The sequence below is a fragment of the Anolis sagrei genome, chromosome 9 (assembly GCF_037176765.1).
Source record: "Anolis sagrei isolate rAnoSag1 chromosome 9, rAnoSag1.mat, whole genome shotgun sequence".
Taxonomy (NCBI): Eukaryota; Metazoa; Chordata; class Lepidosauria; order Squamata; family Dactyloidae; genus Anolis; species Anolis sagrei.
Window position 1 is genome coordinate 34,141,046 of NC_090029.1, and position 72,089 is coordinate 34,213,134.

The window sequence follows — 72,089 nt, forward strand, 5'->3', positions numbered from 1 at the left end:
ATTTTGCTTCATGACCCATGATTTTAAAGCTGTTTGTTAAATGTCATTCAAGTCATAGAATCTGAAACTGATGTGGATATATTAGAAATATAGATATTTATGCATATATTATATATACATTAGGTAAAAAGTAGGGCTGGGCAACCACGGAAAAATTTGTTTCTAAACTCGATTCGTTTTTTGGTTTTTTTTGCGTTTCGATATTTAAAAGAATTCCGAATTTTTTCTTTTAAAAAGTTCGATATTTACGAAATTTCGTAAAATTACAAAACAATATGAAACGAATGCGAATCGATTCGTTAATGGCGGACGCGACCGCGCAATACGCTAAAAAACCTCCAAATGGGACAGGGGGAACTTCTGAAGCTTCCCTCTCCCTCTGTTGTTGACTGTTGGTGTGATATTTATAATTTTTTTTCACTGATTAAACAAACAACAACCCTAAAACTTGCCCCAGACATGCGGAAATAATAATGAAACGATTTCGAAACGATTTCGAAACAAATACGAGACAAATACGAAGCAATTACGAAACGAATTGAAAAATTCGTTTCGTTTTTTAGATGCTCCTGAATGGTTCAATATCGCCTCATTATCAAAAAAAAATAACGAATTTTTAACGAATTACGAAATTACGAAACGAAACCGCCCAGCCCTAGTAAAAAGGTAAAGGTTTTCCCCTGACATTAAGTCCAGTCGTGTCCGACACTGGGGTGTGGTGCTCATCTCCATTTCTAAGCTGAAGAGCTGGCATTATCCGTAGACACCTCCTAGGTCATGTGTGCGGCATGACTGCATGGAGTGCCGTTACCTTCCCGCCGAAGCGGTACCTATTGATCTACTCACATTTGCATGTTTTCAAACTGCTAGGTTGACAGAAGCTGGGGCTGACAGTGGAAGCTCACGCCGCTCCCCGGATTCGAACCTGCAACCTTTCAGTCAACAAGCTCAGCAGTTCAGCGCTTTAACCAACTGCACCACCATATATACATTACAGCCACTGAGATGTAGAAAAAATCATGTTCTCTCTGTATTAGGAAGCCAAGCTGACAGGACAAAAGGGATGCTGAAGGATCTGTGTCCCAGGTCCAGGCAAGAGGGGGATGAACATTCCAGTGGGGGGAGATAAGAAAGTCCTGGTACCAGAAGATATAAGTAAAAAGTAAGGAGTTTATCTCCCTCCTTCCTGACAGGTCAAAAGTAGGCCCTTGATGGATGTAAGCTGCTCTTTAGAAAAAATACTGAGACATGCCCCTTACATGTTGGAAGATATAATTTGATATTTCTATGATGCTAAAGTGACGTAGTGATGATGTTAAAGTATGTAGAAGCATGTTTCTTTGTTTGCCTGCATTTGAAAATGTATAAAAGGGAAAGTCAACGCCTTTATCCTTACTCTGGTTCACTTTTGGACGAGATTCCACGCTAGAGTCTCAGCTGAAAATAAACATACTTTTCTGCCTCCCAGAAAGGATCACTCTTTGTATTATCTCTCCTTGTTCTGGTACACCTGCACCAGGAGCTCCAGCTTATCTTGCTATTTGTTGATTAGTGCATGTATTTTAAAGTTCTATGCCTTTGCAGTTAGATGGCTTTCCTTAGTTTGCATTTATTGGATCTATGACCTGTCAATTATCATTAGGTTCCCTGGTCCCGCCCCCTTTTTGGGTTTTGGAGGGAATAGGAGCCATTTTGGGTCAGTCCACACAGAGAAGCCTTTCATACAGGACATAAAACCAAGAGCTCCTGTAGAAAGCTTCGTCTTCTACAGCTTGGCCGGGGAAATATACAGCCCCGTAGCTTGGCCAGAGAGGCACAGTCTCAGCACAGCTACTTTGCTGAGGATTTTACAGCCTTACAGCTCCTTTGCTGAGGGAATCCGGTCCCACAGCCCTTCAGCCAGCCATCACTGAAACCTGAACACCTTCTTTTCCCCTGGAAGTCTACAAAGCTCTGCTTGGTAAGGGCTACTCGCGGAAGCCAGAAGCAGTTGGTACCGGGTGTAGGGGCTCCACGCCAACAGAGGAAAAGACAGACTACCCAGATAAGAGGTTAAGGATTTCCCCATTAGTTAAAATACAGTTATGAAGATAGTTCCTGTCCCCTGTGGACAAGATTGAGAGATCCAATAGATTATTAAGAAAGCCTTGAAGTACCTGTTTGATTTCAATAATAAAGAACTTTGTTGAACCTTTAAGCAATCTAAAGACTCTGTTTAAGGAAATCCAAAGGCCTTTAATCTGAGGCAGCCCCGGCGTCCCGTTGGGCACACAGAATTTATGTCCTGTCTACAGTCTTATGCACAGGCCCAGCATGCGACAGCACACTCCTATCTGCCGCTACAAAACCACATAGGTTGTCTTTCAGAGGTCCAAGCAGGTAAAAGTCAGAATCATAAACATTCTTCAAGCAATTATGGATTTCCTTAGGTGCACAACCATCTTGTGCTAGAAATTAAATGATGACTCTTTCTTTGAGCTTCAGATTCCTGATTCTGATCAGTCAATCAGAAAAATGAAATACTTTATCAGTAGAATAAGGTTGCCTCTATCATATCATGCAGAGATAGTCCAGCAGCTGAGGAAGAAAGAAAAGTTAGAGTGATGGAGGCAGTACTTTTTGACCCGCCTGCGTATCTCCAGATCTTTTGTAAGAACCAGGTTTAAGGGAATGATCCAAAGAAAGAGGGCTGCGTATTGTCGAAGGCTTTCATGGCTGGAATCACTGGGTTGTTGTAGGTTTTTCCGGGCTATATGGCCATGTTCTGGAGGCAATTTTTCTCCTGACGTTACAACAGCAAAACAACAGAGGGGAAACAAACAGGCACATAAAATCACTCTCAACAAAAGATTCCCCCCAGGCACTTCCAAGCCATTGAATGCTAATCAAGGTGATCAGCTGAAACATTCACACCTAGCCCCAGCAGACAAAAGTCCTTTGTCTCACCCTGGTCATTCCACAGATATATAAACCCATTTTTCCTACTTCCAACAGACCTCACTACCTCTGAGGATGCTTGCCATAGATGCAGGCGAAACATCAGGAGAAAAATTGCCTCCAGAACATGGCCATATAGCCCAGAAAAACGTACAACAACCCAAAGAGGGCTGCTCTTCTAGGATCCTCTTTTATTTCCCCAAACACATTGGAGAACAACACTTTTCGAGATGTGCCTGAAGAATTGCACAAGTGCCAAGGATTCAATCTCCAGTCAGCTGGCGCACCATCTGATGCACAGAACTCTCCCCTGCTTTCTGAAGGGCCCAGGGCTATTGATTGTGTTTGCAATGAGCTGTGGCACTGCTAGAGAGCTCTTGGCATAAACTGCACTTCGTCTCCTCCCCTCCCATTCTTGGCAATCTCTACCTGGCTGCTACAATGCTCCCAGATGAGATGAGCCGCCTGTTGTCCATCTCCCGTTCCAACATACTGTCACCACATGAATGCCAAGACAGGTGTAGACCTGAAGGCACAGCAGGTGGTGCCACCTGTGCCCATTAAGACCGGCTACCCAGCTGTGACAAAGGGCCATTCATCCACCAGGTAGGAAACACCTCGACCATTTTCTGTGCCTGAATTTTCCCTGGATTCTTTCAGCTTTAAATTAGCTGATTTTATTTTCTGGAGCGAAACTGGTGCATTAGGAACCTTTCATTATTCAGTGTAGTTTCTGCCCAAAGTGCTCAGCGTAAGGGAAGCTGGTGGCACTACAAGTTTTGCTGAGATTTTGGTTCCTTCATGTCTTTTCCCCTGACGTGCATCACTAAAGAATAGTGTAGCACTTTGATGGGACATCATAGCAATGCAAATTTAAGGTAAAAGAATAAACTACCAGTTTGGTTAGTTATTTGTATAAGGAATGAAATTAGGTGCCAAGTTATTATTTGCTTCTGGCAGCCAAATATGTTGGGCCGGCACTATCCTTCAGCAATTTAGTTAAGTTATATTGTTATTTATTAGGGCTGGGCGGTTTCATTTCGTTAATTCGTAATTCGTTAATAATTCGTTATTTTTTTCAATTACAAAATGATAATGAACCATTCTGGAGCAATTATTAAAAAAAACGAATTTTCAAAAACGTTTTGTAAATGCTTCGTATTTCGATATTGTATTTGTTTCGTTATTGTTTTGAGGTCGTTTCGTTATTATTTCCGCATGTCTGGGCCAGTTTTATGGTTTAATTAGTGAAAAAAAATTATAATATCACACCAACAGTCAAGAACAGAGGGAGAGGGAAGCTTCAGAAGGTTTTGGAGGTTTTTTAGCATATTTCGCGGTCGCGTCCGCCATTAACGAATCGATTCGTTATTGTTTCGGAAATCGATTCGTTAATTTTTTACCATTTACGAAATTTCGTAAATATCGAAGTTTTTAAAAGGAAAATTTTGTAATTATTTTAAATATCGAAACAAAAAAAACCCCCAAATACAAATCGATTTTAGAAACAAATTTTTCTGTTGTTACTCAGGCCTATTATTTATGTATCGTGTCTGAAGCGAATTGAGAATACAGTTATAATGTATAGGAAAAAACCACAAATAGAGTTTAAAACTTGACTTTATACTAAATGTCCTTTGACCAGAAGCTGGCCACTTGGAGTGCCTCTCATGTTACTCTGAGAAGGTCCTCCAATGTGCATATGGCAGGGCTCAGGCTGCATTGTATTATTATTATTATTATTTTTATTATTATCTTTATTTATACCCCGCTAACATCTCCCGAGGGACGCGGTGCAGCTTACAAGAGGCCGAGGCCCAACACATTAATAAAACAACAGCATAACAAATACAACAATAAATAAACTCTTAAAGCAAAACAATAAACATTAAAACAATAGCAATAAACATTAGACAATAACACCATGACACATTTAAAAACTGAGGCCGGGCCAAATGTAATGAATAAAATTTTAAAAATGCTGGACATGACAGGTGAAATGGATAGGTTTTTGGAAATAGGTGCTGTGTGCAATCTTAAATCTCTAATAAAGTGCATTTGGGACATAGTGCTAGGAGTTTCCTATTCTGGGAAGGGACACTGGAACAACCACGTCTTCAAGGTCTTCCTAAAGACTGCCAACGTTGGGGCTTGTCTGATGTCCTTTGGGAGAGAGTTCCAGAGTCGGGGGGCCACCACAGAGAAGGCCCTGTCCCTTGTCCCCACCAAACGCGCTAGCGACGCAGGTGGGATGAGCAGGGCCTCTCCAGATGATCGGAGCGATCGTGTGGGTTCGTATATGGAGATGCGGTCATGCAGGTTGTGACGGCGCGAGTGGCGCCACCTATGTATAGAACTGTTGGTTGTAAGATTTAAACATGCTTAATCCTGCCCCTTTTTACGCTGCTTATGTATAATTGTATGGATTGGTTGCTTGTAGCTGTCAATCAGTACTGTTTGGCTCCACCTCTTTCTACAAAAGGGGAGAACTTCCTTTTTCTTCTTCATTCTGCCATCAGAGTTCCTGCAACATGGACGTGAGTAAGAGGATTGCTTCTAAAAGATCCTGATTTATGTTACCTCTTAGCACCAGTTCTGAGGTTTTTAACACCTGGGACTCATGCTTTATGTCCAGATCATCCTGGATTACATTGAGGAGACCCAGGCGCCTTCAAGCTGGTTCTTTTGGCACCAGAGGAAGATCCTGAATCTTCAAGACATAGGCCATTTGAACTGGGGTTGTGGTTTGCTCCAACATTCACAGCCATTGAGGAAAGAAGAATCTTGGTGAGGCTTCTCAGCTTCAACCCCCTTGGACCCAGGACTGATTGAGACTGTAATGTATGTTTTTCTTCACCCTTCTAAAGTTTTCCAGCTCATTGGCTTGAAGAAATGACTTTGTGATAAATAAAACTTATCTTGAAGCTATTTACAGCGTTTTGGGTTTTTGGGAGTTCCAGTTTCCTATAGGAGGGCAAGAAGCAATCCCCTGGGGGAAAGATGCCACATCCATCCCCCCTTTATTGAGAATAATAGCCCCCGGGGCACACAGGTAGTAAGTGGTCTGTGGTTTGCTCTTCTCCGTACTCACATGTCGTGGACTCCACTTTGTGGCCCCATTTCTTAATGTTAGCTTCATTTTGTGGTGCCAGAGCACAGTCTGTTCAGCATCTTCCAAGTCAGTGTCACCCAGTCTTTTGTGTGCCCAGGAGGGAGTTTCTCATCTGGTACCACTGTTTGAGGTTTATTTATTTATTTACAACATTTCTATCCTGCTCTTCTCAACCCCCCCCCCCCGGGGGGGGGGGGTTGGACTCAGAGCGGCTAACACTGGCAACAATTCGATGCTGCAATATCACAATATAACAACAATAAAACCATAAATACACAAAAGATTATACACAGTCATATAGACGTTTCCATTATCATAATAATCATATGGTCCAGTTCAGTGTCCAAAGTGCTGTTGTGCCTGCTAGCCAAAAGCCTGGCTCCAAAACCACGATTTCAGTTTTTTTCCTAAAGGAAAGGAGGGAGAACGACGATCTAATCCCATTGGGGAGCGAATTCCACAAGCGGGGGGTCACCACCAAGAAGACCCTGTCCCTCATCCCCACCAGACGTGTTTATGATGCCGGTGGGCCCGAGAGCAGGGCTTCTCCAGCAGGGCTGTAGCCAGAAAAAAAATTCGGAGGGGGTTGAAAATTTTGGAGGGGGTTGAAAATTTCGGGGGGGGGGGGGGTTGAAACCTGCCTCCTAGCTCATGCTGAAGGAAAGAGCTCAGCAGGCGGCAGAGAAGCCTTCCATAGCCTGCAGCTCTGCCCTTGTCAACCACCTCCACCAAGTCTGGCCTCCTTAATGAGAGCATTCAACACCCCCCCCCCCAAACTTGGTTGCTTCGCTACATCGGCTATTGCTGCAAGTGATGACAGTGTGAATAAACTGTCAATATTTGCTTGAGATGGTGCTTGCGGTTCTGGAGGGACTCTTAATTTTTTGTGTCTCATAGACTTAGCATGGGGATTTGGTTAACCAGTTAAAAAATTCATGAGTAAAACAGGTTTTTTTTTTTAACCTGAAAAATTTCGGGGGGGGGGGGGGGTTGAACCTTTAACTCCCCCCCCCCCCCCCCCCGGCTACAGGCCAGCTCCCCAGTAGATATTAAACTACGAGGCAGAATGTAGAGGGTGATACGTTCGGACAAGTAAGCTGGGCCGGATCCGTCCAGGGCTTTATAGGTCAAAACCAGCACTTTGAATTGTGCTCGGAAATGGACCGGCGGCCAGTGTTCCAGATTTTTAACTTGCCACTTTTGGACTCTTGCTTGCTGAGGTGTTCCTGTAGATCTTAGGAAGCTGTTTCTTGATTTAAGGCATTGGCATGCTGGCTGATATCCGAACAGAGGATGGGTTGGAGATGTCACTGCCTTGGTCCTTTCATTACTGACTGCTACTTCCTGGTGGATGTCAGGTGATGCAGTACTGGCTAAATAGTATAATTTCTCCAGAGATATAGATCGTAGACATCCTGTTATAATGCAGCATGTCTCATTAAGAGCCACATCCACTGTTTTAACGTGGTGGGGTGTGTTCCACACGGGGCATGCATATTCAGCAGCAGAAGAGCAAAATACAAGGGCAGATGCCTTCACTGTGTCTGGTTGTGACCCCCAGGTTGTGCCAGTCAGCTTTCATGCGATATTTTTATATTGTTATAATATGTTGATTTACTTCTGTTGGTTTCCTGGGGTCTAGGTCATGCTAAATGGCTTCACCGTACTGCAGATAATTTCAGTTCTCTAAGAGCAGTGACCCTGGTTTGTACTCTTTTGACATCTTCTGCATGTAGCTATTTGACATCTTTTATATCAAAATAATATTGAAATTCCAGTTTCATAGCAACTGCAAATGCCGGTCATGAATTATTCTATTATGATGAACAAAAGATCACTGGGATCTTTGCCAGCGCAATCCTTCTCGCCGTTAACCTCTTTTATGGCTCTATAGTTCTGATGGCAAAAAGTTCCCGCTTGTCGTTTAGAAGATGAACTGGGCAGACACAGTGCAACAGACATAATTTACTGGGTAACGGGCCAATATGTGGGGCTTTCTCCCTGCTTCAGAGGGTTTAGTAAGGTTGGCCTAAAGCAAATCTTGTGAAAATGAGTGCTTTGCAGAGTGAGGGATGAGGGAAATCAGAAACTGTTCAGGTTATCCTGAGCTAGTTGAAGACATTATGATATGGTGCATGTACAGGAAAAAGGAAGGAAAAAGGAAGAGGGGCCACCCAAGGACAAGATGGATGGATGGCATCCTTGAAGTGACTGGCTTGACCTTGAAGGAGCTGGGGGTGGTGACCGTCAACAGGGAGCTCTGGCATGGGCTGGTTCATGAGATCAGGAAGAGTTGGAAGCAACTGAATGAATGAACAACAATAACACAATATACCAATGACCTTGGATTGACAACTTAACCTTATCTCAACATGAGTCCTCATGGACCACAAGTTAAGCATGAGCCAATAATGTGAAGTGGCAGCTAAAGAAGCCAATGGGATTTTGGCCTGCATCAACAGGAGCCTAGTGTCTAGATCCAAGGAAGTCATGCTACCCTTCTACCTTGATCAGACCACACCTGGAAATCACATTATGTCCAATTCTGGGCACCACAATTGAAGGGAGATGTTGACAAGCTGGAATGTGTCCAGAGGAGGGCGACTAAAATGATCAAGGGTCTGGAGAACAAGCCCTATGAGGAGCGGCTTAAGGATCTGGGCATGTTTAGCCTGCAGAAGAGAGGCTGAGAGGAGACATTATTATTATTATTATTATTATTATTAATAATAATAATAATAATAATAATAATAAAAGAACCAAGGCAGAGACATCTCCATCTCATCCCCTGTTTGGGTATCAGCCAGCACATCAACGACTTAAATCTAGAAATAATTTTCTAAGATCTACAGAGACACTCGCTGGAACACCTCAGCAAGCGAGCGTCCAAAAGTGGCAGGCTCAAACCAAGAACCTCAACCAATGGCTGATACCAAAGGAGAGACTCCCCCCTGGGCACACAGAAGATGGGGCGACTTGGAAGGCGCTGAACAGGGGTGATTTGAATGCAATATTCCTGCTTCTTGGCAGGGGGTTGGACTGGATGGCCCATGAGGTCTCTTCCAACTCTAGGATTCTAGGATTCTTTGAACAGACTGCGCTCTGGCACCACGAGATGCAGAGCCAATCTTAAGAAATGGGGCCACAAAGTGGAATCCACGACATGCGAGTGTGGAGAGGAGCAAACCACTGACCACCTGCTGCAATGCAACCTGAGCCCTGCCACATGCACCATGGAGGACCTCCTTGCAGCAACACCAGAGGCACTCCAAGTGGCCAGCTACTGGTCAAAGGACATTTAATCAACTACCAAACTTGAACATTTTCTGTTTTGTCTGTCTGTTTCTTTTGTTCTGTTAGAAACATAATACAATTGACTGGTTGCCCTGACACGGTAAATAAATAAATAAATAAATAAATGTTATTATTTCTGGTATTTTTACCACGTCTCTTCTCTACTTCTGAAGGGGGACTCAGGACATGATGAGGGCCATGTATAAATATGTGAGGGGAAGTCACAGAGAGAAGGGAGCAGGCTTGTTTTCCACTGCCCTGGAGACTAGGATGCAGAACAATGGCTTCAAACTACAAGAAAGGAGATTCCACCTGAACATGAGGAAGAACTTCCTAACTGTCAGAGCTGTTCAGCAGTGGAACTCTCTGCCCCGGAGTGTGGTAGAGGCTCCTTCTTTGGAGGCTTTTAAGCACAGGCTGGATGGCCATCTGTCGGGGGTGCTTCGAATGGTATTTTCCTGCTTCTTGGCAGAATGGGTTTGGACTGGATGCCCCAACTGTAGAATTCTATGGTGCCAAATAAAAATCTATATAAATAAAAATGTAATGTTTGTTTGTGGGATTAACATAACTCAAAAACCACTGGATGAATTGACACTAAATTTGGACACAACACACCTATCAGGCCAACGAGTGACCATCACTCATAAAAACACTAAAAAAAACCCAGCAGAAAGGACTTAAAATGCCAAAGACAAAAAAATTTTCAATGCATGCACAAAACCACATATATTCAAATACACACAGGCATATATGCATAAATATACACACAAAACACATATACAGAAACTGGGCCGCAGCAATGCGTGGCCGGGGACAGCTAGTCTATATAAATAAAAATATAATGTTCGTTTGTGGGATTAACATAACTCAAAAACCACTGGACGAATTGAGACCAAATTTGGACACAATATACCTATCAGGCCAACACGTGACCATCACTCATAAAAACACTGAAAAACACTGTGGAAGGGACTAAAAAAGCCAAAAAATAAAAATTACATTTACAACACATGCATAAAACTACATATATACACATATATACACAGACTGCAACACACTGGATGAAATGACACCAAATTTGGACACAACACACCTATCAGGCTAACAAGTGACCATCACTCATAAAAACACTGAAAAACACTGCGGAAGGGACTAAAAAAGCCAAAAAATAAAAATTATATTTACAACAAATGCATAAAACCACATATATACACAGACTGCAACACACTGGATGAAATGACACCAGATTTGGACACAATACACCTATCAGGCCAACGAGTGACCATCACTCATAAAAACACTGAAAAACACTGTGGAAGGGACTAAAAAAGCCAAAAAATAAAATAAAAACACATTACAACGCATGCATAAAACCACATATATACACAGACTACAACACACTGGATGAAATGACACCAGATTTGGACACAATACACCTATCAGGCCAACGAGTGACCATCACTCATAAAAACACTGAAAAACACTGTGGAAGGGACTAAAAAAGCCAAAAAATAAAATAAAAACACATTACAACGCATGCATAAAACCACATATATACACAGACTACAACACACTGGATGAAATGACACCAGATTTGGACACAATACACCTATCAGGCCAACGAGTGACCATCACTCATAAAAACACTGAAAAACACTGTGGAAGGGACTAAAAAAAGCCAAAAAATAAAAATTACATTTACAACACATGCATAAACCACATATATACACATATATAGATATATACACAGACTGGGCCATAGCAACGTGAGGAGCGGCTTAGGGAACTGGGCATGTTTAGCCTGAAGAAGAGAAGGCTGAGAGGAGATATGATAGCCATGTATAAATATGTGAGAGGAAGCCACAGGGAGGAGGAGGGAGCAAGCTTGTTTTCTGCTTCCTTGGAGACTAGGATGCAATGGAACAATGGCTTCAAACTACAAGAAAGGAGATTCCATCTTAACGTGAGGAAGAACTTCCTGGCTGTGAGAGCCGTTCAGCAGTGGAACTCTCTGCCCCGGAGTGTGGTGGAGGCTCCTTCTTTGGAAGCTTTTAAGCAGAGGCTGGATGGCCATCTGTCAGGGGTGATTTAAATGCAATATTCCTGCTTCTTGGCAGAATGGGGTTGGACTGGATGGCCCATGAGGTCTCTTCCAACTCTTTGATTCTATGATTCTATGATTCTAGGGGATGGCTAGTAGCAAAGTAAAAACTTGGAACACATTCCCTGAGAAAATCCAGATTGTCCAAGGTTTGGTGTAAACACCAGCACTGAAGGAAAATGTATGCATAAACGTAAACATTGTGATGAGACGCCAACAGGCCATCTCTCCCTGAGCCCTGCAATTCGCTTGGCAAGTCCCTCTTCTCCTAAATTCATTTTTCATCAATTTCTGCAATCTTATTAGTCCCTGACGCAAGTCCCATTAAAAATGCTGCCAAGGCAAGACAGAATGCATCATTATCCAAACCTTCCACCATTCACGGTACACCACTATCTTGATGTCTCCGGGAACAGGAAATGTGACAGAGTGATAAATTAATATTTCTGTTTCATTAGGCGGACTTCGGAGGACGTGTACAATTTCTCAAGTTTATTTGATGTAATAGTTTAATGAACTCAAAGGCCACGTTGTACAGTAACTTTAGGAAAGAAAGGCATCATTACATCCTATGGTAACCAAACGCCCTGCGTAAATAAATAAGAATGCATTAAAGATCCGGAAGGGGATCGATCCATCCATCTTTTCTTACTCTTGTGAGCAAACCAGGTGAAATTTCAGTTTGGTGGCTGGCACCCACTCCATTAGAGTTTGGGGCAATTTACATCCCATTAAAAGCAATTTACTTGTAATATAGGTAAAGGTAAAGGTAGTCCCCTGACATTAAGTCCAGTCATGTCTGACTCTGGGGTGTGGTGCTCATCTCCATTTCTAAGCCGAAGAGCCAGCGTTGTCCGTAGACATCTCCAAGGTCATGTGGCCGGCATGACTGCATGGAGCGCTGTTACCTTCCCGCCGGAGCGGTACCTATTGATCTACTCACATTTGCATGTTTTCGAACTGCTAGGTTGGCAGAAGCTAGGGCTGACAGCGGAAGCTCACGCCGCTCCCCGGAATCGAACCTGCGACCTTTCGATCAACAAGCTCAGCAGCTCAGTGCTTTAAACCATTGCGCCACCGGGGGCAATATACTACTTGTAATATACTACAGCTAATTTTTTTTTGCAGTAGTACCATTGGTATGAGGTTGTGATGAAGTAGATCAGGTTGTGACGAATTGGTTATGATGATGTGGATCTGAGGAGCCCTCGGTGGCGCAATGGGTTAAACCCGTGATGGTGAACCTATGACACGCGTGTCAGCACTGACACGCATGACTCTTTCTGATGACACGCGCATACAGAGAAGTCCACCTTATAAGAGCCAATCTAATTCCATCCTTAAATTTGTAAAAGGCTCTACAAATTTAACATCTGCACGTTTGAGCATTGCTCACTCCATAACTCAGCATGGAATATACATTTTTCTTATTTAAACTATAAATGTTGCAAAATTATGTTGTTGTTTTTCTCGAAGTTGACACCCCACCCAAGTTATGCTCAGGTTTTTGGCCAGTTTTGACACACCAAGCTCAAAAGGTTGCCCATCACTGGGTTAAACCCTTGTGCCAGCAGAACTGAAGACCGACAAGTTGTAAGTTTGAATCCGATGAGAGTGTGGATGAGCTCCTTCTGTCAGCTCCAGCTCCCCATGTGGGGACATAAGAGAAGCCTCCCACAAGGATGGTAAAACATCAAAACATCTGGGCGTCCCCTGGGCAACATCCTTACAGATGGCCAATTCTCTCACACCAGAAGCAACTTGCAGTTTCTCAAGTCACTCCTGACATGGACAAAAAAAAAAAAAAAGTGGATCAGAGTAAGAGAAGCAGGATTGGTTCAACATGGTCATCTGACATTATTCATTTTCACCAATCACCTTCCAAGGAGTATATAACCCTTATATTGATAAGGCATGAATACAAAAAGAACTACCAATAGCTCGCCATTATGATTTTGAATAATACTGTCTAGTACATGTTTTTTTGTCTCACGCTAATGATTATAATGTACTTCTAGCTGCACTAATATAATTATTCGTATTGTTATCATCTCCATACAAAAGTCTATAATGTAGAATACAATATGTATAGATATATATATATATATAGCAGTTTTAGTAACTGGTACACAAGATTGAATACAATATAGTTTGCAGGCTACTGCTGCCAGGTATTTCTATCATACAAAAAAAAGTCCATCTTCCCTGAATTTCACAATTCCCAGCAAGGGCTGAGCCTTGCTTACTATGACCCGTGGCATTTGTTACACTCGTTAAATATCATCCTCCTGACCCAGCAAGAGAAATCGGCATGTCTATGGAGACCAGAATTTGGACAAGTTACTTTCTTTGAGTGAAGACTCCCAGAAACACAACCAAAATTAGTCATTGCCCTACTGAACTCAAACTCCCAGAAGTCCTAGTCAGCTTACCAGCTGTTAGGAATTGTGGGAGTTGGAATCCAAACTACCTGGAGGTTGAGAACCACTGAAGTAGAGGGACCTTCTGCACTTGCTTTGGTTCACTAGAAGAACCCTCTCCAAATGCTCCAATATATTTGAGACCAGAATAGTCATTAGTAAGACAAGAGACAACCGGCTTCCAGAAATTGCTCCCTTCCCAGTCTTTCAAGGGAGTTATGAGGGTTGAATGAAAAGTTATGCCTCCACCTTTGTTACTTGGGTTTGGATGCTTGCCATAGACAATTTCAACAGAAAGGAGGAAACCATGAAAATGAACAAAATCTGGCTACCAGTATTTAAAAAAACTCTAAAATTACAACAACAAAACAGCAGAGAGGAAACAACCAGGCACATCTTAACACCTCTCAACAAAAGATTTTCCCAGGCTCAGGCAGGCCTTCAAATGCTAGTCAAGGTGGTCAGTTGAAACATTCACACCTAGCTCTAGCAAAGAAGAGCTCTTTGCCCCACCCCAGCCATTCCACAGATATATAAACCCATTGCCCTAATTCCAACAGACCTCACTACCTCTGAGGATGCTTGCCATAGATGCAGGCGAAACGTCAGGAGAAATGCCTCTAGAACATGGCCATATAGCCCGAAAAAACCCCCACAAGAACTTAATATTTTAATAAATCAAACACAGAAATAATCCTTAGAATGTGCTCTTTAACTACCACTATTCACTTTTTGACATAATCACCAGATAATTGGATACATTTCTGCCAAGAATGAACAAGTTTTCTGAAGCCGTAACAGAAGAAGTCGACACTCTGATGCCGCAACCCATCGTGTACAGATCTTCTGATAGCCAAGCAAAGCAATAATGTGACCCACACGTTCTTCTGAAATGCCAATTATGCTTGACATTTCTCTCTGAGTAATACGACGTTTGTCCTGAATCAATCTGTTTGTGAAACTCGGTTGTTGCTGTCACAAGACATCCAACTCTTTGTTTCTCATGCAAGTCAGATGTTCCCACCTCAACATCTTTAAACTTACTCGCCCAACGATGCACAGTACTCACACCAACACAACCCCATCAACAGCTTGCATTCTCTGATGAATCTCCTTTGGGGTGACACCTTCTGCTGTCAGGAATTCAATGACTGCACGTTGCTTAAGTCGCATTGACCGACCATCTGCGCAGGGTTCTATACTTCGCACTTTAACAACACAACCATTCAATGCTAAAGCTTCCTGCCTAAATGGAACTGTAAAGGAGAGTCTACTGAACAAGCCAGTACTTGTTGCATACCAGTACTGCCACCTGTTGAGGAGTTACGAAGGTGGAGACATTACTTTTCCGAACTTTAACAACACATCTATTCAATGCTAAAGCTTCCTGCCTAAATGGAACTGTAGAGGAGAGTCTACTGAACAAGCCAGTACCTGTTACATACCAGTACTGCCATCTGTTGAGGAGTTACGAAGGTGGAGGCATTACTTTTCATTCAAACCTTGTATTATTCATATCCCTACATTCATAGTTATTTTGATGATATGTCCAAGAATCAGAAGAGTACAGTTCAAACTTTTTTAATTTGATTGTAATCGTCTGACCAGAAAAGACATTGCTACAAAAATAATGTGGTTTTTAAAGATAGGAGCGTATGCTATTGTTTTGGAAAGTTGATCTCAACACTCAACTAAAAACCCAGATAGGAACTGCTTTTCACCAGATTCTTTTTGGTCTATAGCAAATGTCAGGGATGGAGAACAGGTGTCACTCCAGATGTTAGGCCTCAATCCCCATCATCCTTCACCATTGGTGCTAACTAGAATGGGTGGGCTTTGCAGGCCAGTGATATCTAAAGAGCCAAACAGTTTGCATCCCTGACTTGTGTACTCAGAGAACAACAAGGTCTTATGACAAGACCCGGTTACAAAGAGCCCTTTTGGATTCCCAGATCCCAAATCCCACCCTTCCCAAGGCTACAAATTTGCTTTTGAAACGGAACAAAGAAGGAATACATAACCACCAACAATGTACTCAGATTTGTCAAATTTCCGAGAGTGTCATCCGAGCTCTTATCTCTCTGACGAAATCCATATTGTTCAAGAATGACCAGTCGTCTATAATATCTCAATATAAAATTCCTATTGGTACAGGGAAGAACAAAATCCTCTCTCTTCCTCCATTTCCAATCTTGTAAAATAGTTCTATCTTCTTTTCCAAAGCAAGGGAGAATTCACTTGTCATGATGTGTAAAAATGTAAACCCATCGCCATTCGTTTTGCAAAATGCTTTGCCGTTCAAAAGGATCAGGAACCCAGCACTTCTTTGCATGCTCCTATGCTGCATTCTCTTGGAATAGCCTTTCCCAGTGAACAGTTACAACCATTCCCATGAAAATCCTGCACAGGATATTTGGAGAAACGTTATATACAAGGCTGTGATGTATCCCTCCGCAACCAGAATCATGATTTCATAGTGCATATAGGGACCACGATGACAAGGATCACAGTACAGGCAGCTGCTGCAATCAAGGCAGCTATTTTGCAAACTTTTGCTCTTCTGAACTCAGCTTCTTTGCGCTTCAATAGTGAGTCATAGCCTGGCGTGTATATGTCCTCCATCCAGTATTCCAAATTGTTGGGATTTAAAGATTCTTGAGTCTGGAAACATAAATGAAAAGGAAAAATAAAATAAGAGGAAAGCCATTAAGTTTTTCCCTTCTTTCTCTTACATTTACAACTGGGAAAGAAATCGTTAGGCTTGGGTAACCACGGAAAATTTTGGTTCTAAACTCGTTTTGTTTTTAGGGGGCCCTTGCGTTTCGTTTTTTTTAATAATTCCAAAATTTTCCTTTTAAAAATTTCGAAATATACGAAATTTTGTAAAATTACGAATCGATTCGTTAATGGCGGACGTGATTGCGCAATATGCTAAAAAAACCTCCAAATGTGACAGGGGGAACTTCTGAAGCTTCCCTCTCCCTCTGTTGTTGACTGTTGGTGTGATAAAACAAACAACAACTACAAAACTTGCACCAGACATGCGAAAATAATTACGAAATAATTACAAAATAATTACAAAATAATAATGAAATAATTACAAAATAAATTGAAAAAAAATTTCGAATCTAATTTACTCCTCGCACTATTTCTGCATGGCTCAATATTGGATCGTAAGCTAATTTAAATACGAATTAATAACGAATTACGAAATTAACGAACGAAACCACCCAAGCCTAAAAATCATACCATATACAAAAGAAGGTCAGGAAAAAGCCAGAGTTCATTCAGTTTTATTAAGGCTGGGTTAAGATATTTCTTATTGATGTAAAATAATAAATAATAATAAACCTTTATTTATACCCCGCTACCATTTCCCAGAGGACTTGGTGTGGCTTACAAGAGACCGAGCCCAAATACATCAGTAAATTTATTTATTTATTTATTTAGCAGTTTTGTATACCAGTCTTCTCACCTCCGTTCGAATATTACAGACAGTCATTAAAACATTATATTCGAAATCACACTAAAACCTTAAAATAGCAAAATACAATCAAATAATTACAGTGGTCAGTCGTCATCAAAAATCATTATTCGTCGTCATCCATCCATGTCACAGGATCATGGCTCATTCGTCGAATGCCAATCCCCAAAGCCAAGTTTTCACCTGTTTCCTGAACGTTAAGATAGAAGGGGCAGTTCTGATCTCCAGTGGAAGGGAGTTCCAGAGTCGAGGGGTCACCACCGAGAAGGCCCTGTCTCTCGTCCCCACTAGCCACGCCTGTGAGGCCGGTGGGATCGAGAGCAGGGCCCCTCCAGATGATCTTAGCAATCTTGATGGTTCATAGGAGAGGATACGTTCAGACAGGTAAATTGGGCCGGAGTTGTTTAGGGCTTTATAGCTTAAGACCAGCACTTTGAATTGTGCTCGGAAGCTGACTGGCAGCCAGTGGAGCTGGCGCAACAGAGGAGTCGTATGCTTCCTGTACCTCGCTCCCGTTAGTAGTCTGGCTGCCGCATGTTGGACTAATTGAAACAACAACAACAATACAACAAAATGAACTCAAAACAAAGCAATAAACATTAACAACACACCACGACGCATTAAAATCTATGGCAGGGCCAAATGTAACAGTTAAAATTAAAAATGTGCTGGGCATGACCAGGTGACAAGGGTCCCTGCTATAGATGTTCCTGCTATAGAGAGTGAAAAAGAAGTGCAGTTTCCCACAGCAAGGCATGAGAGTGTGGAAACGGAAGATAGCAGCCAGGTGCAGATTGAGTCCGAAAGAGAGGATAGCTCTTTGCCTAGTTCTCAGCAGTGGAGCTCTCTGCCCCGGAGTGTGGTGGAGGCTCCTTCTTTGGAAGCTTTTAAACAGAGGCTGGATGGCCATCTGTCAGGGGTGATTTGAATGCAATATTCCTGCTTCTTGGCAGAATGGGGTTGGACTGGATGGCCCATGAGGTCTCTTCCAACTCTTTGATTCTATGATTCTGTGATCTGTCAAGTAGGAAATTTAGGTACTGCCTACGTTGGGGGGGGGGGGGGGGCTAATTTAACTAATTTACAATGCCATAAAAATCTCCAGCAAGCCTGCAAAGAATGAGAAGTACTTTATCAGTGTCACAAATAGACGGTGGAGGGTCTAAGTTTCCCCGTGCTAGACCATGTAAACCAGATTAAAAAGCTAGGCAGAAGTTGAGCTTCTTCCAAATGCTTATTACTGTATGTTTACAAGAGGATGTATCTTGAGTCTGCTGAAAAATCCAGGCATTGACAATAAGCTTTCCAAACTTGGCTTCATTTGCCTGCCTGCTTGCAGTTTTGCAAGGGGGTGAAAAAGGAAGCTTATTATACAGCAACTGCCTCATGCTCCCTTGCTGCAATGCTTTCTACTATTAATTTGGCAGCCTCGCTAAAAACAGGCTACACAATGTCCTTAAGATAAGTCATCGCAACACCTTCTGACTGAAAGCGATGACTGCTAAAACCCTTGGGCCGCAGGATGGCTGGTTAATTAATCCTCAGCCTTGAAACCTGTGAAAAGCATCAGGTCTGTGTGGAACTGGGACAAAGAATATCACAGCCTAAAAGAAGAACTTGGGTGGGATTCTGGATGATTGAGGTCTGCACATCTCCTCACCCATCAAACTGAATGCAGCAGCTGTGGATGACTGCCAAACTTGGCATCAGTCCATTGAATCTCGGGCAGATGTCCAGGTCCTAATGCCTTGCCAAAGCACAGAACTCTGCTGAGGATCGTCTTCAGAATCCCATACTCTGCACCTCGAGGTACCCACTGTCCTCTGAACCACCCACAGTGCTCTTGAGGACAATTACATCAGATAGCAGTGATGTTCAATGTATTGTCGAAGGCTTTCATGGCCAAAATCACTGGGTTGCTGTAAGTTTTTCAGGCTGTATGGCCATGTTCCAGAAGCATTCTCTCCTGACGTTTTGCCTGCATCTATGACAGGCATCCTCTGAGGTTCATCTGAGGATGCCTGCCATAGATGCAGGTGAAATGTCTGGAGAGAATGGTTCTGGAACATGGCCATACAGCCCAAAAAACTTGCAGCAACCTAGCAGTGATGTTATTTGGAAGAGTGCTTCACTCTATAGAGGAAGATGGAGCAAAGGGAAACCAAGTCACCTTCTAGGGGTGAATTTTTGTGCTGCAGGCCTCCTAATGTCATGGGTTCTGCTCCTCTAGGATAGGTCACAGAACAGAACCTCATAGCCATCTATGGTCTCCAAACCAAATCCAGCCTGCTAACCAGGAGTCCCCAATCCCTGTCCTACTGGATGACATTAGCCAACTTAGATATATATGACCTCATGCAGTAAATAGTGCCTGTTACCATGGGAAAAAGCATGCATAAGAAATGACTTCTCAGTGGCCTTCGATACCATAGACCATGGTATCCTTCTAGGATGCCTCATGGGAATCAGGCTTGGAGGTCCTTCCTGGAGGGTCACTCTCAGGAGGTGTTGGGGGACATCTGCTCAGCCCCACAGCCTTTGTCCTGTGGGGTCTTGCAGAGTTCCCCATGTTGTTTAGCATCTACATGAAGTCACTGGGGGTGAACATCCAGAGTTTTGAAGTTCGATGCCACCTGTATGCGGATGACATCCAACTCTATTACTCTTTTCCATCTACTACTTTTTTTTGTCGTGTCGGAAGCGACTTGAGAAACTACAAGTCACTTCTAGTGTGGGAGAATTGGCAGTCTGCAAGGACGTTGCCCAGGGGATGCCTGGATGTTTTGATGTTTTGACTATTCTTGTGGGAGGCTTCTCTCATGTCCCCGCATGAGGAGGTGGAGCCGATAGAGGGAGCTCATCCGCGCTCTCCCTGGATTCGAACCTGCGACCTGTCGGTCTTCAATCCTGCCAGCATAGGGGTTTAACCCACTGTGACACCAGGGGCTCCTCCACTTACTACTAAGGAGGCTATTTTGTTCCTGAACCGGTGCTTGGCAGCTATGATAGCCTGGGTTACGGCAAACAAATTGAAATTGAATCCAGAATTTCAGCAGTGGACAGGGGAGCTTTTGCACAATTAAAACTTGTGTGCCAGCTCCGTCTGGGAAGTCTGACTTGGCCACAGTGGTACATGCTTTCATCACATCTTGAATATACTACTGCAATGCACTTTAGCGGGGTTGACTTTGAAGACTGTTCAGAAGCTTCAAGTGGTCCAATGAGGAGCAGCTAGGTTGCTCACTGGAGCAACGTACAGGGAGCATAAAACCCCCTGTTGTGTCAGCTCCATTGGCTGCTAGTCAGCTACCAAGCACAATTCAAATTGCTGGCTTTAGCCTATAAAACCCGAAATGGCTTTGGGCCAACTTACTTATTTGAACATATCTCCCTTTATGAGCTGGTATGAGCGCTAAGATCTGCCGGGGAGATCCTGCTCTTGGTCCCACCACCTTTGCAAGCGCAATTGCTGGGGATGAAAGACAGGACCTTCTTGGTGGCGGCCCCTTGGCTGTGGAACTCTTTTCCTCCCTCCAGGCATTTAGGAAGCAAGTGAAAACCTGTCTATTTAAACAGGCATTTGATGTGTGATGGAAAGGCCATCTTGTCATAATACGGTTAAAATGAAGCAGCAGAACTATGATCTAAGTATTGGTGCAATGCGGGATTTGTGTTTTGGATTATCATGTTTTAATATTGTGTTTTAAGTTTACTGTTTAATGATTTCAATCTATGAGTTAACTGTGTGTACAATTGCGGAATTGAATTGTATATGATGTACGCCGCTCAGAATCCCCTGTAGGGGTGAGAAGAGTGGGATATAAATGAATTAAACTGAAAGGGTCTTTGAGTGAAATTAGCAATAGCTAAAGCCTTCAGCAACAAAGGAGAAATGTACCCTTCCCTGTAGAAAAGGAACAGCATGGAGGAAAATGTTTAAAAAACAAGAGGTGACATGTAGAGATCATACAAAGTTTAAGGTTTTGGTTCTTTGAAAAGTTGCTATATTAGCGAGCTTACATAGGAAGTTGGTTTGTGGTTAAGCGCAAAGTCTGCAGGTGCGAGAAGGTACTTTCCACCAAGAGGTTGATGGGACAGGAAGAGTAAAGGTCAAAGTACTTTCCATGACAAAAATATTCTTGTTTACATGATGGTATAAAGGTTTGCAAAAAGCCGAGGAGGGGCGCAGCAGTCTCTGGGTACACTTGCAGAAGTGCTGTCTGTTCACCTCATGCTGATCAGCTTGAATAAATGATGTCTTACCTGAACCTATTGCACTCTGTGGACTTCTCCGAAAAGGGACCCTGCACCCTAAACCCATGATCCCTTACAAAACAAATAAATAATATTGCAAAAAATGACAACTCACTTGTAGGTCCAAAGCAGCCAGCTTCCCTTTCTCGCCAGAGTTCCGTGTGTATTCCTCAATGGTCCAGGATGGCTGAGTCCGCTTGACTTCCACAAGTTCCGTCAGGCGCATGTCCGTATAGAGCGGGTTGGTCTTCATGTGGGACTTGAGGGATGCGGGATAAGGATGGGGGCTGAAGACTTGTTCTATCAGGTAGGCATCTTTGGGAGGCTTTGAATGTCTGTGCGCTTGAGGGATTTCATATTGTCTGTCCACCTGCAACAAAGTTCAGAGGTTCACAGAAGTCCTCACCTCCTGTCTGTGTTTCTGTGCTGCTTTCCAGTCATCCATTCCCTCTTCTAGGATATATTTCCCTCTAGTTTGCTGTATAATCCACCTTCTCTGATTGTAGAAGAAACTGATTTGTTTGGTGGATTTCTTTCCCCTTTCTCCCTTCTATTTCTTGTGTTTTGGTTTTGTAAATGTTATGATTCCCCAAACATACTAGTAAAATTATTTTAGTTGTTTCATTTTGGCTATATACACCCCAAAGGTGAGATGGAAGACCCAATCATGCGTCTCCAATGTCTCAAATTCAGATTATTGGCACATTTTTACAATACAAGGGGCTAGAATGGGAACTAATCTTTTCAGGAAAGCTTGCTAACATTCTTCCACAGGAAGTATGGCAAATGAGCAAGCTCCAGGACTATTAATCTCTAATGAAAATAATAATAATAATAATAATAATAATAATAATAGAATAAAACTTTGTTTATCTCCCGACGGGGACTCGGGGCGGCTTACATGAAGCCAAGCCCAGCAATACAATACATCAATATAACAGAACACAGCAATAAAATGAAAAATAAAAATATAATAGAAAACCAATTATAAATAATTGCATCACCACATTTATTTTATGTATCTCTGTTAGACACATAGAAGTATAGCAAAAGACACAGATCAGAACATTTCTTTATGAGCCAACAACTCTGTAGGTTTCCATTGCAACAACTTGCAATGGAAACCTACAGAGCCTGAAGTCTCCTTCGCCTTCTAAGGCAGAGTTTCTCAACCTAGAGGTTGTGAGGGGAGGTGTCAGAGAGGTCACCAAAGACCATTAGAAAACACAGTATTTTCTGTTGGTCATGGGGGTTCTGTGTGGCAAGTTTGGCCCAATTCTATAATTGGCGGGGTTCAGAATGCTCTTTGAATGTAGGTGAACTATAAATCCCAGCAACTACAACTTCCAAATGTTAAGGTCTATTTTCCTCACGGTCCCCTGGTGGCACAACTGGTTAAACCAGTTGAGCAGCTGAACTTGCTGACTGAAAGGTTGGCGGTTCGAATCCGGGGAGTGGGCTGAGCTTCTGCTGTTAGGTCCAGCTTCTGCCAACCTAGCTGTTCAAAAACATGCAAATGTGAGTAGATCAATAGGTACTCACATGACCACATTACTTTGGAGGCATCTACGGACAACGCTGGCTCTTCGGCTTAGAAATGGAGAAGGAAAACCTTTACCTTATTTTCCCCAAACGCCACCAGTGTTTGCATTTGGACATATTAAGTATTCGTGCCAAGTTTGGTCCAGATCCATCATTGTTACCCAGTTTCCAACAGACCTCACAACCTCTGAGGATGCCTGTCATAGATGTGGGTGAAACGTCAGGAGAAAATGCTTCTGGAACATGGCCAAACAGCCTGGAAAACTCACAGCAACCTAGTGATTCTGGCCATGAAAGCCTTCAATAACATATCACAATTATTCTTTATCTGAGATACAGCTAAGGAGAAAAGAAGTTGAGTTGACAACACAGGGCAATAGTTAATAGATTAATGTGCTTTTGGAAGGCATTTGGTGGGCCTTCGAATTCTACGAGGCTCCTGACTCACACTACATTCTTTTGTGGCATCATGTTAAAAAATATGGCACTGAATTGACATTGAAAAATTACCTCTTTGGATTTCCTGTGCCAGTCTTTGTTTTCCTCTCCGCCTCGGTCTTTCATCTCTTCCTCCGTGATGCCTGTTTGGTTGGTATACGGGATGGCTCGCCAGTCTCTCGGGGAGTTAGAGATGCTGGCAATCTTGGATTCGGTGGCACTGTTTTCTTCTGTCAGTGACCTCGAAGACCTCCTGGTGAATAAGCTTTTCTTCAAGGCTTTCACTCGAAGGCTCTCGCTGTTACTGCCACTGGCGTCTGAACAGCACCAGTCCGGATTATTCTCGAGTTTGCTGCCGTGTGAAGAATTATTGCGTGAAAATATCTGTGGGGAGGTACTTTCTTCCGACTGAGCTTCACTCGTCAAGGAATTAAGGTCTAGCTGGACGCTCACTTTCTCCGGCTGCTGGATCTTTTCATCCAATTTGTTTAGCTTCCCCAGAACCTGGGAAATTTCATCCCGGACGCTCGAGAGAGACTCCAGTTTCTTTTCAATTTCCCCAATCCGTAGAACTAGTTTGCAAACGCTAGCTTTCAGCTCCTCGTCCGTGCCACTGATTTCCATCCGAGACACTTTGGCATTCCCATTGGCCATTTTTGCTAAATGGTGCTCGGGGGAGCTTTCGCAGTCCGATTTGTGTATCTGGGAAAGCGAACCCGTGCTGTTGTAGCAGGACGACTGCATCACTCCTGAAGACCCACAGATGCTCATGTCGTCCAAGAATCGGAAGATATCACTGATATCATCGCTGACGACTTCCGAATCGTCATCCGACTGCTTAAGGGAATGTCGCTCGCCGTATTTGTTGTGATTTGGGTGGCCCATCTCTTTGCATTTCTTGTGTTCCAGCCCTTGTTGCTCTGTCTGTGTCCCAACACTGTTGCTCTTGTCCAGGCTCAACTGGACAGAGGTGCAGTTGATACTTTTGTCTTTGAATTTCTTGACGGGCTCGTGCTTCTCCACTTCCAAAATGGAAGGAATGTCTTTGGATTTATGCCCATTTGGTTTGGCAGCATAGTTTAACTGCAACATTGATTGCTGATCCTTCGGGCCAAGATAAGGCTGATGCCTCTCAGCATTTGAACTCTGGTACCGAGGTTTTTCCTCTGACTGTTTCCTGTTTAAGAAAGACCTTTCAAAGTCAGGCACTTCTTCAGTATTCAAGCTCCAACTCTTCACCGGCCATGGGGTTTGCTTGCTTGGCTTCCCCAACCACCGTTTGGTCTCTTGTGGCCCAAGAATGGTTGTGGGCCCAAAATAAGTCGATGCCTGGAGATCATCTAAGCTTTCGTGCTTGGCTCGCCTTTTATCGGGCACTGGGGAATAAATGGGGTTCAGGTATTGACTGCTGTATGGCATTTCGAAACTGTGATTGAAGAACGCCTGCGGTTTGGAGGTCTCCTTCTGGGTAGGAGGTTCTACCAACTCATCTTCTGCTTTCTCAGTGGGTGAGATCAAGTTGGGCGAGATGGTGATGAGATTGTGGAAATCTTCCTTGAAGATGTTGCGCTTCTGAACACATGACTGCATGACGAAGGGCTCGTCGTTGGACATGAATGTCTCTTTAATGCTTGCATTGATCGGTAAGGAGTCCTGGTCTGAAATCGAATCCGTTTCTATGTTCATGGGGAAATAGGTACTCTGCATCTCACAAGGGGGAGAGTTTGCAATCGCATAGGATGCTAAAGCCTGCAAGCGGTCAAGGGAAGCGGCTCGGCCTTTTGTTTCCTTATTGACCCCAAGCAAAAAGTTAGGCTCGGAAGCCGGGACAAACTGTGGGCAATCTTTGCAATCCATCTTCCGGCATTTGGGAGCCCTGAGGTTCGAATAACCCCAGCTGAATTCTCCATCCCTCAATTCACAGTTAAGTACGCAGTCCACCATATTGCATGCTTCTGGGTCAGGAGGGCAAGCCTCTACCGATCCTTTCTTCCTCACCTTCTCTCGGGCAAGCGGAAGCTTCTCCTTGGCCACGCCACCATTCATCTGTATCAGGTTGAATATTGTCACGATGTCTGCCGCAACCATGATCTTCTTGGACTGCTGGTTGTTGACGCTACACCTCATTTTGTCCTTGAACAAGGTGGCAGGGAAATTGGGATCCAGGCAGGCCGTGTAGAAAAGCACACTCCTTAGCTTGGCTAGTTGGGACAAATCAAACCTGGCACATAGCGATTTGCAGAGATCTTGATAGGAAACCGTGTTCTGCTTGGTATCCAGTTCCTCTAAAATGTTGACCAGGAACACAGATGAGTCCTGGCTGGCCTCCATGGCCGATGGGTTTGGCAAAGTTTGTAGTTTATCCCAAAGGTTTTATTCCGGGTCTACATGAACACAGAAAAGAAAAGAAAAACAAAAGGTAGTTATCCTAAGGCACTTATAGAACGTATAGTAGCATAGGAATAGAGCAATTAAACAGGATCATTTCAGCTTAACTTAAAAGTGTAGTAAGAAAGGAGATTCCATCTGAACATTAGGAAGAACTTCCTGACTATGAGAGCTGGCATGTGTCCAGAGGAAGGCAACTAAAATGATCAAGAGTCTGGAGAACAAGTCCTATGAGGAGTGGCTTAAAGAGTTGGGCATGTTTAGCCTGAAGAAGAGAAGGTTGAGAGGAGACATGATAACCATGTATAAATATGTGAGAGGAAATCATAGGGAGAAGGGAGCAAGCTTGTTTACTGCTGCCCTAGAGACTAGGACGCAGAACAATGGCTTCAAACGACAAGAAAGCAGATTCCATCTGAACATGAGGAAGAAATTCCTGACTGTGAGAGCCGTTCAGCAGTGGAACTCTATGCCTCAGAGTGTGGTGGAGGCTCCTTCTTTGGAGGTTTTTAAACAGAGGCTGGATGGCCATCTGTCAGGGGTGCTTTGAATGCAATTTTCCTGCTTCTTGGCAGAATGGAGTTGGACTGGATGCTACACGAGGTCCCTTCCAACTCTATGATTCTAATAAATGTCTGAAGGGATGTAAAATAGAAAATGGAGACTAGAACATGAAATAATAATAATAATAATAATAATAATAATAATCTTTATTTATAACCCGCCTCCATCTCCCCAAAGGGGACTTGGGGCAGCTAACATGAGGCTGAGCCCAAAAATAATACAGCAAAATTAGACACAAAACAACAGAAAAATTACATCATAACAGAATACATAAAGTAACAAAATAAAATAATCAGTGTAAAATCTATCTATATATAAAAATGCTCTGTGCGTAATGAGTACCTTAAAAACAAAAGAACCAATGAATGAAATCACACCAAATTTGGCAACAAAATGTCTCACAACACAAGGAGTGACCATCCCTCAAAAAATTATGATTTTGTCATTTGGGAGTTGTAGTTGCTGGGATTTATAGTTCACCTACAATCAAAGAGCATTCTAAACTCCACCAATGATAGAATTGAACCAAACTTGGCACACAGAACTCCCATGACGAACAGAAAATACTGGAAGGGTTTGGTGGGCATTGACCTTGACTTTTGGAATTGTAGTTCACTTCCATCCAGAGAACACTGTGGACTCAAACAATTATGGCTCTGGATCAAACTTGGCATGAATATTTCATATGCCCAAATATGAACACAGATGGAGTTTGAGGGAAATAGACCTTGACATTTGGGAGTTGTAGTTACTAGGATGTATAGTTTACCTACAATCAAAGAGCATTCTGAACCCCACCAACGAAAGAATTGGGGCAAACTTCCCAACAAGTGACTAAAAACACTGAAAAACACAGCAGAAGAGACTTAAAACCCCCCCAAAAAACCAACAAAAAAATCATTACAGTGAATGCACAAAGCCACATACATATATACACAAACACACATATACACATATATTACTCACAAGAACGCCCATGAAATGCCATATAAGACCAGTGCTGCAACATTTACATTGGCTTCCAACTGAGTACTGTGGCCCGTATAGGATGTTAGTTCTGACCTTTAAAACTCTTTATGGCCAGGGACCATCGTACCTTAGGGACCGCCTCTCCTTCTCCCATCATCGGAGGTCGCAACGACCAGCCCAACACGACTTACTCTATATACCGGGTCCTAGAGAAGTGCACTTGGGAAGGACCAGGCGCAGGTGGGCTTTTTCTATTTCTGCCCCTGCCTTGTGGAACTCATTGCCACCCTACATGAGAGCCATGCATGACTTAGGACCTTTTACTCTCGCACTTAAGACCTGGCTTTTTACTAGAGCATTCGATCCCTGTTAATTTTTAATTTTTGTATGTATGTATTTTATCTTTTACAATTTAGCTGTAAATCACCTGGAGCATTCTCGGATGGAGGGCAATTAATAAGTAATTAAATGATGATGATGATGATGATGATTTATACACACAAAACACATATACACAAACTGGGCCACAGCAACGCATGGCAGGGAATGGCTAGTAACATAATAAAAATGGATTCGAATGATGAGAAATGAGATCCCATCTAAATGCTAGGAAGAACATAAGCAAGGGGCTAGTCCGTAGCCAGGATTTTGTTTCCGGGGGGGGGGGGGGGTGAGTTTGGTTGGGGGGGGGCTGAGTCTGAGTGAAAGAGGGTCTACCCTAGCAAACCTTTTGTATCGTTACCCCAATACCCCCATGCATATGGGATATATTGAGCATGGTGATCAGATCATGATGTGAGTAAACATAACAGTTTAAATAATGCACCAGTAAGGCCTTCTCGCGGACCACCATGAGAATTTCGGGGGGAGGGGGGCTGAAGCCCCTCAAGCCACCCCCACCCCCCCGCCAACATGCCTGCCACCAACGATGGCATTGGGCCAAGTTGTCCCATGACGAACAGAAAATACTGGAAGGGTTTGGTGGACATTGACCTTGACTTTTGGAATTGTAGTTCACTTCCATCCAGAGAACACTGTGGACTCAAACAATGATGGATTTGGACCAAACTTGACAGGAATACTCAATATGCCCAAATGTGAACACAGATGGAGTTTGGGGGAAATAGACCTTGACATTAGGGAGTTATAGTTACTAGGATGTATAGTTCACCTACAATCAAAGAGCATTCTGAACCCCACCAACGAAAGAATTGGGGCAAACTTCCCAACAAGTGACTAAAAACACTGAAAAACACAGCAGAAGAGACTTAAAAACCCAAAAAACAAAAAACACATTACAACGAATGCACAAAGAAACATACATATATGCACAAACACACATATACACAAATATATATACACACACATATATATACATATATACACACACAAAACACATATACACAGACTTGGCCACAGCAACGTGTGGCGGGGGATGGCTAGTAACATAATAAAAATGGATTCAAATGATGAGAAATGAGATCCCATCTGGAATATTGTGTCCAGTTCTGGGCACCACAATTCAAGAGAGATATTGACAAGCTGGAATGTGTCCAGAGGAGAGTGACTAAAATGATAAAAGGTCTGGAGAACAAGCCCTATGAGGAGCGGCTTAAGGAGCTGGTCATGTTTAGCCTGAAGAAGAGAAGGATGAGAGGAGATATGAAAGCCATGTATAAATATGTGAGAGGAAGCCACAGGGAGGTGGAGGGTGGGAGCTTCCTTTCTGCTTCCCTGGAGACTAGGACGCGGAACAATGGCTTCAAACTACAAGAGAGGAGATTCCATCTGAACATGAGGAAGAACTTCCTGACTGTGAGAGCCGTTCAGCAGTGGAACTCTCTGCCCCGGAGTGTGGTGGAGCCTCCTTCTTTGGAGGCTTTTAAGCAGAGGCTGGATGGCCATCTGTCAGGGGTGATTTGAATGCAATATTCCTGCTTCTTGGCAGAATGGGGTTGGACTGGATGGCCCATGAGGTCTCTTCCAACTCTTTGATTCTATGATTCTGTCTAAATGTTAGGAAGAACATAGGCAAGGGGGTTCATCTAAATGGCCTCTTCCAGTTTGATGACTTTGTTATTTTACCTGTTGAAGAGTTTTGCCCAGGCACGGGCGAACTTGGGCCCTCCAGGTGTTTTGGACTCCAACTCCCACCATTCCTAGCAGCCTTGGGCACTTTCCTTTCCCCCCTCAGCAGCTTAAATGCTGCTGGGTTTGTGGCGCAGTTGGCTGAGTGTCAGCTGCATTAAGATCACTCTGACCAAAAGGTCATGAGTTCGAAGCCAGACCGGGCTGGAGTGGGTGTCCAGCCATTGTGTAGCCCGTTGTCGACCTTTGCAACCCGAAAGACAGTTGCATCTGTCAAGTAGGAAAATAAGGGACCACCTTGTGTGGGAGGCTAAATTTAACTAATTTATGAGGCCATAAAGAAAGAAGACTCCGGGGAATGTGGAATGCGGAAGAACTTCATCGGTGTCGTTGATGGACGATGAAAAGCAGCAGCTCCCCTGGCGGCCAGAAAAAAAAAGTTAAATAGCCTTTGTCTGTTAAATGTTGTTTGTCAAACTGGCATTGAATGTTTGCCATATATGTGTTTACTGTAATCCGCCCTGAGTCCCCTGCGGGGTGAGGAGAAGGGCGGAATATAAGAACTGTAAATAAATAAATAAATAAATAATAAATTAAATGGCTGAGGGGGAAAAGGAAGGGGCCTGAGGCTGTTAGGAATGGTGGGAGTTGGAGTCCAAAACACCTGGAGGGCCCAAGTTTGTCCATGGCTGGTTTTGCCTGAACTCAGATTCTCCCTTTGAAAGCAAACTGCCGCATGTGTTGGGCAACACCTTCCAAATGAAGTGCCCTATATGGCAGTTCCATTAACAAGAAAGGATATGCTTCCTCTTTGAAGAGAGAGCTGCTTCCCCGAAATTCAATTTTCCCCAACTGGAAGAAAGCAATCACACTGCAGTGTCAACACACACAGAAGCTCACCTTCCGCTTTGCCGGAGCTTCAGAGTTTGGGCTTTTGAGATGAGCTCCAGCTTCACCACAAATCGATCCTGTAATGACCTCTACTCTACGTCATGGGGAACACAGCCCATACCTTGAGCCCAGCATCTCAACTGTTGGGAGGATGCTGCATTCATCATCCTGATTCCCCAAGAATATTCTCTCCTAGGCAATGAGATGCTTTTGTCTTCCAAGCAGAGGGAGGGGAAAAGAGAGCCTTACAGCATTCGCTAATCCCCTTCCTTCCAAATTGGTGCCATGCAGATTAAGAAAAGTTGAACAAATAGGCATCATTTATCCAGACAGAGAATTTGGGGATTGGTCAGAAGATAGAAATTATGGGTTTATAGCCGAATGCTTCAATGGCTTCTTCACCAGGAAAAGATGTTCAGAGCTATCCAGGCTCTGAACCAAAAGGGCAATCTTAAAGTCTGGGTTGATATGAGCTTTCTGGCTGTATGGTCATGTTCCAGAAGCATTCTCTCCTGACGTTTCACCCACATCTATGGCAGGCATCCTCAGAGGTTGTGAGGTCTGTTGGAAACTAGGCAAGTGAGGTTTATATATCTGTGGAATGGGCTTGCTGTGAGTTTTCTGGGCTGTATGGTCATGTTCCCGAAGCATTCTCTCCTGACGTTTCACCCACATCTATGGCAGGCATCCTCAGAGGTTGTGAGGTCTGTTGGAAACTAGGCAAGTGACGTTTATACATCTGTGGAATGGGCTTGCTGTGAGTTTTCTAGGCTGTATGGTCATGTTCCAGAAGCATTCTCTCCTGACATTTCACCCACATCTATGGCAGACATACTCAGAGGTTGTGAGGTCTGTTGGAAACTAGGCAAGTGGGGTTTATATATCTGTGGAATGGGTTTGCTGTGAGCCTTTTGGCTGTATGGTCATGTTCCAGAAGCATTCTCTCCTGACGTTTCACCCACATCTATGGCAGGCATCCTCAGAGGTTGTGAGGTCTGTTGGAAACTAGGCAAGTGAGGTTTATATATCTGTGGAATGGGTTTGCTGTGAGCCTTTTGGCTGTATGGTCATGTTCCAGAAGCATTCTCTCCTGACGTTTCACCCACACCTATGGCAGGCATCCTCAGAGGTTGTGAGGTCTGTTGGAAACTAGGCAAGTGAGGTTTATATATCTGTGGAATGGGTTTGCTGTGAGCTTTTTGGCTGTATGGTCATGTTCCAGAAGCATTCTCTCCTGACGTTTCACCCACATCTATGGCAGGCATCCTCAGAGGTAGAGCTCCTGGTGGCACAATGGGTTAAATCCCTGTGCCAGCAGGACTGAAGACCGACAAGTCGCAGGTTTGAATCTGGGGAGAACGCAGATGACCTCTATCAGCTCCAGCTCCTCATGCGGGGACATGAGAGAAACCTCCCACAAGGATGATAAAATATCAAAAACATCCGGGCAACATCCCCTGGGCAACCTCCTTGCAGACGGCCAATTCTCTCACAACAGAAGCAACTTGCAGTTTCTCAAGTTGCTCCTGACACAACAAAAAAAATCCTCAGAGGTTGTGAGGTCTGTTGGAAACTAGTCAAGTGAGGTTTATATATCTGTGGAATGGGTTTGCTGTGAGTTTTCTGGGTTGTATGGTCATGTTACAGAAGCATTCTCTCCTGACATTTCACCCACATCTATGGTAGGCATCCTCAGAGGTTGTGAGGTCTGTTGGAAACTAGGCAAGTGAGGTTTATACATCTGTGGAATGGGCTTGCTGTGAGTTTTCTAGGCTGTATGGTCATGTTCCAGAAGCATTCTCTCCTGACATTTCACCCACATCTATGGCAGGCATCCTCAAAAGTGGAGCCTCCGGTGGCACAGTGGGTTAAATCCCTGTGCCGGCAGGATTGAAGACCGACAAGTCGCAGGTTTGAATCTGGGGAGAACGCAGATGACCTCTATCAGCTCCAGCTCCTCATGCGGGGACATGAGAGAAACCTCCCACAAGGATGACAAAACATCAAAAACATCCGGGCATCCCCTGGGCAACATCCTTGCAGATGGCCAATTCGCTCACACCAGAAGCAACTTGCAGTTTCTCAAGTCGCTCCTGACACGACCAAAAAAAAAAAATCCTCAGAGATTGTGAGATCTGTTGGAAACTAGGCAAGTGAGGTTTATATATCTGTGGAATGGGTTTGCTGTGAGTTTTCCGGGCTGTATGGCCATGTTACAGAAGCATTCTCTCCTGACGTTTCGCCCACATCTATGGCAGGCATCCTCAGAGGTTGTGAGGTCTGTTGGAAACTAATCAAGTGAGGTTTATACATCTGTGGAATGGGTTTGCTGTGAGTTTTCCGGGCTCTAGAGTCATGTTCTAGAAGCATTCTCTCCTGACATTTCACCCACATTTATGGCAGGCATCCTCAGAGGTTGTGAGGTCTGTTGGAAACTAATCAAGTGAGGTTTATATATCTGTGGAATGTCCAGGGTGGGAGAAAGAACTGTTGTCTGTTGGAGGCAAGTGTGAATGTTGCAGTTGGCCACCTTGATTAGCACTGAGTGCCCTTGCAGCTTCAAAGCCTGGTTGCTTCCTGCCTGAAGGAATCCTTTGTTGCAATGTCTTCTCTGGCCCTGATTGTTTCCTGCCTGGAATTCCCATTTTTTTGAGAAGCCATTGAAATCCACAAGCATGGGGCAATTTCAACAGAAAGAAGGAATCATGAAAATGAACAAAATCTGGCTACCAGTATTTTAAAAAAACAACTTTAAAATCAGGACTGTAAATAAAGAGCAACACTCAAACACAGGAGAACTCCAGACAATAAACAATCGGGGACAGCTAATCACCTCCCAACAAAGGATTCCCCCAGGCAGGAAGCAGCCAGGCTTTAAAGCTGCAAGGCTATTCAATGCTAATCAAGTTAGCCATTTGCAACATTCTTCAAACAGAGTAGAGTTCTTTCTCCCACCCTGGATATTATTCCACAGATATATAAACCCTATTTGTCTAGTTTCCAACAGACCTCACGACCTCTGAGGATGCCTGCCATAGATGTGGGTGAAACATAAGGAGAGAATGCTTCTGGAACGTGCCCATACAACCCAGAAAACTCACAGCAACCTAGTGATTCTGACCATGAAAGCCTTTGGCAACACAATCTTACTGTCATATGTCTGTATTTTTGGAAGGAAGAGGGAAGGAAAAAGTGGCACAAAGACTATTGTGTTTGTGCCACTTGGTTTTGTTTCTTGTCTGGAATTCCCCTGTGTTTAAAAGACTATTTGGTTTTTAAAGGTTAAGGTAAAGGTTTTCTCCTGACATTAAGTTTAGTCGAGTCTGACTCTTGGGGGTTGGTGTTCATCTCCATTTCTAAGCCGAAGAGCCGGCGTTGCCCATAGACACCTCCAAGTTCATGTGGCCAGCATGACTGCATGGAGAACCATTACCTTCCTGTTGGAGTGGTACCTATTGATCTACTCACATTTGCATGTTTTCAAACTGCTAGGTTGGCAGAAGCTGGGGCTAACAGCGGGAGCTCACCTCGCTCCCTGGATTTGAACCAGCGACCTTTCCGTCAGCAAGTTCAGCATCTCAGCGGTTTAATTTGGTTTTTATTTTTGCATAAACACCCCATTTTGGGATTCAGGATCAAAGGAATTAAGGTTTCAGGGGTAGGATCCAGGAAGGTGTCGATCACATTTTCGAAGGGCTGCCTAAGGTGACACAGGTTTTTCAGATCCATTTGGTCAGTTAGTGTTGATGTGTGAAAGAAACAAAGCAGCTTTTCAAAACTCAGTTTCCCAGAGTTCAAAACTCTCTCTGAGAAGATGACTTTTGTCCTATGTGCAATGGCCAGAACTCTTGTATTAATACGTTTAGTGAGCCATGACATCATTGTCTCTGTCCATACCTCAGCTAATGGATTGGAGTTTGTGGATATAATTCAATCCAGCAGCCTCTCTTTCGAGCCTTCCTTTGTAATTTCCGTGTACAAGGACCGCACACAGTAATTCATTTACTGTGAGACCAGGAAGGGTGAACTATTCTATAGCTGCTGGTTTTGGGGTATTGCCATTTCTAATGTCAGATATGTTTTGGTCCATCTAGGTAAAGGTAAAGGTAGTCCCCTGACATTAAGTCCAGTCATGTCTGACTCTGGGGTGTGGTGCTCATCTCCATTTCTAAGCCAAAGAGCCAGCGTTGTCCATAGACACCTCCAAGGTCATGTGGCCACTGGCATGACTGCATGGCGCGCTGTTACCTTCCCGCTGGAGCAGTACCTATTGATCTACTCACATTTGCATGTTTTCGAACTGCTAGGTTGGCAGAAGCTAGGGCTGATAGCGGAAGCTCACGCCGCTCCCCGGAATCGAACCTGCGACCTTTCGATCAACAAGCTCAGCAGCTCAGTGCTTTAACCCACTGTGCCACCGGGGGCTCCAGGTCCATCCTGTGGTCCATCTAATATACCATATATACTCAAGTATAAGCCGACCCGAATATAAGCCGAGGCACTTAATTTTTCCACAAAAAACTGGGAAACCGTATTGACTCGAGTATAAACCAAGGGTGGGAAATGCAGCAGCTACTGGTAAATTTCAAAATAAAAACAGATACCAATAACATTACATTAATTGAGGCATCAGTGGGTTAAATGTTTTGGAATATTTACATAAAACTGTAATTTAAGATAAGACCGCCCAACTCTGATTCAACCATTCTGACCTTCTTCAGTGCAAATGTGCTTGTGTACCCTTCCAATAAAAATAAATAGAGTAAACATATATATCCGTGGAATGGATTAGGATTTTCAAAGGGCAAAGAATTTTGGGATAAAGTTTTGGATGTGGAAAAAAAATTAATAACAAAACTATTTAAAAAACGTTTGGAATGGCATTTAGAATCTAAAGAGGAAAAAAATTATATGAGAAGATGGAACGAAAATTTAAGAAGAAATATTAGACAAGCAGAATGGAAGGAAATTTGGAAAAAGAGACTAAAATACACATATGCCTCCGATCTCAGGGAAAATTGGATTAAAATGTCTCTAAGATGGTACATGACCCCCAAAAAACTAGGGAAAATATATGATAATACAAGTGCTGGAAGTGTAAGAAGAAAGAAGGATCCTACTTTCACATGTGGTGGACTTGTGATAAAGCAAAGAATTGCTGGAGGAAGATACAAAAAGAAATTCAAAATATGCTAAAAATAAAAATACAAAGGAAACCAGAACTGTTCTTACTAGGGATGTATGGCAAGGATCTGGAAGGAGACAAAGATAAAATATTATTTTTAGCATTAACAGCCGCAAGGATGTGTTATGCTAAAAAATGGAGACAAACAGAAACACCAGAAGAAGACGATCGGATAATAAAGATGTTAGATATCAGCAATTTAGAGAGACTCACCTTTCTATTACTGAAAAATAAGGAAATTGGAAGAAAGGAAACAGACTGGAAAGAGGTCACTGAATATCTAAGGAAGGAAGAAAAAAGAGACACTGATCTAATTTGAAGAAGAGAAATGAGGATGAAACCTAAAAAAATAAGGGAAAGAATAAGAGAACAGAAAGGAAATAAAGAATATTTATTTTTCTCAGAACAAGATTGAACAGAAGATTCTCAGAAGACATCAGGAGGTCGAGATACTCCTATTTTATCTTTCTTTCTTTTCTCTCTTTTTCTATATATATATATATATATATATATATTCTTTCTCTCTCCATATTCTTTTTTCTTTTTTCTCCTTTCTTTTTCACTATTTTACCTATATGAATATTTTAAGAAAATCCTAATAAAGATTATTTCAAAAAAACAAAACAAAACCAAAAACATATATATCCGTGGAATGATGTCCAGGGTGGGAGAAAGAACTCTTGTCTGTTTGAGGCAAGTGGGAATGTTACCATTGGCCACCATTCAGACAGTAATATACTATATATATATATATATATATATATATATATATATATATATAGTTCTCCTAATATATAATATTATATAATTATATTATATTATATTATATAAGGGCAAGAAGGATGGATGGTATCCTTGAAGTGACTGAATTGACCTTGATGGGGCTGGGGGTGGTGACGACCGACAGGGAGCTCTGGCGTGGACTGGTCCATGAAGTCACAAAGAGTCGGAGACGACTGAACGAATGAACAACTATATATATATATATATATATATATATATATATATATATAGTTGTTCATTCGTGTGTATGTATGTGTGTGTGTGTGTGTGTGTATATATATATATATATAGTTGTTCATTCGTGTGTATGTATGTGTGTGTGTGTGTGTGTGTGTGTGTATATATATATATATATATATATATATATATATATATATATATAGTTGTCCATTCGTTCAGTCATTTCCGACTCTTTGTGACTTCATGGACCAGTCCACGCCAGAGCTCCCTGTCGGTTATCACCACCCCCAGCCCCTTCAAGGTCAATTCAGTCACTTCAAGGATACCATCCATCCTTCTTGCCCTTATATAATATAATATTATATAATTATATAATATTATATAATAGGAGCCCCCGGTGGCGCAGTGGGTTAAATCCCTGTACTAACAGGACTGATTCGAACCTGCAGGTCACAGGTTCAAATCCGGGGAGAGCACGGATGAGCTCCCTCTATCAGCTCCAGCTCCTCAGGCGGGGATATGAGAGAAGCCTCCCACAAGGATGGTAAAACATCAAAACATCCGGGCGTCCCCTTGGCAACGTCCTTGCAGACGGCCAATTCTCTCACACCAGAATCGACTTGCAGTTTCTCAAGTCGCTCCTGACATGACAATATATACCTTGATTAGTATTTCATGGCCTTGTAGCCCCTGACATGAAAAAAGATGGCCAATTGCAACATTCACACCTGCCTCAAACAGACAAGAGTTCTTTCTCCCACCTTGGACATTATTCCACAGATATACAAACCCCACTTGCCTAGTTTTCAACAGACCTCACAACCTCTGAGGATGCCTACCATAGATGGGGGCGAAATGTCAGGAGAGAATGCTTCTAGTACATGGCCATACAGCCCAAAAAACCTACAACAACCTGATCTTAAACATGTTTACTTCAGCCTAACGTTCATTGATCTTGAATGGACGTATGTCAGCAATGATGTGAAGGATTCCATTGAGAAAGGCAGGCTCTGATGACCACAATCCACATCTCACATTCCCTTCTGGAGCTTCTTTGTTGAGTTCCTGGGCCAGAGAAGCAGATGGCGGAAACAGAAGGACGGCCTGCCTCAGGGGAGCATGCTTGCTCCATCCATGTTCAACATTTACACAAATGACCAGCCACTGCCAGAAGGGACAGAGAGCTTCATCTATGCTGATGATCGTGCCATCACTGCTCAAGCAGGGAGCTTTGAGATGGTTGAACAGAAGCTCTCCAAAGCTCTAGGTGCTCTGACTGCCTATTACAGGGAAAACCATCTGATCCCTAATCCATCTAAAACACAGACATGTGCCTTTCATCTCAAGAACAGACAAGCATCCCGAGTTCTGAGGGTGACGTAGGAAGGAATCCCACTGGAGCACTGCAGCGCACCCAAATACCTAGGAGTCACCCTGGACCGTGCTCTGACCTACAAGAAGCACTGCCTGAACATCAAGCAAAAAGTGGGTGCTAGAAACAATATCATACGAAAACTGACTGGCACAACCTGGGGATCATAACCGGACACAGTGAAGACATCTGCCCTTGCGCTATGCTACTCTGCTGCTGAGTATGCATGCCCAGTGTTGAACTCATCTCACCATGCTAAAACAGGGATTGTGGCTCTTAATGAGACATGCCGCATCATCACGGGGTATCTGCGCCCTACACCATTGGAGAAACTACACTGTCTAGCCGGTATTGCACCACCTGACATCCGCCGGGAAGTAGCAACCAATAGTGAAAGGACCAAGGCAGAGACATTCCCAGCTCATCCCCTGTTTGGGTATCAGCCACCACGTCAATGACTTAAATCAAGAAATAGTTTTCTAAGATCTACAGAGACACTCACTGGAACACCCCAGCAAGCGAGAGTCCAAAAGTGGCAGGCTCAAACTCAGAACCTCAACCAATGGCTGATACCCAATGAGAGACTCCCTCCTGGGCACACAGAAGACGGGGCGACTTGGACGGTGCTGAACAGACTGCGCTCTGGCACCACGAGATGCAGAGCCAACCTCCAGAAATGGGGCCACAAAGTGGAATCCTCGACATGCGAGTGTGGAGAAGAGCAAACCACTGACCACCTGCTGCAATGCACCCTGAGCCCTGCCACATGATGCACAAGGGAGGAACTCCTTGCGGCAACACCAGAGGCACTCCAAGTGGCCAGATAGATACTGGTCAAAGGACATTTAATCAACTACCAAGCTTGCAAAATTTGTGTTTTGTGTATTTGTTTGTTTGCTTTGTTAAAAATGTAATACAAATGTCTGGTTGCTCCTGACACGATGAATAAAAATATTTCCTTCTGGGCCATTGTTTACATTCCTTCTCCTCAATCTGTAGCCATGCCTTTATATTGGCCACAGAGGGAGGATGCTCCACTCACCTAACAATAGGAGCTCCAGTCCATAAAAGCGTATACTGCCATAAATCTTACAGCCTTTTAAAAAGACACTTTGCTAGTCTCTTAAATGTGATTAAAGCAGCTTACTTGCATGGAAATATCAGTCAGCATTAAAACCAGCGTAAGTAATGAGAACAATCAAAAGCACACACAGGACGGGGTGACAAGGGAGCTCTCAGACCCAGTTTCCAAAAGGGAAACCAGATTTGTTTCTGCAACAGCAGAGGCAAGAAAGACTTCTGTGGTACATGGAAAACTAACACATTTCCTAATTCAACAGAGGCAGGAAGCATTGATAGGGACAGTGAGAATATAACATTTTGGTCCAAGTTCCTTTTGTGATCCAGTGGAAGAGAAAATGTGCTTAAATGGGCTTTGGAAAGTCTAATCCATTGTACAGTAACAAGAATTGGTTTCTTCTTTCCCATATCCTTACAAAGGGAGGAGCCAATTAAACTAAAATGATCAAGAGTCTGGAGAACAAGCCCGATGAGGAGCGGCTTAAAGAGCTGGGCATGTTTAGCCTGCAGAAGAGAAGGCTGAATGGAGACATGATAGGCATGTATAAATATGTGAGAGGAAGCCACAGGGAAGAGGGAGCAAGCTTGTTTTCTGCTTCCCTGGAGATTAGGAAGTGGAACAATGGCTTCAAACTACAAGAAAGAAGATTCCATCCTTTGGAGGCTTTTAACCAGAGGCTGGATGGCCATCTGTCGGGGGTGTTTTGAATGCAATTTTCCTGCTTCTTGGCAGGGGGTTGGACTGGACGCCCCATGAGGTCTCTTTCAATTCTATAATTCTATGAATGTTGGTTGCTTCAAACTACAAGAGAGGAGATTCCATCTGAACATGAGGAAGAACTTCCTGACTGTGAGAGCCGTTCAGCAGTGGAACTCTCTGCCCCGGAGTGTGGTGGAGGCTCCTTCTTTGGAGGCTTTTAAGTAGAAGCTGGATGGCCATCTGTCAGGGGTGCTTTGAATGTAGCCTTCCTGCTTCTTGGCAGAATGGGGTTGGACTGGATGGCCCATGAGATCTCTTCCAACTCTTTGATTCTATGAGTGTTGGTTGCTGTGAGTTTTCCAGGCTTTATAGCCATGTTCCAGAAGTATTCTCTCCTGACGTTTCACCCACATCAATGGCAGGCATCCTCAGAGGTTGTGAGATCTGTTGGAAACCAGGCAAGTGGGGTTTATGTCCAGGGTGGGAGACAGAATTCTTGTCTGCTTGAGGAAAGTGTGAATGTTGCAATTGGCCAGCTTGATTAGCATCAAAATGACATTGAAGGAGCATTGAAGACTTGGGTGTTTGGACAAGCCTTTGAGAATGTCTATCCCCAATCATCCCCAGTTAATGACAGCACTGCACTTTCGTCCCCTTCCTTAGTTCATGAGCTACAACTTGCACTATCCCATTCCCCTGCTCCTGGTTACGGTTGGCCATGTTTTACAACCGTTCTCATCATAGGTCATTAGACGCAGTTTAAAATTGAAATAATGGCATTATATGCTGTGGTTTTATTGTATTGTATGTTTATTTCTTGCATTGTACCATGCACATTGTGCCATATGTAAGCTGCCCCAAGTTCTTTTGGGGAAATGGAGGCGAGGTACAAAAATAAAGTTATTATTATTATGAATAGCCTTGCAGCTTCAAAGCCTGGCTGTTTCTTGCCAGAAGAAATCCTTTGTTGGAAGGTGCTAGCTGGCCCTGATTGTTTCGTGTCTGGAATTCCCTGATTTCTGAGTGTTGTTCTTTATTTACTGTTCATATTTTGGAGTTTTTAAACACTGGTAGCCAGATTTTTTTTTTCATTTTCATGGTTTCCTCCTTTCTGTTGAAATTTTCCCCAGGCTTGTGGATTTCAATGGCTTCTCAAAAAAATGGGAATTCCAGGCAGGAAACAATCAGGGCCAGCTAACACCTCCCAACAAAGGATTCCCCCTGGCAGGAAGCAGCCAGGCTTTGAAGCTGCAAGGCCATTTGATGCTAATCAAGCTGGCCAACTGCAACATTCACACTAGCCTCCAACAGACAAGAGTTCTTTCTCCTACCCTGGACATTCCACAGATATATAAACCTCACTTGCCTAGTTTCCAACAGACCTCAAAACCTCTGAGGATGCCTGCCATAAATGTGGGTGAAACATCAGGAGAGAATGCTTCTGTAACATGACCACACAGCCAGGAAAACTCACAGCAAACCCATTCCACAGATATATAAACCTCACTTGACTCATTTCCAACAGACCTCAAAACCTCTGAGGATGCCTGCCATAGATGTGGGTGAAACATCAGGAGAGAATGCTTCTGAAACATGACCATACAGCCCAGAAAGCTCACAGCAGGAGCCCCCGGTGGCGCAGTGGGTTAAGCCCTTGTGCTGGCAGGACTGGACTGACAAGTCATAGGTTCGAATTTGGGGAGAGCACAGATGAGCTCCCTCTATCAGCTCCAGCTCCTCATGCGGGGACATGAGAGAAACCTCCCACAAGGATGATAAAACATCAAAACATCCGGGTGTCCCCTGGGCAACATCCTTGCAGACGGCCAATTCTCTCACACCAGAAGGGACTTGCAGTTTCTCAAGTCGCTTCTGACACACTCACACACAACACACACACACACACACAAAACAGCTCACAGTAATCCAGACTCTAAGATTGCCTTTTTTCTTCAGAGCCTGGATAGCTCTGAACATCTTTTCCTGATGAAGAAGCCAGCGAAGCATTCAGCTATAAACCCATAATTTCTATCTTCTGACCAATCCCCAAGTTCTCCATCTGGATAAATGATGCCTATTTGTTCAACTTTTCTTAATCTGCCTTGTCCACATGCTTGTAGATTTCAGTGGCTTCTCTGTGTAGTCTGACATGGTGGTTGTTAGAGCGGTCCAACATTTCTGTGTTCTCAAATAATATGCTGTGTCCACATTGGTTCATCGACAACAGATTCCCCCAGGCAGGAAGCAGCCAGGCTTTGAAGGTGCAAGGCCATTCAGTGCTAATCAAGATGGCCAATAGAAACATTCACACTTGCCTCAAGTAGACAAAAGTCCCACCCTGGACATTATTCCAAAGATATATTACTGCTCCCAACCAGCCTGTGTGGCAATAGCATCTATGCTGGCCTTGTGCTTTTAACATCTCTGTGTATCTCAACCCAGGGGCAAGGAGGGAGCAAGCTTGTTTTCTGCTTCCTTGGAGACTAGGACGCGGAACAATGGCTTCAAACTACAAGAGAGGAGATTCCATCTGAACATTAGGAAGACTGTGAGAGCCGTTCAGCAGTGGAACTCTCTGCCCCGGAGTGTGGTGGAGGCTCTTTCTTTGGAAGCTTTTAAACAGAGGCTGGATGGCCATTTGTCAGGGGTGATTTGAATGCAATATTCCTGCTTCTTGGCAGAATGGGGTTGGACTGGATGGCCCAGGAGGTCTCTTCCAACTCTTGGATTCTATGATTCTATGATTCTATGAGATACTTTGCTGGCAAGCTGCCTCCTTAATGTGATTTTTATTCACTCTTCTCAAGCCAATGGGGGGTGAGGGGGCACTGAAACAATGTCACATAGCTTGGGAACGAAAGAATGTTATTTGCAGGAGGTTTATTCACCAGCTCCATGAAGTACTTTACTACGAAATTGCATTGAAAATGGGAGGGGATTAGACAGCAAACACTCTGTATTGTGGCTCGCTTATCTTTCCAAACATTGATCCAAACAAATAGACTGATGAACATTGCTGTTGTATACTCAATGCAAACCTGACTTTCTGTAAAGCAGCATTTCTCAACCTGGGGGTCGGGACCCTGTGGGGGTCACGAGAGGGTGTCAGAGGGGTCGCCAAAGACCATCAGAAAACATAGTATTTTCTCTTGGTCATCTGGGTTCTGTGTGGAAAGTTAGGTCTAATTCTATTGTTGGTGGGGTTCAGAATGCTCTTTGATTGTAAAAAAGGTAAAGGTTGTCCCCCGACATTAAGTCCAGTCGTGTCTGACTCTGGGGTGTGGTGCTCATGTCCATTTCTAAGCTGAAGAGCCGGCATTGTCCATAGACACCTCCAAGGTCATGTGGCCGGCATGACTGCATGGAGTGCCGTTACCTTCCCACCGGAGCAGTACCTATTGATCTACTCACATTTACATGTTTTTGAACTGCTAAGTTGGCTGAAGCCAGGGCTGATAGCGGAAGCTCATGCCACTCCCCGGAAACGAACCTGCGACCTTTGGGTCAACAAGCTCAGTGCTTTAACCCACTGTGCCACCGGGGGCTCCATTTTTATTTGGTGAACTATAAATCCCAGCAACTACAACTCCCAAATGTCAAGATTCTATTTTTCCCTAACTCCACCAGTGTTCACAATTGGGCATGTTGAGTATTTATGCCAAGTTTGGTCCGGATCCTTCATTGTTTGAGTCCACAGTGCTCTCTGGATGTAGGTGAACTACAGCTCCAAAACTCAAGGTCAGTGCCCACCAAACCCATCCAGTATTTTCTGTTGGTCATGGGAGTTCTATGTACCAAGAGTGGTTCAGTTCCATCATTGGTGGCATTCAGAATGCTCTTTGATTGTAGGTGAACTATAAATCCCAGCAACTACAACTCCCAAATGTCAAGATTCTATTTTCCCCAAACTCCACCAGTGTTCACATTTGGGCATATTGACTTTTCGTGCCAAGTTTGGTCCAGACCCATCATTGTTTGAGTCAACAGTTCTCTCTGGATGTAGGTGAACTACAACTCCAAAACTCAAGGTCAATGCCCACCAAATCCTTCTAGAGTTTTCTGTTGGTCATGGGAGTTCTGTGTGCCAAAATTGGTTCAGTTCCATGATTGGTGGAGTTCAGAATGCTCCTTGATTGTAGGTGAACCATACATCCCAGCAACTACAACTCCCAAATGGCAAAATCAATTCCCTTCCCAACCCCATCAGTATGCAGATTTGGGCACACATAAATCTATAAATCCCAGCAACTACAACTCCCAAACTCAAGGTGAATGCCCACCAGACCCTTCCAGTATTTACTGTTGGTCATGGGAGTTCTGTGTGTGTGCCAGGATTGGTTTAGTTCCATCAATGGTGGAGTTCAGAATGCTCTTTGATTGTAGATGAACTATAAATCTCAACAACTACAACTCTCAAATCACAAAACCAATCCCTCTCCCCCAACCCCACCAGTATTCAAAATTGGGCATATTGGGTATTTGTGCCAAATTTGGTCCGGTGGACGAAAATACATCTCGCATATTAGATATTTATTTACATTAGGATTCATAACAGTAGCAGAATTACAATTATGAAGTAGCAATGGAAATGGATGTTGCATTTGCCCATCTTGACCAGCGATGACCAGCAATGAATAGCCTTTCAGCTTCAAGGACTTTCTACTTCCTGCCTGCAGGAATCCTTTGTTACGATGTCTTAGCTGGCCCTGATGGTTTCCTGTCTAAAATTCGAGTTTTGAGTGGGAGAATGAATGAGAATACATCCTGCATATCAAATATTTACATTATGATTCATAATAGTAGCAAAATGACAGTTATGAAGTAACAATGAAAATAATTATATGGTTGGGTGTCAATACAACATGAGGAACTCTATTAAGGGGTGGCAGCGTTAGGAAGGTTGAGACCCACTGCTGTAAAGGCAAGGTTGTGTTGAACACACAGCTGCAGCCTCCTCCCTCCCTTACACAACAGCTTCCAAGGAGAATGGATGACTTGGAAGTCATCAACACTTCCTTACCCAGTTTCTGCTTAAGTTTCAACCATGATGGTTGTTCGAGAGACACAATTCCAATGCACCTGCCCCTGTTTCTCCATTATTCTTTGGTTATGTAACTAAAACCCTGCATTAGGCTGGCGATCTACAAGTGTAGATGGGGGTTGGAGGTCAGACTGCAAGCGGCAGCAATAAAAACACCAGAGATGGTGTGATTTATGGCTGCATTTCTCTCTCTCTCGCATACATACACACTCTAGAAATGGGACTCTTATTTTACAATCACGGTCAGAAGCAGGCAGAGTTCCACCACACAGGGACTAGGAAAGCCACTCCAAAATTAATCAAAACACATCAAAGTTAATTTTAAAAAATACAAGTAATCTGCAGCAATGTGACAAGACACAAGAGACTTCAAGCTGCCTGGAATGAGAAGATTCTGAAACATACGTCTCTCCAAATCCCACTTCGACAAGACAATGCAAACCGAAATGCAAAGCAGAACCAGCTAGCGCACTCAACTCAATGTTTATACCACCATCATCAACATTGTGTTGTGGAAGGCAAGGCCATTCAATGCTAATTGCAACATTCACATAGCCTCAAGCAGACAAGATGGGAATTTCAGACAGGAAACCATCAGGGCCAGCTAAGACATCATAACAAAGGATTCCTACAGGCAGGAAGTAGCAAGTCCTTGAAGCTGAAAGGCTATTCAATGCTAATCAAGGTGGCCAAGTGCAAGATTCCCACTTACCTCAAACAGACAAGAGTTCTTTCTCCCACTGAAAATGGGAATTTCAGACAGGAAACCATCCTGGCCAGCTAAGACATCGTAACAAAGGATTCCTGCAAGCAGGAAGTAGCAAGTCTTGAAGCTGAAAGGCTATTCAATGCTAATCAAGGTGGCCAAGTGCAATATTCACACCTGCCTCAAACAGACAAGAGTTTTTTCTCCCACTCAAAATGGGAATTTCAAACAGGAAACCATCAGGGCCAGCTAAGACATCGTAACAAAGGATTCCTGCAAGCAGGAAGTAGCAAGTCTTGAAGCTGAAAGGCTATTCAATGCTAATCAAGGTGGCCAAGTGCAATATTCACACCTGCCTCAAACAGACAAGAGTTCTTTCTCCCACTCAAAATGGGAATTTCAAACAGGAAACCATCAGGGCCAGCTAAGACATCATAACAAAGGATTCCTGCAGGCAGGAAGTAGCAAGTCCTTGAAGCTGAAAGGCTATTCATTGCTGATCAAGATGGGCAAATGCAACATTCCCACTTGCCTCAAACAGACAAGAGTTCTTTCTCCCACTCAAAATGGGAATTTCAGACAGAAAACCATCAGGGCCAGCTAAGACATCGTAACAAAGGATTCCTGCAGGCAGGAAGTAGCAAGTCCTTGAAGCTGAAAGGCTATTCAGTGCTAATCAAGGTGGCCAAGTGCAACATTCACACATGCCTCAAACAGACAAGAGTTTTTTTCTCCCACTCAAAATGGGAATTTTAGACAGGAAACCATCAGGGCCAGCTAAGACATTGCAACAAAGGATTCTTTCAGGCAGGAAGTAGCAAGTCCTTGAAGCTGAAAGGCTATTCAATGCTAATCAAGTTGGCCAAGTGCAACATTCACACTTGCCTTAAGCAGACAAGAGTTTTTTTCTCCTACTCAAAACGGGAATTTCAAACAGGAAACAATCAGGGCCAGCTAAGACATCATAACAAAGGATTCCTGCAGGCAGGAAGTAGCAAGTCCTTGAAGCTGAAAGGCTATACAATGCTAATCAAGGTGGCCAAGTGCAACATTCACATCTGCCTCAAACAGACAAGAGTTCTTTCTCCCACCCTGGACATTATTCCCCAGACATATAAACCCCACTTGCCTCATTTCCAACAGACCTCACAACCTCTGAAGATGCCTGCCATAGATGTGGGTGAAACGTCAGGAGAGAATGCTTCTGGAACATGGCCACACAACCCAGAAAACTCACAGCAATCCAATCACCACCATTGTTCAACCAGGCTGGATGATTCCCACCATCTGTCCCAGGCTTCAAGGTCTTCTAGCCTCCCCTCTTGATGATTTATTCTTTCTCCTTTGGGGGAGCAAAGGCCCTCCCCTCGAATTCGGGTCGGAGGCAAGGGCTGTGGGCTGTACTCCTAAGGCAGGGAAGGGTCTTTCTGGCTGGAGAAAACCCATGTATTTTAGGAGACACATACAAACAGGAAGGCAGGCAGTAAAGAAGCATCCTTGCAGAAGTTGTTGGTAGCACTTTGTGAATGGCTCCTTTCCCTGGAGGCTTAGGAAGGATGGAAGGAAGGGGAAGGAAGACTAGTGTCTGCGTTGCTATGAGATTTCCGGGCTGTATGGCCATGTTCCAGAAGCATTCTTTTCTGATGTTTCTCCCCCATCTATTCCAGGCATTCTCAGAGGTTGTGAGGTCTGTTGGAAACTAGGCAAGTTGGGTTTATATATCTGTGCAATAATGTCCAGGGTGGGAGAAAAAACTTTGGTCTGCTTGAGGCAAGTGTGAATGTTGCAATTGGCCACATTAATTAGCATTGAATAGCCATTCAGCTTCAAGGTGGCTGCTTCCTGCCTGAGGGTATCCTTTGTTGGGAGGTGTTAGCTTGCCCTCATAGTTTCCTGTCTGGAATTGCCCTCTTTTTTGAGTGTTACTCTTTATTTACCCTCCTGATTTTAGAGGTTTTATTTTTAAATATTGGTAGCCAGATTTTGTTTATTTTGGGTTGTTGTAGGTTTTTTTCGGGCTGTATGGCCATGGTCTAGAGGCATTCTCTCCTGACGTTTCGCCTGCATGTATGGCAAGCATCCTCAGAGGTAGTGAGGTCTGTTGGAACTAGGAAAAAGGGTTTCTGTGGAATGACCAGGGCCACACAGCCCAGAACTAGGGCTAGTTCCAACAGACCTCACTACCTCTGAGGATGCTTGCCATAGATGCAGGCGAAACGTCAGGAGAGAATGCCTCTAGACCATGGCCATACAGCCCAAAAAATCCTACAACAACCCAGTGATTCCGGCCATGAAAGCCTTCGACAATACATTTGTTTATTTTCATGGTTTCCTCTTTCTGTTGAAATTGTCCACGTACTTGTAGGTTTCAATGGCTTCTCTATGTAGTCTGATATGTTACTTGTTAGTAACATCTCCCAACAAAGGATTCCTAAGGCAGGAAGCAGCCAGGCTTTGTACCTGCAAAGCTATTCAATGCTAATCAAGGTGGCCAATTGCAACATTCCCACTTGCCTCAGACAGACAAGAGTTCTTTCTCCCACCCTGGAAATTAGGTAAAGGTAAAGGTAGTCCCCTGACATTAAGTCCAGTCATGTCCGACTCTGGGGTGTGGTGCTCATCTCCATTTCTAAGCCGAAGAGCCAGCGTTGTCCGTAGACACCTCCAAGGTCATGTGGCCAGCATGACTGCGTGGAACACCGTTACCTTCCTGCCGGAGCAGTACCTATTGATCTACTCACATTTGCATGTTTTCGAACTGCTAGGTTGGCAGAAGCTGGGGCTGACAGCGGAAGCTCACGCCGCTCCCCGGAATCGAACCTGCGACCTTTCAATCAACAAGCTCAGCAGCTCAGTGCTTTAACCCACCGTGCCACCAGGGGCTCCTACCCTGGAAATTACCTCCCAACAAATGATTCCCCCAGGCAAGAAGCAGCCAGGCTTTGTACCTGCCAAGCTATTCAATGCTAATCAAGGTGGCCAATTGCAACATTCCCACTTGCCTCCAACACACAATTGTTCTTTCTCCTACCCTGGAAATTATTCTACAGATATATAAACCCCACTTGCCTAGTTTCCAACAGATCTCACAACCTCTGAGGATGCGTGCCATAGATGTGGGTGAAACGTCAGGAGAGAATGCTTCTGGAACATGGCCATACAGCCTGGAAAACTCACAGCAACCCAGTGATTCCAGCTGTGAAAGACTAGTATCCTTTTCCACAAGACTAGTATCCTTTTCCAGTATTCCACGGTTGGCATGGCATGGCAAGGTATGGCCAAGCCCCTCCCTTCTTTCTTTGGGGCCCATTGACAAATCTCTCTCTTCCAACCTTCAACCTCAGGTGACATAACAGGCCAGGTTGACACCTTTAAGGGGCCCGAGGGGACATTTCAGCAGCTTTGCTTCTCAACCTGGCTGAAGTCTTCCAGTAAATTTCTCAACCTGAGGGTTGGGACCCCTGGGGGGGGGGGGGTCACGAGGGGATGTCAGAAGAGTTTCCAAAGACCATCAGTATTTTCTGTTGGTCATGGGGGTTCTGTGTGGAAAGTTTGGACCAATTCTGTCATTGGTGGGATTCAAGGGGCACTATGATTTTAGGTGAACTATAAATCCTATCAACTATAATTCCCAAATGACAAGGTCTATTTCCCCCAAACTCCACCAGTGTTCACATTTGGGCTTACTGAGTATTCGTGCCAAGTTTGGTCCAGTATTTTCTGTTGGTCATGGGAGTTCAGTGTGCCAAGTTTGGTTCAATTCCATCATTGGTGGAGTTCAGAATGCTCTTTGATTGTAGGTGAATTATAAATCTCAGCAACTCAGAATGCCCTTTGATCTTTGAACACACGAACTATAAACCCCAGCAACTACAACTCCCAAATATCAAGGTCTATTTGACCCAAACTCCATCAGTGTTCATATTTGGGCATATGGAGTATTCATGCCAAGTTTGTTCTAGATCCTTCATTGTTTGAGTCCACAGTGCTCTCTGGATGTAGGTGAACTACAACTCCTAAACTTAAGGTCAATGCCCACCAAACCCTTCCAGTATTTCCTTTTGGTGATGGGCATTCTGTGTGCCAAGTTGGGTTCAATTCCATCATTGGTGAGGCTCAGAATGCTCATTGATTGTAGGTGAACTATAAATCCCAGCAGCTACAACTCCCAAACTCAAGATGAATGCCCACCAGACCCTTCCAGTATTTACTGTTGGTCGTGGGAGTTCTATATGCCAAGTTTGGTTCAATTCCATCATTGGTGGAGTTCAGAATGCTCTCTGATGGTAGGTGAACCATAAATCCCAGCAACTACAACTCACAAATGACAAAATCAATCCCACCTCAACCACATCAGTATTCAAATTTAGGCATATCAGGTATTTGTGTCAAATTTGGTTCGGTGGACGAAATACATTCGTATATTAGATATTTACATTAGGATTCATAACAGTAGCAGAATTACAATTATGAAGTAGCAATGGAAATGGTGGGGGGGGGGGTGTCACCTCAATATGAGGAGCTGTATTAAGGGGTCATGGCATTAGGAAGGTTGAGAAACATAGTGTTAAAGGGACAAGAGCATTCCCCTAAATAGCAACTAAAATAATGTTAGGATTGGGGGTCACCACAACATCAAGGACTGTAATAAGGGTTGGTGACATCCCCCCCCCCAAAAAAAGCAATTAAAATAATGTTATGGTTGGGGGTCACTACAACATGATGGACTGTATTAAGGGTTGGTGGCATTCTCCCCAAGTAGCAACTAAAATAATGTTATGGTTGGGGGTCACCACAACATCAGGGACTGTAATAAGGGTTGGTGACATCCCCCCCTCCCCAACAGCAATTAAAATAATGTTATGGTTGGGGGTCACTACAACAAGATGGACTGTATTAAGGGTTGGTGGCATTCTCCCCAAGTAGCAACTAAAATAATGTTATGGTTGGGGGTCACTACAACATCAGGGACCATATTAAGGGTGGATGGCATCCCCCCCCCAAGTAGGAACTAAAATAATGTTATGGTTGGGGGTCACCACAGCATCAGGGACTGCATTAAGGGGTCAGGGCATTAGGAAGGTTGAGAAACACTGTTAAAGGGACAAGAGCATCCCTCAAGTAGCAATTAAAATAATATGGTTGGGGGTCACCACAACATGAGCGACTGTATTAAGGATTGGTGGCATTCCCCCCAAGTAGCAACTAAAATAACATTATGATTGGGGGTGACCACAACAGGAGGGACTGTATTAAGGATTGATGGCATTCCCCCCCCCCCCCCCCCAAGTAGCAACTAAAATAATGTTATTGTTGTGGGTCACCACAACATGAGGGACTGTATTAAGGGTTGGTGGCATTCCCAAGTAGCAACTAAAATAATGTTATGGTTGAGAGTCACCACAACATCAGGGACCGTTTTAAGGGTTGGTGGCATCCCCCCCTCCCCCCAAGTAGCAACTAAAATAATGTTATGGTTGGGGGTCACCACAACATGAGGGACTGTATTAAGGATTGGTGGCATTGGGACGGTTGAGAAACACAGTGTTAAAGGGACAAGAGCATCCCCCCAAGTAGCAACTAAAATGATGTTATGGTTGGGGTCACCACAACATGAGGGACTGTATTAAGGAAAGGTGGCATTCCCCCCCAAGTAGCAACTACAATGATGTTATGGTTGGGGGGTCACCACAACATCAGGGACTGTATTAAGGGGTTGTGGCATTCACTCTCCCCCCCCCTCCAAGTAACAACTAAAATAATGTTATGGTTGGGGGTCACCACAACATGAGGGACAGTATTAAGGGTTGGTGGCACCCCCCCCCCCTCCCAAGTAGCAACTACAACAATGTTATGGTTGGGGGTCACCACAACATGAGGGACAGTATTAAGGGTTGGTGGCACCCCCCCCCTCCCAATTAGCAACTACAACAATGTTATGGTTGGGGGTCACCACAACATGAGGGACAGTATTAAGGGTTGGTGGCACCCCCCCCCCCTCCCAAGTAGCAACTACAATAATGTTATGGTTGGGGGTCACCACAACATGAGGGGCAGTATTAAGGGGTCGTGGCATTGGGAAGGTTGAGAAATACAATGTTAAAGGGACAAGAGCATCCCCCCAAGTAGCAACTAAAATGATGTTATGGTTGGGGGTCACCACAACATGAGGAACTGTATTAAGGGGTTGTGGCATTCCCCCCCAAGTAGCAACTACAATAATGTTATGGTTGGGGGTCATCACAACATTATGGTTGGGGGTCAACACAACATGGGGGTTTGTATTAAGGGGTTGTGGCATTGGGAAGGCTGAGAAACACAGTGTTAAAGGGACAAGAGCATCCCTTAAGTAGCAATTGAAATAATGTTATGGTTGGGGGTCACCACAACATGAGGGACTGTATTAAGGGTTGGTGGCATCCCCCCCCCCAAGTAGCAACTACAATAATGTTATGGTTGGGGGTCACCACAACATGAGGGACTGTATTAATGGTTGGTGGCATCCCCCCCCCCCCAAGTAGCAACTACAATAATGTTATGGTTGGGGGTCACCACAACATGAGGGACCGTATTATGGGTTGGTGGCATTGGGAAGGCTGAGAAACACAGTGTTCAGGGACAAGAGCATCCCTCAAGTAGCAATTGAAATAATGTTATGGTTGGGGGTCACCACAACATCAGGGACTGTATTAAGGGGTTGTGGTATTCACTCCCCCTCCCCCAAGTAACAACTAAAATAATGTTATGATTGGGGCTCACCACAACATCAGGGACTATATTAAGAGTTGGTGGCATCCCCCTCCCCCAAGTAGCAACTACAATAATGTTATGGTTGGGGGTCACCACAACATCAGGGACAGTATTAAGGGGTCGTGGCATTGGGAAGGTTGAGAAATACAGTGTTAAAGGGACAAGAGCACCCCCCCCCCAAGCTGAGCAACCCATTCATTTCCCCAATCAGAGAAGGAAGGCAGCTCAGGTCTCTCCTTTTGCTGCTTCCCTGACTTGCCTTTGGAATCTGGATGCGTCTTGGCTTGCTCTTCTCCTTCTTTCCTTCCTTCCTTTCTTTCTTTCGCTCACCTCCAGCTCTTCTTCTGCCTCTGCTGGGACTTGGCGACGAGGAGGAGGAAGAGGAGGAGGAGGAAGAGGCAGAAGAGGCGCCCCCCAAGCAGGACCCCCATGGCGACCCCTCTTCGACCGGGAAGGCTCAAGCAAAACCAAAAGCAGGCAGTGCTCTCCTCTCTCTGGGATGGAGAGGGAGCTGTCCTTGGTGCTAGCCCTGCCTTGCTTCCTCCCTCCGGCTCTCTTTGTTTGGGGACCCGAATCCTCCAGATCCCACTCCAAGCTGCTTCCTCTTCCTCTCCCGGCCAAACAGAGCCGCCTCATCCATCCTTCCTTCCACCGGTCCAGAGCAACGCAGGAGCCGGGGAGGGACCAAAAGCCCCCCCCCCCCCAACTGAAGCCAGGCCCCGCCTGACTCCCAGCCCCGTTTACTCGAAAGTAACGCCCACGGAGTTCAAGGCATCCTTTCGAGAGCTGGATCTGCCCCACTGCTGCTCCTCCGACTCTGGCTCCGTCCCGACCCCATTTGGGACCCTCTTGGCTCAGTTGCCCGGCTCACGAAAACAACAACAACATTGGCCAGCACTCCAAGGCTTCCCGAAAGCCACCTTCCCAGCATCTGTTAGCAACAACAATGCAGAGGACTTGGCAGAGGATGCTCCAGCAATCAGCAGCACTCCACAGCAAGGGAAAGGAGCCTCTTTCCCAAGCCTTCCCATACTGTGTTGTCGAAAGCTTTCATGGCCGGAATCACTGGCTTGCTGTGAGTTTTCCAGGCTGTATGGCCATGTTCCAGAAGCATTCTCTTCTGACGTTTCACCTGCAACTATGGGAGGCATCCTCAGAGGTTGTGAGGTCTGTTGGAAACTAGGCAAGTGGGGTTTATATATCTGTGGGAGAAAGAACCTCAATGTGTGAATGTTAGCATTTAATGGCCTGCACTTTATTTTCAAGGCCTGGCTGAGTGCTGCTTGGGGAAATCCTTTGTTGGAAGGTGTACCTCCAGCAGACAAGAATTCTGTCCCCCACCCTGGACTTTATTCCACAGATATATAAACCTCACTTACTTAGTTTCCAACAGACCTCACAACCTCTGAGGATGCCTGCCATAGATGTGGGTGAAACGTCAGGAGAGAATGCTTCTGGAATATGACCACACAGCCTGGAAAACTCACAGCAGCCTAGTGATTCCGGCCATGAAAGCCTTCAACAATACAAGAGGAATCCTGTCACTTAAGCTCAGTGAGAGTAAACATATTGAATGGGTTGTGGAATGGCGAGCCAAATGGATTCCATGGGTCTGCTCTAGATGGCACGGACCAAAAAGTTTAAGTCCCAAAAATGCTTGAAAGCAGTTTACAAATGCAGATGATGTTGATGATGCAGACGGTGATTACCCTGTCTAGTTCAATCTACTCTGATAAGTCCCTGGTAGCTAAGATCAAAAAGAGAAACCTGCTAAATCACAATGAAGGCGACATGTCTAGACATCAAAGATGAGAATGGAGTGAACAGCAGCTAAGCCAGTTCCAAACTGGGAATAGCATGAGCATGCAGCAAAAACAGTGCGGTTATGTCAGATTCAACATACAATCTCTTTAAAAGCAGAGCCAGTAGTATTGTTGTTCAATGTAATTTGTTGTATTGTTGTTAGACATAAGTGTTTATTTTGAGACATAAACTGGAATTCTGTTTGTTGTATTCAATTACACTTGTTTCCATAGAACCCTCTGGCACCCGAAGCAGCAGAAACTATATTTTTTGCCCATCCATGCCTTTGTGATAACAGCCTTTCTAGGTGAAGTGGTCTGTTATATCTTTCTTTACTGCACCCAACAACTTAATCTTTTCTCAAAGCCACATATGCCCAGCGACTTCCCTTGGACTTCTGAGTCTATTCCTATTTGAGAAAGCCACATTTTGCAGTTTGTATTGCACTCTAGCCTTAAAAGCACCTTTTCACCCAGCACCACATGGAGTCCAGTAGTATCTAACTACAGCAGTTTATTTACAAAGCTGACACAAAGGGGGAAAAAAGGCATTTCCCAAAAAGTAGTGGAAGACGTAGTAGTCCATATATACAAAGTTCAGTAGTCCAAAATAGCAAGGTTCATGGAATCCAGGAAGTCACGATCATAGGCATAAATCCATAAGCATGAACTTTTCCAAGGCAAAACTCTGACAGGAACATAGACGTACAATAGGAGACTTGAATGAGAGCTGAAACAAGAACTTGATTCTATAGTAATGTTGTCTGCTCTGAGGACACCACATAAACATCACTTAATTTAAGCTCTGGCCTGACCAAGACGCCATGAGGTTATCCCTTCGAGACCTGGGTTTCAAGGATTGTTTCTTACAGAGTCTTTCATTCCCTGCTCGCCGCAATAAGTAAAGGTTTATTAAAAGCAGAGTATATAAAAAGCGCACAAATTCAACAGAGAGAATCAAATTTCAAAAAGGCTATTTTCATAAAAGCCAAGAGTCCGAAAATCCATTTAAAGAAAGTCTACAAACTCAATTCACAGAGATATTCAAAGACAAAGTGACATGAATCCAAGGCAGGCAAACTATGCCACACAGGAACAGGAAGCAAGAACAGCTTAGAAACTTGAGTGCATGAATTCCAAGAACACAGGCCCGAAAAACTGAGAGCTCTTTGCCTGAATGCAGCATTGCTCTCACAAGGATTGTACCAGCAGGAACAATCCTCCCATGACATCATTTATCATGCACCTGCTTTCCCGCTCCTTATCTCTAATTATCTGGGGAAAGCGAGTCTGTCTTTGTTGCATGCCCTGTCTCCACAACTCCAATTGCCTTTACCTAAACAAACATTCTTCCCCCTGCACATCAGGCAGGTTCCCATAGAATGGATCTTGCTTTCTCCAGTCTCTTGGAGACTGGAGAAAGATTCCAAAACAACTCTCTCTGTGCCACTTCCATTCTCCTATCACAGAGTCTGTCTGATCTTCTACTCAATCTTTCCTTTGCTCTCTCTGTGTGGAGGCCTAATCTGATATCTCAGGAAAACTCCCTATCTTCTGAAGCCTGAGAAAGCCGATTCCCAGGATAAACGGAACCCTAAACATCTATCTCCTCAGCAGCTGCCGGTCCTTCTCTCTGATCTATAGCTTGCAAATCAGCCTGTGTTTCTGTCTGATCATACACAGACTGTGAGAAATCCATCATTCCCCTCATTCTCTGAGGAATCCCCAGCATTTTGCTGCTGACTCCCAACACTTTGTATCTTTCAACTGGACAGTTTGTTCTACTCGGAAGAATCTTCCTATCAGAACCATTCCCTAGTTGGCATACAGAATCTTTGCTCTAAATGCACCAAGCCATGAACTAAAGGGGCCTGCCATATTCAAAAGCATGACAGCATATGCTCCCAAGCATAAACTGTTGTTGGGAGCCAGATAACAAAGAGGGCTGAGTTTGCCTTTGGGCTGGATTTGGAGTTTGGTTGGAAACATTCTGCTTTCCTTAGATATCTGTTGATCTATGTCTTCAATTATCATTCAGAATTAGTCTGGGGAGTGAAATCTGTCTTCAAGTTGCTTGTCAAATGTCATGCTGTTTTCTTAGGCAAGGAATATTTGGAGGTGATTTTTGCCGGTTTCTTTCTCTCAAATAGAGCCTACTGGTGTTCATTGGGAGTCTTCCATCCAAGTGCTAACCAGAGCTGGCCCTGCTTAGCTTCTGAGATCAATTGAGATCTGGTGCTACCTTGGATGCATCAAGAGGAGCCTAGTGTCTAGATCTAGGGAAGTCATGCTCCCCATGCTCTATTTTGCCTTGGTTAGACCACACCTGGAATATTGTGTCCAATTCTGGGCACCACAATTCAAGAGAGATATTGACAAGCTGGAATGTGTCCAGAGGAGGGCGACTCAAATGATCAAGGGTCTGGAGAACAAGCGCTATGAGGAGCGGCTTAAGGAGCTGGGCATGTTTAGCGTGAAGAAGAGAAGGCTGAGAGGAGATATGATAGCCATGTATAAATATGTGAGAGGAAGCCACAGGGAGGAGGGAGCAAGCTTGTTTTCTGCTTACGTGGAGACTAGGACGCAATGGAACAATGGCTTCAAACTACAAGAGAGGAGATTCCATCTGAACACGAGGAAGAACTTCCTGACTGTGAGAGCCGTTCAGCTGTGGAACTCTCTGCCCCGGAGTGCGGTGGAGGCTCCTTCTTTGGAAGCTTTTAAACAGAGGCTGGATGTCCATCTGTCAGGGGTGATTTGAATGCAATATTCCTGCTTCTTGGCAGGGGGTTGGACTGGATGGCCCATGAGGTCTCTTCCAACTCTTTGATTCTATGATTCTATGATTCTTTGACTAAAGAATCTGGCCAGGTTTCTTTCTTCAGCCCTCCTAGATTCTAGGATTCTATGAGAGTGTAGTGCTCTGAGTCTTGGAGGAGTACACAGGAAAAGATGGTTGATCATGGACAAGTCACACACTCTTGGCCTCAGAGGATCCAAGGACAAACCCATCTGAACAAATCTTAATAATAGTTAATAAACACTTTATTTATATTCTACTTTATCTCCCCAGAGGGACCCAGAGTGGATTACAATACAGATGTGAGGCAAATATTCAATGCCTTTTACACACAGCGAACAAAGACACACAACATAGACAAAAGTGGTAAAGGCCTTCCCCCTTTTCCATCTCTGGCATCTGGAGGTGATGCTCAGCTCCAACCATGGAAAGGTGCTCTTGTTCCATTTTTCCATACCAAGGAGCCTGTTGTCCATAGACATCTCTGTGCACCATCTATAGGTTAGGTAAAGGTTTTCCCCTGACATCAAGTCCAGTTGTGTCCAACACTGGGGGTTGGTGCTCATATCCATTTCTAAGCCAACAAGCTGATGTTGTCCACAGACACCTCCAAGGTCACTAGGTTCTTGTGGGTTTTTTCGGGCTATAGGGCATTTCTGGTTGAGAAGTCAGCCATAGCAGAGCACCTGATGAACCAGCCTGGACACAGCATATTATTTGAGAACACAGAAATGCTGGACCACACCAACAACCACCATGTCAGGCTACACAGAGAAGCCATTGAAATCCACAAGCATGTGGACAATTTCAACAGAAAGGAAGAAACCATGAAAATGAACAAAATCTGGCTACCAGTATTAAAAAACTCTAAAATTACAACAGCAAAACAGTAGAGAGGAAATGACCAGGCACATCTTAACACCTCTCAACAAAAGATTCCCCCAGGCTCAGCCAGGCCTTCAAATGCTAGTCAAGGTGGTCAGTTGAAACATTCACACCTAGCTCTAGCAGAGAAGAGCTCTTTGCCCCACCCCAGCCATTCCACAGATATATCAACCCATTGTCCTAATTCCAACAGACCTCACTACCTCTGAGGATTTTTGCTATAGATGCAGGCGAAACGTCAGGAGAAATGCCTCTAGAACATGGCCCTATAGCCCGAAAAAAACCCACAAGAACCTAGTGATTCCAGCCATGAAAGCCTTCGACAATACAATAAACACTTTATTTATATTCTACTTTATCTCCCCAGAGGGACCCAGAGTGGATTACAATACATATGTGAAGCAAATATTCAATGCCTTTTACACACAGCGAACAAAGACACACAACATAGACAAAAGTGGTAAAGGCCTTCCCCCTTTTCCATCTCTGGCATCTGGAGGCGATGCTCAGCTCCAACCATGGAAAGGTGCTCTTGTTCCATTTTTCCATACCAAGGAGCCTGTTTTCCATAGACATCTCTGTGCACCATCTATAGGTTAGGTAAAGGGTTTCCCCTGACATCAAGTCCAGTTGTGTCCAACATTGGGGGTTGGTGCTCATATCCATTTCTAAGCCAACGAGCTGATGTTGTCCACAGACACCTCCAAGGCCATGTGTTCAACATGACTGCATGGAGCACTGTTACGTTCTCACTGGAGTGGAACCTATTGATCTACTCACATTTGCATGTTTTTGAACTGCTAGGTTGGCAGAAGCTGGGGCTAACAGTGGCAGCTCAAACTGTTCCCCAGATTTGAACCTACGACCTTTCGGTCAGCAAGTTCAGCAGCTCAGCGTTTTGGCCTACTGCACCGCCGGGCGCTCCACTATCTATAGTTGAGTATTATTTTAATCTTCACCTTTTCAGCTATATGTAGTTCCACTTGAAATCTCTCTTTATTCTGTAAGACACTTTGAGCCCCTCTTTTGGGTAAAAGGCAGGATATAAATAAGCGACGGATTGATTTGACCCCCTCCCCAGAATGAAAGGGATGGGATGTGTTCAGGCATGACCCGCAAAGGACCAAATTCGGCTTCCTTGAAGAGTTGTACAGCACAGCCAGTTCCAAAGGAAGCATACATAGCCCAGAGGCACACAGAGAGAACAGATCCCCATCTAAGCAGACCACAGCATTGCCTTGGCATTACAGTGGAGGTGGAGTTTGCTGAAATCGTGACCCAAGTGTACTGAAGAACACATGGCTCACTGGAGCAAAGTGTTGTGGTTTTCTTTTGTTTTGCTCACTCCCTCACTCCCTTGGCAGCCAAGGCGTTACACTATGTAACACCATTTTTGTTCTTGTGTTATGAATGCCATTTCATAATTGGGTCTGTAATTAAAACATGGAAAAACTTTGTTTTTGCAGGACATCCTGCAGCACATTTCGCTATAGTTTTTCAATGCGTCTCTCATCGAGTCCCAACCAATTCAACCTAGTTTGTGGCAGCCACAAAAACAAAGTTTCTGGAGTGGAACAATGACTTTCACAGTAAATGCCACACAATGAAACAGGAATAATACTTTCAAACCAGGAACAGAAAGTGTTATGATGCACTTTCTCCCGTCCTAAACTGCAAGCCTAACTACACTGTTCATCCTTTTGGGCTTCTCTCGAATACACTTTTTTCTACTCCTACCTCATGCAGGGTTTTACCTTGTCCATGTGAAATCGAGCATGCCCCCCCCCCCAACAAGGGATGGTAACTTATAGTTCTGCAAAGGACAAGGGTACCAGACTGCAAAGGACAAGGGTACCAGACTGCACAATAGGGGTTAAGTCTTGGTCAATTTGCCAAGATTCTAACAACAGTGAGGACCCCACAAGGCTTCAGGAATGGCTAGACCTTAGGGTCTCTCCCTCTCTCAAGAGCTGTAGTTTTCCAAGGACCACGGGACTGGCTTCCATCCCAGCGCTTCAGGGCTTTGTGTCTTGGCCCAGTGGAACTCCACAGACTCCTTTTGGTGGCTTTTTGATTTCTCCTACATTCCTGGACTCCACTTTCTCTAAGGACTCGCTCTCTACCCATGAACTTTCTTCAAGACAACTTAGAATTCATGCTGTGTCCTGATATCGTCTGCCTTTTTATAATTGGTATTATTAATTTCTCTCTGGGGTCCTGGATGGGAAGATACCTGCATATGATGTCCCTGTGTATAATTTCTATATGATTTTTATGTTCCCTTGTATTCCTGACCCTAGCCTGACCCTTTGCCCCCCTCTCCCTCCAAAGAAATATGTAAGGGAACCCCCTGACCTTCAGAAACAAAAGCCATCAGCGATTACTGAAACCTCCCGCCAAAGACACACTTGCATGGATAAAAGAAGGAGAATCTTATCTCTAGCATCGTAGATGGCCCACTAGAGTAAAGAATGGTTTGGCAAAGTTTCTATCACTCTTCAAGTAAGATCAGGGGAAATGTTTTTTTTAAATTTCCCATTGATAGCATTAACACCAGGCTGCCATTAATTGTTCTCCTGTCTCACAGCCAGGAAGGATCTGGATATTTTTACACATGCTGATTTACAGTACTCATGAACACAATAGATCAGCCCTGCTGGAGACTTCCTTTTCGTCTCGCGAGCCACATGGCATTATTTTTTCAAAGCTAATTCCCAGATTCCTCTGTGTTCTATCGTCCCGCCTCCCTCTCTCCTGATTTGCTGTCGCCGCCAGGTGGCAGAGGTCTCCCCATTGGATCCTATGGATCACTGGAGCTTCCTGATTGGTCCAGAGGCGCCGGGGATGGGAGGGCCGCCTCCCAGCTGTTCGCCCATCGCCCAATCACAGCGGGGAACAACAGGGAAGCCAGGGTGGGAAGTTTGAACTCTGCAATTTTGAATTTACTATAAATATGACTGCATTGGTGTATTCTCATGCTCTGCATCCTTTTCAGCTGAATCGCAAATAAAACCTCGATGGCTTTTCTTCAACTTGGTGAGACCTTTCATTGGGAAAGCAGGGAAAAATATGGGATGCTTCTCTGTCTCGCCAGGGAAAAAGAACTCTTTGATGAGTATAATTGGTCTCTGCCTCCTGGCAAAGACCCCTAAATCTTAGCTCTAGATCACATGTGGCCCTCCCATTGTGTTCGATTTTTATATTATGTTATTTTGCTTTGTTTACTCTATTTTGCTATTGTATGCATTTTATTGTGATGTAATGTTTTTTGTTGTTGTTTGCATTTTGTATTTAATTTCACTGTATTGTATTTTTGGGCTTGGCTTCATGTTAGCCGCCCTGAGTCCCCCTCGGGGTGATGGTGGCGGGGTATAAATAAAGATTATTATTATTATTATTATTATTATTATTATTATTATTATTATTATCCAAAGAACAGGGTCTGTTTTTAAGAGAATGTGCTTCACTCTCAAACATTCATTTGTTGACCTTGTGAGATGTTTCTTGGATCCCATACTGGTGGGCAAGGCAAGTTCCCATGGTGAGATTTTCTGTAGAAGGGTCTAGGCCAGGCATGGGCAAACTTTGGCCCTCTAGATGTTTTGGACTCCAACTCCCAGAATTCCTAAAAGCCTCAGGCCCTTTCCTTTTCTCCCTCAGCCACTTAAGCGGCTGAGGGGGAAAAGGAAGGGGCCTGAGGCTGTTAGGAATGGTGGGAGTTGGAGTCCAAAACATCTAAAGGGCCAAAGTTTGCCCATGCCTGCTTTAGGCACTAGGCAGCATCTCCATTCTGAGTCAATGCCGGCTGCTGTTTTCTGTTCACATCCATCCCCTTCCATGCAATGCCCTCCATATAGCAGACCAAAAAAATCAGGTGCCTATTTGCATAGAATTTGCATCTCCTAATATATATGCTGATTTAGAAGCAATGACTAGGGCAGTGGTTCCCAACCCATCCTTCATGACCCCAAATAAGGTCTCAAACAGTTTTCTGGGCAGGTTTGAGCTTTGAAAAATTAAAAAAGTGGAAAACAAATAATCACATTATTGCATCCAGCACAAAGATTTGTGTGCATATATTATATTGGGAAATCTACTCTTGGTGTGTGTTTTATTTACCCGATTTAAAAGCTTATTTTTAATGTATTGGGGTCATGCCTCTATAAAATGGGGTTGCGACTCAAAAAAGGTTGGCAACTACTAGTACTTATTTATTTACTTAGGCGCTCCTTCATTGTCCAAGTAAGATTGTCTTCCAAGATCGGTGTCCTGGCGGTGGGTCCGTAGGTGACCGTGGAGCCCTATTCTTGATCTAAATGTTCTCCCACAGTGAGGGCATTGGTTTCCAGGTGGAAGGTGGTCCCGGTTGGGGTTGGCTTGATGCACCTTCCTCCTGGCATGTTTCTCTCTTTCGCCCTCCATCCGTGCCTCTTCAAATTCTACAGCACTGCTGGTCACAGCTGACTTCCAGCTGGAGCACTCAAGGGCCAGGGCTTCCCAGAGTTTTTAAGGTTGGCTTTGAGCCCACTAGACCTGCCTCATCACACTAGAGCAGTGTTTCTCAACCTGGGGGTTGGGACCCCTGGGGGGGTCGCGAGGGAGTGTCGGAGGGGTCGCCAAAGACCATCATGATACACAGTATTTTCTGTTGGTCATGGGAGTTCTGTGTGGGAAGTCTGGCCCAATTCTATCGTTGGTGGGGTTCAGAATGCTCTCTGATTGTAGGTGAACTATAAATCCCAGCAACTACAACTCCCAGATGTCAAGGTCTATTTTCCCCAAACTCCAACAGTGTTCACATTTGGGCATATTGAGTATTCGTGCCAAGTTTAGTCCAGATCTATCATTGTTTGAATCCACAGTGCTTTCTGGAGATAGGTGAACTACAACTCCCAAGCTCAAGGCCAATGCTCACTTAACCCTTTCATTATTTTTTGCTGGTCATGGGCATTCTGTGTGCCAAGTTTGGATCAATTCCATCCGTGGTGGAGTTCAAAATGCTCTTTGATTGTAGGTGAACTATAAATCCCAGCAACTACAACTCCCAAGGTCCAGAGAATGAAAATACATCCTGCCTATCAGATATTTACATGACAATTCATAACAGTAGCAAAATTACAGTTATGAAGTAGCAACGAAAATAATTTTAGGGTTGGGGGTCACCACAACATGAGGAACTGTATTAAGGGGTCGCAGCCTTAGGAAGGTTGAGAACCACTGCACTAGAGAATGAATCCATTTTGAATCTGGTTTCTGCCTCTTGCAGAATTCTGGGGTCTGTAGTTTAGGGAGGAGTCTTTAACAGCCTCACTAAACTACAAGCCCCAGAATTCTACAGGACACAGAAACCAGATTTAAAATGGATTCATTCTCTAGTGTGATGACATAATAGAGTATTATTAGATATACTAAAGGTGACCCATCTGCCTGCTGCGTGGCAGTGCAGCAGACAACAGCATATAGGACTATGGTAGCACAGCAGGTTAAACTGCTAGCTGCAGAAATACTTGCTGACCAGAAGGTTGGCAGTTCAAAGCCATGGGTTGGGGTGAGCTCCTGATGTTAGCCATAGCTTCTGCCAATCTAACAATTCAAAAATATTCCATATGAGTAGATCAATAGGTACCGCCTCGGTGGGAAGGTAAAAGGTGCCCATACAGCCGTGCCGGCAAATATGACAAGCAGGGTCTACGGAGAACGGGCTCCTCAGCATGGGAATGGCCAGAGTTGAGCACCGTCTCCAGATGCCAGAGATGGAAGGGAAAGCTTTGCCTTTGTTTGTGTATTGTATGTCATTGTTGATATTGTATAAAAGGCATTGAATGTTTGCCTATATACTGTAATCCGCTCTGAGTCTCCTTGAGGAGATAGAACAAAATATAAATAAAGTATATTATATATTGGGTTGTTGTAAGTTTTTCCAGGCTATATGGCCATGTTCTGGAGGCAATTTTTCTCCTGACGTTTCGCCTGCATCTATGACAAGCATCCCCAGAGGTAGTGAGGTCTGTTGGGACTAGGAAAAATGGGTTTATATATCTGTGGAATGACCAGGGTGAGACAAAGGACTTTTTTCTGCTGGGGCGAGCTGTGAATTATATATTGCATCGCAAGATGAGAAAGTGAATGGTAGAGACCTTGGATGGTGGAGACCCTGGATGGTGGAGACCTTGCCTGCTACCTTGGCTTCTAGAGGCTCTTGCGATGGGCTTGAACAGCTCTTCCTTGCCTTTATGCATCGGACAGATCTCCAACAAAAGATGCATGTATTGTCAAAGGCTTTCATGGCTGGAATCACCGAAAAACCTACAACAGTCCAAAGGATGCATGGCAATCTCCTGAAAGTGCTGTGGGATGTTTACACTAGGCAATCCATCCAATAGGACCAGCATACTTGGAAGCTCATGGAAGATTGCTGGGAACCAGAATGTTGGCCAAAGATGCAGTCCAAATTCTTGTCTGTTTTGCTTTTTGATTCCATGTACATACCCCACCCAAAACTACAAGGATTTGTGCTTTGGTCTCCGCACCCTCCTGGTTTTATTTTTCTCATATTTGCCAGCTCTGTCCCCACACTGACTCTGGCGATAAATGCCATTACAGGCCATAACGGCATCAATCACAACATCCAGGGCTAATTCACTTTCTCATCCTGTGATGCGATATATGTCACCCACTGCTGCAGTTCTGCTTTCTGCACACAAACAGGACAGAATGAGAAGACGCACATCTGGCATCGGAAACTGCCGTACACAGAAACCAGTGTCAAAACAATTCCGTCTCCCAGGACACTCTGCCACTCATCTCGGTGCGGCTATTTTGGAAGACAGAGACTTCAAAGGAGACAACACAATTCAGTTACAGTCACAAATTGCAGCCAGTAAACACAGGTCAGGTCAGGGACAATGACTTCTGAGTGCCCTACAATCCCCTATCCAAGGTCATGACACAACAGTATGGCGATCTAGCAATATACCTGACACAATCTTCATTATTTCTAGTAAAGTACACCAGAGCATATTAGGATGTCTCACACAGTGTCTGGTTGTGCAGCCAGACCCATGGGGTTATGATGTGCTATGGGTCCCATTGCACAATAAACACACTACTGGATCTACTTGTGCAACCCATTGTGCAACTGGATTGCCGCATCTCTGCTCCCATCCTGAGAATATGAAAATGGTCCAATGTTGCACTTCTTTGTGTGTTCAGTGGCAAAAAATATCTAATAGGAGGATGGCTCACATTTCTATATAGTCTCTCTATTCTATATATTTTGATTTCAACAGAATGTTTTTAAAGCCATTTCTTTAACACATAAATAATTAACAGTGCAGCAGGTTTGTTTACTAGTTAACTGAGTCCAGGATATTTATGCAAGATGTCTGTTGATGTGTGGCTCTCCCATGATGTCATAATGTTTTCCCAGGCAAAGAATACTCCTCTGAAAAATACTGGTATTTATGGGAAGTCGCCCTTCCATGTATTAAACAGAATGCACCCCGCTGTTGCACTCCAGGTCAGGAAAAAGCCCTCTGACTTTAAAACACACCACACGAAGAGTGAAGAAACAAATATTCTTTTATTGAAGTTTAGTAAATAGCCAGATGAAATAAATGTTTGTAAAAAAAAAATAAGGAAGTTCCAAAAAGTAATAAGTCCACAAAAGGTAGTAACTCAAAGCAATGTCCACACCAGATATAAAAGCAATCCAAAACAGCATTTATGCAGACAGGAATCAACAAGATGCAAAGACAATCCAAAAGGCTTAAAAAGTCCACAGGAACAAGACCCCTTGAACAGGATTTCCATGGCACATAAACTTGATTTCCAAACGATGCCTGATCTAACAGGTTTCCCCTTGAGGCAAACCTTATATCCCAAAACTCAGAAATTGGTTTCGCTTTCCCCCACATTTACCCCTTATCAGACGAAGCCTTTCAGAGCAACATAAACACTGAGTTTGCTGTCGATCCTGGCTAATCTCAGTCACCTATTCTTCAGCTCCCTATCTGGCTGTTCAGGGCTTCCTTTGTCTCCTTTTCAGAGTTCCATTTGTGAGCCACAACCATGGTTTTTCTTTGTCAATTTGGCTCTCAATTTTTGCCAGAGAGCCTTCTTTCACCAGTTTTCTCTTCTGCTCTGGATTGCGCAATTATTATCATCATCATCATCATCATCATCATCATCATCATCATCATCATCATTATCACGGGGTGTCTGCGCCCTACACCACTGGAGAAACTACACTGTCTAGCTGGTATTGCACTACCTGACATCCGCTGGGAAGTAGCAGCCAATAGTGAAAGGACCAAGGCAGAGACATCTCCAGTCCATCCCTTGTTTGGGTATCAGCCAGCACGTCAACAACTTAAATAAAGAAATAGTTTTCTAAGATCTACAGAGACACTCGCTGGAACACCCCAGCAAGCAAGAGTCCAAAAGTGGCAGGCTCAAACCCAGAACCTCAACCAATGGCTGATACCAAATGAGAGACTGGGCAACTTGGAAGATGCTGAACAGACTGCACTCTGGCACCACAAAATGCAGAGCCAATCTTAAGAAATGGAGCTTCAAAGTGGAATCCACGACATGCGAGTGTGGAGAAGAGCAAACCACAGACCACCTACTGCAATGCAACCTGAGCCCAGCTACATGCACAATGGAGGACCTTCTTATAGTAACACCAGAGATGCTCCAAGGGACCAGATACTGGTCTTAGGACATTTAATCAACTACCAAGCTTGCAAACTTTGTGTTTTGTCTGTTTGTTTGTTTTGTTAAAAATGTAATACAAATGTCTGGTTGCTCCTGACACGATAAATAAATAAATAAATAAATAAATAATTATTATTATCTGAGCCAAAGCCACAGTATGCCACAGCAAACGGGATCTATATGCTGGATTATTATTATTATTATTATTATTATTATTAATAGTTCACCCACAACCTTATGCATTTGGTACAATTACAAAACTGACTTTTTCAAATAACCTGGGCAAAGCTACTATATAAATACATCAATGATATTCCAGTGATCATTGCCTTCAAACATTTGGAACAGAAACTCCCATAATTGCTGGCAGGGACTTATGAGAGATGTAGTCCAAGCAACTGGAGGGCAGAAGGCTGCATATTGAACAGTCTTCCCTGGGGCCTGCATTGAAGACTGTCCAATATGTAGCTATGTCTGGTTTAGTACACTGCAGCCAGGCTATGGGAAGATTTGCTATTTAGAGCAAATGACTCTGGGGTTTTATCTGCATCGGCTCCTGGTCTGTTTCCGAGCCCTTTCTATACTTTTAAAAAGAATCACTCAGCTCAGCAGCAGATAGATTTCCAGTCTGCTTTGGTTAACCACAGGGAAGGAAGGCAGTCTAATGGTCAGAGCAAGGAGCACTTTTTCGGCGACAGGAAATACAGCATCCAATATCCGCTGCGCTGTTGGATGCTCTTCAAAAAGCTACTTAGGTCATAATCCCATCAAGGTTTTTTAAAAAAAAATAATAATTCAGTCTAAAAGCTATAATGCCCAGATAATGCTACCAGCTTCCCTATGAAACCGAAATCATATCATATTTTAAAGGGATATCATTTAAATTGAGGATTACATATCTCAGTCATTAGCATCAGAGGAAGGGTGGTTTCTCTGTCCCGATCGCTCTTCATTAGGAATCCATATATGCAGGCCATATCCTTTTGGGAGATACAATGAAAGGAAAAGCTGCATCAGAATGGAAGAAAATTGCAAAGAAATTGCCTAGGTAATAGGCTTGGGCGGTTTCGTTCGTTAATTTCGTAATTCGTTATTAATTCGTATTTAAATTAGCTTACGATCCAATATTGAGCCATGCAGGAATAGTGTGAGGAGTAAATTAGATTCGAAACAATTTTTTCAATTTATTTCGTAATTATTTTGTAATTATTTCGTAATTATTTTGTAATTATTTCGTAATTATTTTCGCATGTCTGGTGCAAGTTTTATAGTTGTTGTTTGTTTTGTCACACCAACAGTCAACAACAGAGGGAGAGGGAAGCTTCAGAAGTTCCCCCTCTCCCATTTGGAGGTTTTTTTAGCATATTGCGCAATCGCGTCCGCCATTAACGAATCGATTCGTAATTATACGAAATTTCGTATATTTCAAAAATTTTAAAAGGAAAATTTCGGAATTATTAAAAAAAAACGAAATGCAAGGGCCCCCTAAAAACAAAACGAGTTTAGAACCAAATTTTTCCGTGGTTACCCAAGCCTACTAGGTAACCTTACTTACTTACTTAGGCGATCCCTCGTTGGACGAGTAAGATGGTCTTCCTTGATGACTATTTTTGTGGGTTTGTAGGTGGCTGTGGAGCCCTATTCTTGACCTGCATCTTCTCCCACAGTGAGGACATTTGTTTCCAGGTGGAAGGCGGTCCCGGTCGGGGTTGGCTTGACGCGCCTTCCTCCTGGCACATTTCTCTCTTTCACCTTCCACTTGTGCCTCCTCGAATTCTGCAGCACTTCTGGTCACAGCTGACCTCCAGCTGGAGCGGTCAAGGGTCAGGGCTTCCCAGTTCTCAGTGTCTATGCCAGAGGTTTTAAGGTTGGGTTTGAGCCCATCTTTCAATCTCTTTTCCTGCCCACCAACGTTCCATTTTCCATTCTTAAGTTCAGAGTAGAGCAACTGCTTTGGGAGACGGTGGTCAGGCATCCGGACAATGTGGCCGGTCCAGCGGAGTTGATGGCAGACGACCATGGCTTCAGTGCTGGTGGTCTTTGCTTCTTCCAGCACGCTGTTTGTCCACTTGTGTTCCCAAGAGATTTGCAGGATTTTCCAGAGGCAGCGCTGATGGAATCGTTCCAGGAGTTGCATGTGACGTCTGTAGACAGTCCATGTTTCGCAGGCGTATAGCAGGGTTGGGAAGACAATAGCTTTATAGACAAGCACCTAGGTAACCTAATGCTCTCTAGATATATTATACAGGATGACTTCAGTTAATAAAATAGATGTATTCTTGGATATTAACAGAATATCTGAGACCAGAGGCTGAAATAACAAGGTAGGTAAAGGTAAAGGTTTTCCCCTGACATTAAGTCTAGTCGTGTCCGACTCTGAGGGTTGGTGCTCATCTCCATTTCTAAGCCGAAGAGCCAGTGTTATCCATAGATACCTCCAAAGTCATGTGGCCAGCATGACTGCATGGAGCGCCGTTAGCTTCCTGCCAGAGCGGTACCTATTGATCTACTTACATTTGCATGTTTTCAAACTGCTAGGTTGGTAGAAACTGGGGCTAACAGCAGGAGCTCAAGCCGTTCTCTAGATTCGAACCTGTGTCCTTTCAATCAGGAAGTCCAGCAGCTCAGCGGTTTAACCCACTGCATCACTGGGGGCAGTGGAATAATGTCCAGGGTGGGAGAAAGCCAATGGGATTGTGGCCTGTATCAAAAGGAGTCTAGTGTCTAGATCAGTGTTCCTCAACCGTTGGAGGAATCATGAGGGTGTTTCAAAGGGGTCACAAAAGACCATCAGAAAACACAGTATTTTCTGTTGTTCCTGGGGGTCCTGTGTGGGAAGTCTGGCCCAATTCCAGGCCTGTAGCCGGGGGGGGGGGGGGGCGTGTTGAATGCTCTCATGAAGGAGGCCAGACTTGGTGGAGGTGGTTGACAGGGGTGGAGCTGCAGGCCACAGTGGTCCATGCTCTTGTTACATCCCGAATAGACTACTGCAAAGCACTCTACGTGGGGTTGCCCTTGAAGACTGTTCGGAAACTTCAACTGGTCCAGCGAGCGGCAGCCAGATTGCTCACCGGAGCGACATACAGGGAGCACACCACCCCCTGCTGTGTCAGCTCCACTGGCTGCCGGTTCAAGGTGCTGGTTTTAACCTACAAAACCCTTTATGGTTCCAGTCCAGTGTATCTGTCTGAACGTATCTCCCTCTACGTCCCACCCCGGAATTTGAGATCATCTGGGGGTGCCCTGATCTCGACCCCACCGCTATCACAAGTGAGGTTGGTGGGGACGAGGAGCAGGGCCTTCTCAGTGGTGGCCCCTCAGCTGTGGAACTCACTCCCGGGGGAAATTAGGACATCAACATCCCTCCTCTCCTTCAGGAGGAAGGTAAAGACGTGGTTGTGGGACCAGGCCTTTGGGCAATCTGACAATTAGATAAGGACAACCAGACGAATAGGACTGACAGGACTGACAAAGTGGAATTGGAATTTGAACTATGAGATAGCGAACGCTGACCGTCAATGAGGAGAAATTGGTTTGTATTGGTTTTATTGGTTTTATTGGTGTTATGGTTGTAATGCAAGAATTGTTGTTAATTGATATTAACCCCGGTGGCACAGTGGGTTAAAGCACTGTGCTGGCAGGATTGAAGACCAACAGGTCGCAGGTTCGAATCCGGGGAGAGGCGGATGAGCTCCCTCTATCAGCTCCAGCTCCTCATGCGGGGACATAAGAGAAGCCTCCCACAAGGATGATAAAAACATCAAATCATCCGGGCATCCCCTGGGCAACGTCCTTGCAGACGGCCAATTCTCTCACAACAGGAGCAACTCCTGACACGACAAAATATATATATATATATATATTTTGTTTTATTGCTGTTATGTGATGCGGGCATCGAATTGTGCCTTGCTTTTGTAAGCCGCCCTGAGTCCCCTCCGGAGTGAGAAGGGCGGGGTAGAAGTAACCAAAATAAATAAATAATAAATATTGAAGGCTGCCCTGCCCCCTGCTATGCTCTTGGCTTCAGCGTGAGCGAGGAGGCAGGTTTCAACCCCCCCCCCCCCGCGAAATTTTTGAGTTATGTTAATCCCACAAATGAACATTACATGTTTATTTCTATAGATGGGCTAAGGCAACCATCAGTCGGCTCGTAATAAATAAGATGGTGCACTGTTCGCAGAAACACTGTGTAATATTTGAGCGGCATGTTCGCCGGGAATGTTCTGCCTTATGTGAAATCGGAAGTTCAACTGAGTTTTTGTGCCTTCAGTGTGTGTATAAATATGCCTCTCCTCTTCCTTTCCTCTTGTCTTGAATACAAAATACTACTATGAATGACTCAGTGTGCAGAAGTGATGAAAAGCTGGGGAAAAGTGGGAAAAGAAGGTGGGAAAGGGGACAGTATTGAAACAGCTGAAAACACAGGACAACAAAGGATGAATCTATTGTCGAAGGTTTCATGGCTGGAATCACTAGGTTCTTGTGGGTTTTTTCGGGCTATAGGGCCATGTTCTAGAGCAGGGGTCAGGAACCTTCAGCCCTCCAGGTGTGGTGGACTTCAACTCCCACAATTCCTTGAGGCTCGGCATTCACCCCAAAGGCTTACCTTGGCCTCAAGGAATTGTGGGAGTTGAAGTCCACCACACCTGGAGGGCCGAAGGTTCCCCATGCCTGTTCTAGAGGCATTCTCTCCTGACGTTTCGCCTGCATCTATGGCAAGCATCCTCAGAGGTAGTGAGGTCTGTTGGAATTAGGACAATGGGTTTATATATCTGTGGAATGACTGGGGTGGGGCAAAGAGCTCTCTGCTGAAGTTAGGTGTGAATGTTTCAGCTGACCACCTTCATTAGCATTCAATGGCTTGGAAGTGCCTGGGAAAATGTTCTGTTGAGAGGTGTTAAGATGTGCCTGGTTGTTTCCTCTCTGCTGTTTTGCTGTTGTAATTTTAGAGTTTTTTAATACTGGTAGCCAGATTTCGTTCATTTTCATGGTCTCCTCCTTTCTGTTGAAATTGTCCACATGCTTGTGGCTTCAGCAGAGAGCTCTTTGCCCCACCCCACTCATTCCACAGATATATAAACCCTTTTTCCTAGTTCCAACAGACCTCACAACCTCTGAGGATGCTTGCCATAGATGCAGGCGAAACGTCAGGAGAAATGCCTCTAGAACATGACCCTATAGCCCGAAAAAACCCACAAGAACCTAAAGGATTAATCTCTTCTGTCTCTGCCAAACTGGGACAGTTGGAGGGTATGATGAAGATGCGGGAGGGGGGACTAGTAGATAACCCTCTGACATTGCTATTATTCTAATTCCTGTCATCCACACATGCCAAGAAATGACTCACTCACGTCATTCTTAATGCTAAACTCTCATGCCAAGAGCATAGTATGTTTACAGTCCAGCATTTGTTTAATGAGCTCACACCTCGCAGATGGCTTTCCTCCTTCCTCCTTTATCCATGCCACTGATCATAGTGGATGAGAAAGCAAGTCATTGACTTAACGCAGCATTTCTCAACCTGGGGGTTGGGACACCCACTCTGGGGTGGGTGTCATGAGGGGGTTTCATAGGGATCGCCAAAGACCATCAGAAATAGGAA

General features: G+C 44.2%; 1 protein-coding gene across 2 annotated transcripts; it reads right to left on the minus strand.

Moving 5' to 3' along the window:
- Positions 1–11,926: 11,926 nt before the first annotated feature.
- On the minus strand, positions 11,927–53,226 carry MINAR1 (membrane integral NOTCH2 associated receptor 1). Of its 2 annotated transcripts, none has more exons than XM_067471447.1 (4): positions 52,613–53,226; positions 23,658–25,969; positions 21,721–21,975; positions 11,927–16,528 (listed from the first exon to the last, which is right to left on the minus strand). In XM_067471447.1, the coding sequence occupies exons 2-4, from the start codon at positions 25,914–25,916 to the stop codon at positions 16,331–16,333; spliced, it is 2,712 nt and encodes a 903-aa protein (XP_067327548.1). In that variant the 5' UTR covers positions 25,917–25,969; positions 52,613–53,226; the 3' UTR covers positions 11,927–16,330. The 2 variants fall into 2 exon arrangements, with proteins under 2 accessions (XP_067327548.1, XP_067327547.1); XM_067471446.1 differs by having other exon boundaries at positions 52,542–53,226.
- Between the last annotated feature and the right edge of the window lie 18,863 nt (positions 53,227–72,089).

Coding starts and splice junctions, on each gene's coding strand:
- MINAR1 (XM_067471447.1), bottom strand. CDS start 25,916: ATGGAGGCCAGCCAGGACTCATCTGTGTTCCTGGTCAACATTTTAGAG. Junction 21,976..23,657: donor GGCACAGGAAATCCAAAGAG/GTAATTTTTCAA, acceptor ACTTTGTTGCAG/GTGGACAGACAATATGAAAT. Junction 16,529..21,720: donor TGGCTGCTTTGGACCTACAA/GTGAGTTGTCAT, acceptor TTATGTTTCCAG/ACTCAAGAATCTTTAAATCC.